This window comes from Lates calcarifer, linkage group LG5 (assembly GCF_001640805.2).
Source record: "Lates calcarifer isolate ASB-BC8 linkage group LG5, TLL_Latcal_v3, whole genome shotgun sequence".
Classification (NCBI taxonomy): Eukaryota; Metazoa; Chordata; class Actinopteri; family Centropomidae; genus Lates; species Lates calcarifer.
In genome coordinates this window covers 6,633,813-6,705,901 of record NC_066837.1, presented here as the reverse complement: position 1 = coordinate 6,705,901, position 72,089 = coordinate 6,633,813, and the positions used below count along the sequence as shown (strand labels likewise).

At 41.3% G+C, this 72,089-nt stretch overlaps 1 protein-coding gene across 1 annotated transcript; it reads right to left on the bottom strand.

Moving 5' to 3' along the window:
• Positions 1-16,911: 16,911 nt before the first annotated feature.
• hhip (hedgehog interacting protein) lies at positions 16,912-51,163 on the bottom strand. The gene is given in 14 exon segments (XM_018690908.2): positions 16,912-19,491; positions 19,774-19,922; positions 26,723-26,804; positions 28,146-28,291; positions 29,136-29,259; positions 30,611-30,729; positions 30,991-31,134; positions 31,255-31,428; positions 32,821-32,972; positions 38,948-39,085; positions 39,087-39,150; positions 41,298-41,439; positions 46,090-46,282; positions 50,364-51,163. Coding segments are annotated over 14 exon segments (2,094 nt in total). The 5' UTR covers positions 50,634-51,163; the 3' UTR covers positions 16,912-19,294.
• Between the last annotated feature and the right edge of the window lie 20,926 nt (positions 51,164-72,089).

The following is a 72,089-nucleotide window of genomic DNA, read 5'->3' as shown; positions in this document are numbered from 1 at the left end:
GTTTCTTTCTTTGTTTTTAGGTTTGACTGTTGCCTCAATGTAAGAAATTGGCTAGAAAGCATAAAAATACAAACTCTATAGCTCCATGTAGCTTGTGTTTGTCCCAGTCTACTTTAAATCACAGTTGCGCACTGGTGAGACAAAAGTAATGATTTCCCTTTAGAAGGTTTAGAAGGTGAATTGTTCCCACCACAGGCGCTCCCACAGTGTGAGAATGTCTCCTTAACAGCTGTGAGAGAGGCTGGGGAAAACTCGCCTCATTACAGGACGGCTACCTGAGTGATCGAGGGGGGACTTTAGTCATAAAGCGGTCTGACACTGAGGAGAGAGCACAGGGTATGTTTGTCTTTACATCAGGTAATTAAAGGCTTTTTTTTAGACTTACCTCACCACTGGGTCTGTTCACCCAGTGGTGAGGTAAGTTAGTTGGTAAATTAGCTGCATGCAGTTAACATAAATCAATAAAACCAAACAGAAAAGATGTCCCAAAGCAAGATGATGGGAACAGTAAAAAATGACCACTGAAAACTTGCCACAAAAATAGCAACAAACCTGAATGAGATCATTGCAGGATGTATAGGTTGTTGTAATTCAACTCACTGAATTGGCATATTTCCTTGATCTGCAATAATGTGGAAGCAGCCTAAACAAGCTGTGAGCTCAGTTTCAACATTTTATCATCTCAAAAAGGTGATACATTGATTTGATTACATATGCATCCTGTGAGATACAGTCCAAATTTATCATGTATTTGGAGTCATATTTGTCTGAAAGTCCACTACTCTACATTAACCTCTGTTCTTCACCAACTCCTGTCTCATCGAAAGTTTGAAAACCTACTTTGATTGAAAATGAGGTTGATTAGAGTGAACCAGACCAGTGAAGCTGCAGGACATAAAACCAAAACAATAGATCTGAGGGTGACTGCCAAATCATGTGATTATCATCTCTGGGTTTGTCGATGCGAATAATCCCTTTCACATTACACATTATCATTTCATCCATGTTAGTAAAGACTAGAATAAGTTTAAATTAAAAGCTGCTAGAAACAGCTACTGCAGCTTCCATGCAGCTGCTGAAAGATAATGTACGTCGCTTGCTACTAATTAGTTTGGGCAAAAATAATAACGCCTCCCAAACATGAACACAGTGTCAGACTCAATACTGAGGTGATTCCAAGGCTAAGATGAAACATGAAAAGCGGTGAATCTAAACATGCAAAGGCATTTAACTGTGGTGATTCACCATAATAATGAGATGAGGGGGTGTTTCTGAGGAGACACTACCTTTACAGGTCTTGTTGTCAGTGGCCAGGTGGAGGCCGGGGGGACACAGACAGCGCACTTCTCCCCCTCTCTCCATCTGGCAACCGAACTGGCAGCGCAGAGAGGAACATGCGGCCTCTCCTGGAAGACAGACAGGGAAACACTGGCTGAGGATCGGTCAGAGAAATTGGCCACTGGATCACCGCTGAGAGAGAACACACACACATTGTCATACCACCACGCACATGGGTACAACACAGGGACTGGTAATGAAGCCTTAAACAAAAATTGTGACCAAACTCTACTTTAAAACAAAAATCAGTATCTTACATAAATCACACTTTTATATTTTTGTCCTTGAAGTACCCTATCACCACAAAGCTTTGTTATCCTTTAACTTTCTATAATATAAACTGTGAATTTCTGTCATAAACATTTATGTTAGCCTACACTGAATACCATGTTCTCAGATGCTTAAACCTCCAATTATGGTATAAAGATGGCAGATGGTCTTTTGTGGAAAACTAATCCTAACATGAGAAATATCATCTGTCAGTGCAGAGATTTTCTTCATTTGGGTTTTTAGATACCGGCCTGTTAGTTTTAAATGTTCTGTTTAAAAAGGAAATTACTCACTGGCACAGGTGTATCCATCTGCACTGAGCGTGTATCCAGGTTCACAGTAACAGCGATAGCTACCGTGTGTATTCATGCAGCGCTGGGAACACGGCCTCTCCACCAAACCGCACTCATTCACATCTGGAGTCAATATGAAACAGTATTCAAGCGGCAGATAGAAATCCTCGTGGTAAATGATGCAGAGCAACACAGGTAATGGTTGAGAAATTAAAACCATAAGCCTGATAATGATTTTGTGAATTATACTCTACCTTCATCACACTGTGGCCCTTTATACCCTCTGGAACATAAACACTTGTCTGGTCCCACACATTTTCCATTTATGCATGACTTGTTGCACACCGCTGTGGACAGAAAAGATACTACGCTAACATCAGGATGTTCAGATTATAGTAAAGGAAATAAATGTCAAAATGAAAGCTTTAATCATTTTTTTGTCCACTTTAGGGAAGTGGAAAGATCTGTAAACACTACACTGATATGTATCCTGTGATTGAGTTGATGTGGATACTGTGCTGGTAAACAGTTGCCCAAGCTTCAGCATTCATTTGAAGTTGTTTCTCTGGCCCTCATTTTCACTCCTGAAGGAAATACCTGGCTCTTTAGATGCTAAATAATCCACTATGTTCACCAGCTAGCCTCTAAATTTGCCATTTGGTGCTGGACAGGTAGCATATTATAGGTTTATCAAGGATTAGTTCCAGGTAAAAGTTCAAAACAATGTTGATTAGGGTGGTAAGAGCAAATGAAAAGAGTTAAGTTGTGTGCTGTAAAACCAAAAGAAGGAGCTGAAAGTTTGTTAATAAGAACAATATCGTTCTCATAACATATGGTCATGTGATGCATTGGCAATATAAACATGTTCAGTAGTGCAGCTTTAAAATGAAATGAATGTGAAAATACTCATTTCAAGCAAAGATCTTGCATTCAGAAAGCAAAATTTACTTGTATCAAGAGTAAATGTACATATTTTGCAGTTATTATTACGCTGTATATGGGCTTTTAGTGATGCATACAATATGTATCATGCAGTGTTTTAACGTAGTTGGTTGAGAAGTAACCATCACGTCAGTACAGTATTTAAGTATATTTACTTTCCTTTTTTGTTAATATATTAGCACAGAAGAAGACAAGGTAATGTATGAGGGGAGAAACAAAGGATCAAAGCTTCTTTACATTTATTTCCCTTTATTTTCTACTGTTTGTTGGACTGATAACCTGTTGAACTCTGGGTAATGCGTCATTGTAGTCGTGCTGTCACTAAATCACTGAGTGACTTACGCTGACAAATGCCGTTAACATTCCTCCATCCCAAACAACAGGAAGTGGTTTGACCGTAGCTGCAGTGTCCTGGCCGCCCGCGACCCCCGGTGCGCTCCAGCGCATCCTCCGCTGACCTGTGGAGGCTGGGACAAAAGGTTATCAGGTCATTAAGCATTGACAAGCCTTCCAGGGTGTCAGTGTCACCTACAGAACACACACAGCCTGATGCCCTGGAGTAAGCAAATACACTTCATTTTCACTTAAGTTTGAAGACAGTTGTTGGCTTTTGAAGTTTTACCCAGAAGGAATTGTGAAACTGTAGTAAGGACACTGGATGCTCACATACTATAAAGTAGTAGTTAGACTCACATTGTCCTCATTCTAGCATACATGCCACTGACACTGCTTTTTCCATTCCACTGTGGGAATTACTAAGGGCACAATGTATATCCAGGCACTCAAATAAAATGTCAGAGGGTAAATGTTGTGCTCTATAATAGATGGAGTGTAATTCTGGTTCACAAGTGAAACTGTGTGTTGAACACAGTGAATTTTAGAGATCTTTAACAAAGTCAATGGAAAGCAAGTAGATGCAAATTCACCCAGGGCTGCACAAACTGCCATACACAAGTTGAAATTTTCACGCTTCATAATTATAACCTCATTTAGCACAGTTATGCTTCTATTCTGACTTTTGATAGCTTTCATAATTTTTGTAATACCTGACATTTTCCCAAATTTATTCCCCCATTCAAACCCTCATTTACACCGAAAATTCAACTTTCATTTCAACCTTCACCTGTTTCAAATGTCAAAACTGCTATCAGCAATCAAGTTTTAAACAGCAGTTTTATCTATGTGATTATTTTTTGACAGTCCATTTTTTTTTTTTTTTACCATGTTTGACCTTCTTTTCACATCTCTGCTCACACATATCATAACCACATCCATATAACAGGTTGTTAGCAGATCTGTAGGGCACAGTGGAACACATTTAATACAGCTGTACACTACTACTTATGAAACACCTTCCTCATTCCCTTTGCATTCATATGAAAAGTCCTTATATTCTAAGCAGGAACAACTTCTCCCTCATTAAAATCTGCTGTCTTAAACAAAAGTGCAATAAACTACATGGCACACAGAACCACTGAACAAATTTCATTCATGGCTGCTGTTAAATCTCCTCACACCCACACTGCAATGAAAGGGCTATTAAATGATTAGACACAGGCCAAGTCTGTTCATTTCACATGCTCACACTGTACTGGAAGAGGCCACCAACAGTCTTTGTGAGAGATTGATCCACAACCCCTCTCTTTTTTTTAAGAGGGAGTCTTGGAATGCAATATTATATAAGCAATCCTCTACTGTTGTAAGATAAATTACTAAAAAAAATACTATTACATTCTGAAAGCATAAATGAAATTTACTTTCACAAACGTTTTATTTTCATGGACTCTTACCTTTCCTGATGATGAGCCACAGAGAACGTCATGAAATGCACCATCACCACAAAGACCCGTCGGCTCATTTCAATCATTTTCTTCCACCATTACAGTTTAAGAACATATTAGCTTCCTCTTTCCTCTGAAAACCTTCTCTCCGTCAAATGAGTGTGTGTTTAAAAGGCAATTCTGGAGGTGTATTCTGTGCCAAAGGGCATCGTAGTGTGTGTGAGTGTTTGAGGAGTGGAGAGTGGGGTGGGGGTCACATGGTGTAATTGTAGGGTGCTCAAAGAAAGAGGTGTGACAACTCACCTGTGTGCAAAAACAGAGGGGGACAAAGAGAGGCAGGGAGAAAAACAACAAGAGAAACACATCAGAAGAATGTCAGTGAGAGAATGCAAAGAACTCAATAAATACAGTCCTGAATATGAGTGAAATCACTGGTTGACAAAACAATATCTGCTTACTCCCTTGTACATGTCATATGACCTTCATTCACTATTTATGTCAGTTTAAAAGCTGAACATTACTGCTAATCACTGACCTTGGAAACAGCAGTTGACAAGGGAATCTCCATTTGGGATTTACCTGTTCACTTGACATGGTCTTCATCAGCGGGACAAAATAAGAGTTACCTATGACAAGATGAATACCACTTCTGTGTCTATACACTAAATATGAAACTAGAACCAGCTTACTTTATCATAAAACTAAAACAAGGGAGAAACAGTCATCCTTGACCTTTTATACCTTGATTTTTCTGCCAGTTAAACCAATGAGATAACATGTGATTTATGAGCTGTAATGGTGCCGGTTGGTTGATTTTTTAAACTTTGAACTGGGTCAGACGTTGTTTTCAGTGTCTACGCTAAGCTAAGCTAAACTAATCATTCCCTGCCTCTAGCTTTGCATTTAGTGCACAGACATGAGTGTGACATCAGACTTCAGGTCCTAATAAGTTCAGTGTTGAGCTGTACTTTCAAACCAACATAGACAAGAAGTCATAAAAGTGGTGGTCAAGAGGACCATTTGATTTTTGAACGTGCATGTGATTTTTTAACAAAACAATGACTATTTTTTTCTCTTTTCTCTTCTTTTGCTTGTTACTTACATTATTAAAACTTACAGCAAAAATAAACAAGTAAATTGATATTCATTAAAAGTGAAAGAAAGGCACAGAGGATGACTAAGTGTTTTCTAAAGGCTGGGACGAAGGATCTCGAGGTCGGAAATAACTGCTGGCAGCCTCAGAGGTACTGCCTTTGAAGCCTTAACTATTACCAGCTCTGATCAGAGTGCAATCAGTTGTATTAAGCTCAAAGGCGGAGTCCATGTCTGGACGCCTGGTGGTCCGCTCACAAGGCAGAATCACAAGCACACACACTTACACACACACACACACACACATCTTGCCTTGATGCTGCATCTGTCTGATGAATGAACATCAGCTGTTAAAAAACATCTTTTATAAGTTGATGCCATGTGTTAATTTCCCCAGAGCTTCACGGAAGGCCCAGATTAAACTGATTATACCTCCACACACCAAAGCCAATATTATTTTGCTTGTTTAACCAGTTAAGATCAAACCAAACATCTCTGCTCTCAATCGACACCTCAATTTGTGTGACCCCAAAACAACAAATGGCACATATTTGGCAGCTTCTGCCAAACCCATTCAACCAATTACGAGATTACTTTAGAGTAGGTGGCCTCAGGGTGCCACCACTGCGGAGGAGATGGTAGCTTAGAGGCACTCAAACTGCAAAGCACACAGTTTTTTAGATTCAACAAATGATACTTGTGGAGAAATGTGATTGTATACGGTGCCGGATGACAGAGATGAAGGTGCAGTTAAGGGTGACAGTGAAAATTTAAAATTGGTGTGTGTAAAACTTTTGTCTTAGTTCATTTTCAGCTCTGTCTTTCTCGCTACACTCTCTTTCTCACACACACGCACACACACACACACAGCTCCCCACCCAAACCTCCATCTTGGATGGTTTTTGTCAAATGTGTCACCACCACACATCAGCAAGCGAGGTGGAAAGAAACCATAAAATAGCTTTGCATGGTCTGCCTTGAATTAGCGCCAAACCTCACTCCATATCTGTCATATATGATACAATTAAACTTAATCCTGCCTGCCAAAAAGGAAAGGAGTGAGGGAAATGGGGGGGGGAGAAAAAGAAAGTGGCCGTCAACAGTAAAACAGGATGATAAACGTTGTCGGTGCTAGCGCAGTGTGTGGCAAGTGCAGGAGTTGATCAGAGAGTTGCTGTGCTGTGCTCTCTTCCATCTGCCAGTGTGGACTTGGTGGGAGAGGATCAAGATTTCGAGTGTGTGTCTGCGCCAAAATCTGCAGATCATCCTCCTCCTCTTTCGACCACATTAGAGGTGTAACACACTGGTGGTCTTTGATTCTTCAGCTTGAAAAGGGATGCCCCACAAAGAGATCAGATGTCATTTAAGGCCCCTTCAGCACCCCCACCTGCTCAAGAAATATAACATATTGTTCATACATGATGAGGTTGGAGTGAATCCCCTGATGTGAAAACAAGATTCCTGGAACAGTGTTGGTGGTCAATCACACAGAACATATAGACAGCCCTTCTGCTCCTATTAAATTGTACTTATCCATGTGTAATAGTGACATGTGGGTGTGCTACATGACAATTTAGATGCATTTTCAAATTTTTTGGGGCAAATTAAAAAACAAAAAAAAAGACCACCGGCGCACTGGAAAGTCAAATTAAACTTAATTTTATAACTGCTCACCATCATTTTGGAGTTAAACACTGACACTAGTGGCTTAATTTGAACCAAACTGTCAAAGGTCTGCTTCCCAAATTAACACACAAGTGTATTTTTCCCTTTTGCTGTGTTTAACTGTTTTATATTGTGGAGTCACAAATATATTCACACTTACAGAGGATTTACTTTCCAAGAAAGTTACACAAGAGTGGAAATAAATCAATGAGAAAAAGTACAACATCCATATATAAAGGACATGTACTGTGAAATAGACACATACACTTTTGACCTGTTACAGACTTTGTTATTCTACTCAACGGGAAAATAAATGGGAATATAGTGCATCCATGTGAGTCTGCATTTGAAAGTTTTAGGTTAATCTTTTCAGTTAATAGCAATGGGATTTAAGGGATGCTTTCTTTCTTATCTTGACCGATGAATCCAAAATGCCACATCATATGAAACTGTGGGCAGCTGCTCCATTCACAAGAGCTGCCTGACTGGTAAACAAGTGACTGGTGCAGAATGTTTTCTGCTATTTGACTTTTCATAGAAGTGAATACTTAGTACAGTGTACTGTATCCCTCGCATGATAAACACACTGTATCTATACTGCTTCTTTAAATATGTTCATGTATTCACATGTAAGTATACTGTATGTCTAAGTGCACAAGGAGAAGTGTAAAAGTACATCTGGTTCTGATACAGATGCGAATATATGAATGTATGTGTGAGTGAATATGTAAAGCAGATATTGGCATATACATGCATACAAATACATGTTTTTTCTCTCCTTCTTTTTCATGTGGAAAGCAAAAAAATGATATTGCTTAAAACTTAACTTGCTTCTTACGACCTGAAGAATGGGAGTGAAGTACCCTTAACAAAATGGTAACGCAAACATAAATTAGAAACTATTTGGTGTATGCAACTTACGTCCACTTACATGTCACTTTGGGGATTTAGGCGTTCCTGTAAGAAACAGTTGTGTGTCAAAGTATGGACATATCATTTCTTTGAGGGTGTTTCTCTGATTAATGAGTAGCTGTGCTGAGACTTTCATCGCCACCGAACTACTATGGTTTTTTGGTTAATGCCTTTAACAGGTGACCCCAGGATGATGGGCAGTCTGGGGTCAGAGTTCAGAGCGGGTATGCAAAGGAGTCGCCCAGGTGTGAGGGGTTAAAGGCTGAAGGTCAGAGATGAGGTCAGCGGACGGGACACCTGCGAGGGCCTAATGAGGACAGCAGTGATGGTCGTGGCAGGAAGACAATGTGACAGATTTGAGGGGGGAAAATGGGGAGATGCCATCTATCACCATGTTGCTGTTTACTGTGGCTGCAGATGCAACAACTTAAAATCATTACTGTGATCCTGGCTATTTACACATATTGACTTCTTGTTTGAGTCAGCTTGTTCTCTCAGATTATGCTAGTGCAGAGAATAATTGTAGCATCTGAATCATACAGCTATCGATTTCAAGAAACTAAAGGATGTTGTGTTAAGAATGGAGTCTCACTTGTAATGAGAAAATTCTCTAAACTTGTTTTAAAGCAGCCTTATTGTTAACTGTAGTGTAAAAAACTTTCAGGTCGCAGTGACTTCCTCTCTGTTTGCATAACAACCTCTTCCTGTCACCACTTTGCCATGCCTGTTAGGCTATAGCTAAACTGGAAGTACACAGAGTACAGAGAGGCAGTGCAGCCATTAGACACAGAGCTTTGGAGAGATTAGGATGCACCCACAGTATACTACCACCACCACAGGCAGCCTCTGTACCAAAACAAGGATTAGGACTTTGGCAAATGGCGAGGCAGCACCACAGAAGAACACTTAACCAATGCAAAAGACACCAGAGCATAGCCAAGGAAAATTATTCACCATATGTGTTTTTACCTTATGTGGCACTGATGAGTGGGCAATATTTTCTGAGAGAGGAATGAGCAACATTTCTTATTCAGTTCAATATTTCACTGAGGCATGTTTACTCTGTAATCCTCCATTTCTGGAATAACAGTGACTTGATTTATTTATGATTCATTTTGTAGAGTGCAACGTTAACGCTGGGGTTAGAGTTATGGGGGGTGCATTTGTGCGATTGTGTGTGGGTTTGACTGAAAGGCCACGCACTGTTGCAGTTTGTAGTGATAGCAGAGCCATAAACAATCCGATTTTTTTGTTTACCAAGCTTTTCGTCGCCTTTTTGTTTTACAGTAAATGTTGATTCATGAGACAAGTTTTTTCTTTTAATTTCAAATGTTGACTCATTAAAAAGCTTTAGTTAATTAAACCTCAAACCCTAAAGGAATAGTTAGACAGAAATACAATTATTTGCTAAATTCTTGCAGCGAAAAGCCCTTTGCTCTTTCTTTGTACTTTTAATATGGAGGTGAATATCTTAGCATAGACACTGGAAGTAGAGAGAAACAACTAGCCTGGCTTTTGAGGCAATCCATCTGTTAGTTTCACCAAAGGTTACGTGCTGGAACTTTTCCTAGTTTTCACCAATCATCACCGTGAAGTTTACAGGCAACCAGCTACTGTCAGATGCTGCCCAGAAGCGTGGGGTGGAAGGATAAAATGTTTTTGGTCAAGAAAAAGTTGCACCACATTTTTCCTCTAAAACACAAATGGCTGTTTTGACATTTCTGTTCATATACAGATTTAATGAATAAGTGTTGGTGGATATATTTTTTAATTTTGGAGACAGCTTGTTTAGCTGTTTCCCCCTTCACTTCAAGTCTTTATGCTAAGCTAGGCTAATTGCCTCTTGAATGAGAGTTGAAATAGTATCTATAACCAGGTCTAGTTTGCCCTTGATTCAACCCTCCTTCCTAAAATGTTGAACTATTCCTTTAATTTGACTTAAGCTGGCTATGACTCTTGACATTTGATTTTTTTTTTTTTTTTTTTTTTTTTGAGTTGAAGGACTTGCTCAATAGTAAGTTTTATACGATACGGTGGTTACATGCTGTAATGGTTCCTGAGGATCTACAAGCATTTGTGTTCATGCATGATTTTCTCTCTCTGGTGTGTGTTTGTGTGTGTGTGTATGCGCTATCACTTGTGCAAAACCCCAACCTCTTTGCTAGCGGCGTGTGATAAACTGTTTGGCCCACACAGCGCAGCAGAACGGGCCGTGCCTGTACAGATAACAAGGCGGCAGGCATCTGGCAGAGTTCACTGGCCTGGACACACAGACACACGGACAGAGGGCTGATGCAAGCTATGGCCCCACTTCAGTCAGAGGAAACCACATCTTTGCAAGCACAGAAAACCAACTGTGCTTTACTTTCTTTTCCTTTCGCCGTTCCTTTCTCTATTTCTCATAGGGCAGGAAAGTTCTGAGGGGAAGTCAGTGTTTGAAGAACAAATATGTATGAGAAAACAGTCGACAGAAAATTAATTTTGGTTACAAAAGGGCCAAAAAATTGTTCTGGGCCATTTATATTGGAAATGAGAGATACTGTCTAGGACTAGTTAGTGGTCAGGTGGACACTTACATTCAACTTGCTGACCTTTTTTGGCTTTGTTCTGCAGTTGACACACACTCCAACAGACACAGACACACACACTATTTGACCCCAGTGTTAGCTCTAGTGTTAGCAGTAAGACTGCGGCGGATGTCCCTCTGTTGACTCTGAGTGATGTAAGCTTGAGATGAGCCCTGCAGATTAAGAGTGAAGGCAAACAAAGGGCCCTGCCAAAATGAGCCGCAGTGTATACAGATTAATATAACAATACAGCCACACGAGCGCTGCCGTAAACCATTTGCATAACTCTTTTTAAAGTGTTTCGGAAAATTTCCTTGCTTTGCTTTGAGGAGATACCCCCACACGGAAACTTATACCTAGGTGGTCCATTCCACCCAACATCAGTTGTTTACCTAGCCCGGCTGAGGATCATAGAGAGGGGAAGCAGACAGAGAGCGATGTGTTGCCTTTGACAGCCACACGCACGTTCATATAGATTAGACATGCAGAAATATGTGATATATGCAGAGTTACACATGCACTGAAAGGACCTACTACTACTGTACGTACACTCACAGGAGCACATTTCACTCATACTCGTGAAATTTTGTTGGATTTTTTCCCTCTCTATCAGGAAAGACACCACAAGTAAACAAGAATACTTTTTAAGAGTGGTTCAAAAACTGGTTGGTAGACTTACGAGCATAGAGCAGTCGGAAGCTGAATGAATCTGATTCATGTGGTGTTCTGATGTTGGCGAGGATATCAGATGACAAGATGGACAGACTTTCTGACAGGAAAAAGAGAGAAAAATGTGAGTTAAATCCAAAATATGAAGAAGCCTATTTTTTTTCGAGCCCATAAACTCACTGTGACAGCTTTGTGCAGTGTTTAATATATTTCATTTTTCCTGCAGTAACTCATGAAAAACATGCATCAAAAGATAGATCCACTTCATGTTCTAGATGATGTTATATTATACTGGTTGGCTTCAAAGCATGAAAGCAAAGTCTGAAAAGAAGTTTATGTTGTTGTCTATTTAATAAAATGACTGCACTGAATTATTAGATCATCATCGTCTTCTTCTAGTGTATAGATAAAAGCAGTTAGAGAACACTAAGAGCATAGACATCAATAGTAGCAGTGAAACAGTAGAAAGTTAAATATCCTTCAACTAAGATGATCGTTGGTTGAAAGGAAAGCCTGTGAACAAACTCAGTGAAATTACCAGATAATAACTGAGAGGTGGAGCCCCCAGTGATGAAGAAACTAGAATAAAACAAATGGTCTCCCGCTGCTTGAACTTACTTTAAAAAGCCGAGTACTGGACCTCAGGCTGGAGTTTAAGACGTGAGGCACAAGGAGCTGGGTGAAGCAAGAATCTGGTAAAACAGCAGTTAGGCTGGAGTCAAAAGCAACACGAGGTAACAGTAACACATGGGTTAGCGTTTGGGTGTAGCACGGTACCACGAGTGAGGAGCTGGGGTTCAACTACAGCAGGAGCTTTTTGAGTAGATGAGCTGATCTGAAGCAGGTGTGCAGGAGTTCAGAAGGTGGGGACAAACAAGAAACATAAAGAAGGATGCAACAGCAGGGACACAAGGGAGGGAAGGAACGGCAATGCTGTTACCTACAGTGTGGTGTGAGATGTATATTACACAGCATTTTATCAAACTTTTTACTGTCATTAATCTCTATCACCGTCTCTACACTTAATTGCACTCAAACTGCCTGGACATCAGAAAGCAGTGTGATTCTGCGTGTGAGAGTGAGAAGCTGTTTCTCATAGAAAATTCATGCGAAGCAAAATCTGTTCTGACTGCGCCACCAGGATTGTTCGCAGTTCACTTCAACCAATCAGATTTTGATATGACCAGTGTGAGCCAATCAATTCGTCGCCATCAAATTTTAATATTGGTTCCTTTCTCTGCTGCTGTCAGCTGTCATTTCCAATTGATGCGACCCACCTACGCCCAGTTTCATCAGAACCAGCTGTTCCAGTTAGCTCAGAAATCCTGCCACACATCGCATCGATACAGAGACATATATATCCAGGCTTTCACCAGGGGTATCATCTTCAACATGATCTATTGTGTACATTATATAGAATAGATTAATATTTCACCAACTCTTCAAACTCTTGTTTCAATTAGTCTCTCCTGACTGAAAACCAGATCCACATATACAAATACAATGATGATGTGGATGATGTGGGCATTCACAACAGTACACACACATATTAATACACAGCTGATGTTTTCTCTCTCAGTCCTCTCCTATCAGTGTTTTGTGGTGTCAGTTTTCCCAAATTTTCTCTGTAAACAGTTTGCTCCTCCTGCAGTACGAGACCTCACACTCACCTCTTTTTTTAACCACCACCCTTCACCCCCGTCAGTCTTTACCTGTCGCCCAACACTCAGTGCTGCTCTCTCAGCCCTCTGTGGGGGTTTAGCATGTGTTAACATGACAGATTGAGCCCCAGTGGGAACCTTAATTGCATCATTTCATGGATGCGAGTCAGTGCTGTGGTCCGGGAGAGTAAACAAGCTCTGAATCCAGGAGCAGGGAAAAAAAAAACTGAGGAAGGAGAGGGAAAGGGGGGAGAGCGCGGAGGGGGAGTGATGGAATGAAGAGTGGATGGAGAGATGAACAGAGGGGAGGACAGGGATGAATAATACCAGAGCTGATGTAGAGACGAAAAGAGGAAATAGCAAATAACTGAGGTGCTGAGATGAACTGAGGAAGTGTGAAATATGAGATAGTGGAGGTGTGAAGACAGCAGGAAAAAAAAATCACCCTTGGCTAATAAGAAAAGCTGACAAAAATCAACAGTCTAAATCCACCCAAACCTCCTCCAAGGTGGTCGTTGAGTGCGGTTTGTTTTGTTATGTGATAAGCTGAGAGTTTAGTGAGGCAGGAGCAAAAGGCGGCAGCAGCAGCAGCAGCAGCAGGCTGGTCGGAAAAGTGTGTCTTCATTAGTAAGCGATCCGGGGCCAGGGAATATGAGATTTCAGCTGCCTCGGTCGTGCGTTTCAGCAGTAGTACTCACTGAGTAAGCCCAGAGTAAACACATGAGGTCACAGAATTACACTACGCAATTAGGGGTGTGACAAAACCAGATATACAGCCGGGGGATTGACAAGCACACAGATGTACACATGTACACACACATACACACACAAAATGCAGTTACAGACTCACTGAAGCAACCACTACAAATGTTTACACAGTCCAGATCCAATATTCTCACATAAATCAATATGTTGGAACCTGGAGGGCCCACGATTTATATCCAAAATCACAAGAGAGCAGTGCTGGTGTGGACAAACACAGAAGTTAATGCATGAGATTAATCAAAGTTGCTCCCCAGCTAGGATCCTACCCTGACAAGACATCATGACTTCATATGTTAACACATGACATCAAATGTGCGGCATACATTTAACAGTGATTTCCACATAGTTGCGGTGTTGCGGTGAAGTGGTAATGTACAGTTAGATCACAGTGGAAACAGTTATTCATGGCGCATAAAGAGTCAAACAAGACTTGAAGGGATGTCACAATCACAGTGAACATCTGCAGACGTTTCCAGAAAGCTGCCACGGGCGGACATGGGTGGTATCAGAAAAATCAAATCACTTGAGTCAACAGTCAGAATAAAGGGTTGTAATGTGGGTTTGATAAAGGAAGAGTGCTTGACAAAGGGAAAAGGGGGGGAAAGACAGAGTTTTCTTGTTTTTGTGGTTAGTTAAAGAAAATACATTGAAACACGGTGGTCCACATTCAAAACATCTTAGTCCTGCTGGCTTTATTCAAAGATCAAGCCTTTTTTGTGCAAATCAAAAATATTTATATTATATCAACCAAACCTAGAAAAGGCTGCTAACCAATCAGACCATTGAAATACACATTTCACATCAACTCTGAGCTTTTCATGGTTCCACATATGGCTGGGTAGTAAGCCACCATACTGCACCTGCACTGGCACAGTATGTTATGTTTTACGTCCATGTGCATGGTGTAGTTTGTACATATAAACCTAAAGTCTAGGGAGAACCTAAATATTCAGTTATTGAACATGATCTGAGCCACATATGGTGCCATTTCGTCATCTTCATAAACCTTCGTGTTTCTCCTTGTCGTCAATCACTTTCTGTTTGGACTGTCTCTGCAGCATCCGAAAACTTTGTGAAGCATGAATGAAACATAACTTATGCGCCTTGACTGGACTGATGCTATGCTTCATTAAAATTAGATCAGATTATAGACATATGTGGTATCATAAAAATATCTTTTGGGGATTAAATGTGCAGCTGGATAAACTATGAGTAAGTAAGTAAGTAAGTGTTTAATCATCTCATCTGTTATTATCTTGCACCTATCCTAAAGCCAGTTGTGTGTATTAATTAATTCTTTCAGTGTTTGATTTCTATGGCACAGGGCAGTGATAGTCCCTACACAGAGCAGATATTGAATATCAGCTGTAGTTCCCAGAGGACCTAATAAGTTACTGCAGAAAAGAAACAGAAGTAAATAAAGTATAATGAATTGCTCACTTCGTTCTGGACGAAAAGAAAAAGAATGACGTGTCTCTTCTTAATCACGGGGGCTATTGTTTTTTTCCTGCTCTGTAGGTCTCCTCCTGTTACCCTATAAGTATTGCTTGTGCTGACTCTTTTCACTCATGTATACAATATTATAGCATGCACTTCCAGCCATCTCAGTCCTACAAATATTTGGTATACAGGCTCCTCATGTTTATTCAAAGTACTGGGTTACACTGTTTGGGAAAGATAGCCAGACAAGGGCCCTTTGGGAAGGAAAAAGAAAACTATTCCAAATGAAAAGTAATGATTCATGCCACAGATAGTGTATAAACTCAAATATACGCTGGACCTCGCAGCACTATTGGACAGTTCCACTTTATGCAATTTTGATTGGATCTGAACAGTGCATAGACAACTTAGTATTGCATTACTCTAAATATGGCAGTATGTGCGCACTTGTGTGTGTGTATGTCTGTGTGTGTGTGTGTGAGTGAGACCAGAGTGAGGTGGGTGGTCTCCACTCACTATCATTATACAACACAAAGCCTCATTGGTATTTTGAGAAGGAAATTAATATCGCCATCAGCAGTGGCTGTTGCGTGTGTGCCTCCATGCACGAACGTGTTTGCGTACTTCCGAAAAACAAAGTGAAGAATTTCCACTTCAAATAAAGGAATTCTCAGCTCGAACTTTGAGCGATGCCATGACGCTGCATGACGACATAGCAGCCGTCACTCGGCTCCCTCCTCACTGTCAGATCTGCAGGCAGCTTTTCCATTCAGGCAGTGGTAAAAGGGAAAACCCTGGGACTGTGGCCACATTGGCCCCAGTTTAACTTAAACATTTTCTCAACATCCTTCCCTTTACTCTTTTTACCTGGCTGGCTGGAGGAAAAACCATCAGTGGAAATGTTGCAGCTGACTTACCAGAAATGAGACAATTCCCAGTATGGAGCCGTGACTGAAGTACAGGGAGCCTATACATTTAATTACCATCCCATTATTAGAGATTAAACTAAAATATTTGGTCATGTTTTACTTTTCAGGTCTGTATTGATCAGAAAATTTCCTAAAAGTTGCAATTGTTCATTGTTTTTCTTTAGTATTTATTAGATAGTAGAGAATAGATACAGACAGGAAACATCGGAAACTTCCCATTAAAGGTGTTCTTGAGGGAGTTTTCCTTATTTTATTCAAGGTCTGAGGACAGAGGGTGTTGAATGCTGTACAGATTGTAAACCCCACCCTGAAGCAAATTTTGCACTCTATGATCCTGGGCTGTATAAATGAAACTGACTTGTTTCAAGGATGGTGTTTTAACCTCTAATCCGAACCCAAACAGCAGGAGCTGTTGAACTCACCAAAGCCCGTTAGTGGCTTGATCACATGATACAATTAATTGCTAATGTAACCTCAGTAGTCTTAAATGTAAAATTTATCTTTGAGCACGCAATTTTATATATTCTATTAGAAAATTAGCTTTTCCAAGCAACACTGCTGATCCCAAAACAAAAGAGACAAGAGTATTTCAGACATGCTATAAATTTTAATAGACATATTGATATTTCTGAAGAGAAACAAAGTTATCCCTAGTTTTATTTACAATACAGGAATAAAAAATTGTCACATACAGTACAATGGTAAAAACAACATAGAGAACTTAAATAATTATTTTATTTGTGTAACTACTTAAATAATGAAAATGGTTATTCTATTCACACCACGCCGTCTCAGCAGCTACAATGCAACTTTCACATTAAGTGCTAACAAAAAATGATAATTTTCCATTTTACAGCATGAATTCCGTTTTGACTCATTTAGACCAGGTAGAGTTGATTTATTTCAGCAAACACAAGCAAGGCGGGAGATGAACAACAAATACATCTTTTGTGGACAAAGAACTTCAATTAACCATGATGCTTGGAAACTTGTTTTTCAAAATAAAAGTTGGGGAGGAAGCAAAAAACTGTTTGCCTTCAAAACTGTTAAACACAGTGACCGATGGTTTTGGCAGGGTTTGTTTTATGGAATCCGAAATGGCAAAGACAAGTTATTAGATTGGGTGAACATGGACATGCATGTATATGTGCTGCATCTGTATCTTAATGTTAATTGCTGCATTAACACATTAATGTGGGTTCAAACAAACTCAGCTGCTGCTTAACTGTTTTCTGTTAATGCTAACATGTGACGTTCAATCTTGCCATGTTTTTCAAAGTTATCCCCATTAGACAGATCATCAGGTTAATCTTAAATCTGCTCTCCACAGACTAGATCTGCTGTGGACTGCGAGCAGCTCCCACAGCAACTTGGTGGCCCGACAGAATCTTTGATCATCTCACAACAGAGGCACATTTCTGACAGTGGTAATGAAACCACATGTCAGGGGGGAAAAAATTAGATGGACTCAGCCAACTGCTCCGAATTACTCTATGCAGGCACAGACATGCATTACTGTTACACTGGAAAAAATGTATCCTCACGTGTCTCTCTTAAAAGCTGCATATGTATAAGTACAACATGAAATGACATGAACTGACAAGCTTAGTGTAAAACTGCTTTCTATAAACACCATTCTCTCCCATATATTATTACGCTTAAAAAAATAAACCCTCCTCTATGATAACAATAGTAATGCTATAGTTTTTTTTTTGTTTGTTTGTTTTATTTTGTTTTGCTTTTTTTTGCAATGCTAAGTAGTACTTAGGTAAGCTCTATTGGAAATATACATCACTGTGCTATCTCTTCCCTTTGTATTGTTATGAGTCCGGGTTCAGTTTCAGTGTGTGACACAATGAAAGGAGTTTGTTGAACCATACCTGTGCTAGTGTGGAGTGTGTGTGAATGTAAAACTACTCTCATTGCGCTTTTAATAAATGTTTAGATTCATTTTGAATAATTAAGTGAATGAAACAAAAAAAAAAAAAAAAATGAATACAGTGCATGGGAGCTAATAACTCCGTTCAGATTGTATGAAACTGGCTTTGACAAAGTACAATGTTCTCACTCAGTCGTTCCTATTTCTGTGTCAGATAACAGTCTTCTGTTGCAGATCCATTCTGTACATTGATAGCAAAAGAGTGTTGCAAAACAAAGTATACATCCTGTATACTGTTATAGCTTTTTATGACAATGTGCCCACAAACTAAATACAACATCAAAAGTGAGAGAACATGGTTTATCCCTCTTGTATTAGTGCCTTTAGAATAGTTTAGCACAAAGCACTGTGGGCTCTCTGTGACCCACGTCTTATAGACTTCTCAGCTTTTTACAGCTGAAGCTGAGGTTCCTTCAAAGTCTGTGTATTGTATGTAGACATATTATTATTTTGCTGAGTTTTGAAGGGACCACGCCACTCCTCACAATTTGAATCCTTAGAGAACCCCTGAACAATCAACTGTCTCAGCTGAAATGCCTTACAACTCCTTTTTTTGGGAGGGGGTGGGGGGTCTTAAGTAAGGCAACAGATAGCCCCTGAAAAGATCCAAAGTCTTGGGTTAAAATGGTCTGTTCCTGTGGAGTTCCTGTTCCTGTGGAGTCAGACGTGCGGGTGTTTGCTGAACGAGAGAGGAAATGTCTTCCATAACTTGGCCATGCTTGTCAATCATCTCGCTGCTGTCTGCAGGTCTGTCTGAAATGTGAACACGGCTTGGATGCCAGGCCTGGTGCTCAAGAGCAAGTAGCTTATAGGCGAAAAGAGGAAAAGTTTGGAAGAGTTTGGTATGGAGTTTGGTAAGCAGTCTGACGGGGATCCTGTGTGTGTATTTGTTATGTGTACATGCCTGTGTGGGTGTGCGGGAGGTTAAGAGGCCATATTAAGGACACCTCGATAAGAGTCTGCTGGTGGTGGTAGGTAGATTTGTGTCAACTTGAGGACGACGGCGGGGAGCAGCCCCCCTCTGCGCACCCCTATACGATATAGCTGGTCAGGTCTAGGAGGTACGAGGTCATGTCAATGATGTGGTCCAGTATACCGTCTTTCTCCTGGTCGTTGGGCATACCCCGCTCACTTTTCTCGCACTGGGCGCCGGAGTAGCCGCTCTTACACAGGCACTTGTTGGGCTCCATACACACTCCTCCGTTGCGGCAGGCTGGTTCACATTTGGCTAAGTTGCAGAGAGGGAAAAAAATAAAGCAGGGGTGGTCAAAAGTAAAGTAAGAAAAGATGAGAAGAAACACAAGCTGATGTTTTGAGTCACTCAGAAAAGTCCTGAAAGGTCAAAAAAGTTTTTGATTATTTACAAGAAAAACTGCAGCAGGCCTACTGTGCATGTTTGCATTCCTAAACCTCACAACTTTACACATCTGGAAAGGAAGAACACAGGCATGTTTGTCCACATGACACTACTCTGAAAGCAGCAGATGCAGATCTACTAAAAGGTACTCACCAACTCGGCAGAAGGGTCCCTCCCAGCCGGGGCTGCAGCAGCACTTGCCAGTAGGAGTGCAGTGTCCATTCTTACAGTGTCTGGAACAAGCTGTCATCAGCAGCTCTGGAGGCTCCACCTGACGCTGGCACTCCTTAGGGGAATGAGGCCTGCAACAGTTGTTAAAAAGGAAGGAGGGAAAGTCAGTATAGCGATGGATACAAGCATCACATGTTGGGCCAGGCATTAATTTAATATTATGGTTTAATGACCTTAAGTAAAGTCACACCCTGATAAAGTGATGATACAGCATAATTGTGACACAATAGTGATTTAACAATTGAAGCTATTTATAATTTGAAAATATCAGTTTTAGGATTTTAACTGTCAGTTTCATTAACATGATTTTAAATGTTGGTGGTAAGCAGAGACATAATAACATGTCCTTTAGATGCATAGTAACTGGGTCCTCAAACGCTGCTGTGTATCATTCTAGTATATTGAATACAAAAAATGGAAAATCTTTGGCTCTGAGCTTTCAGGGTTAGGTCATGCCCTCATTATTTTAAATTAGGTTAAATGTTGATCTTACATCCAATAACAATGACTGTACTGAAAATAATTATAGATGTAAACAGGGTTACATTGATTTATGAAAGGCAAGTGAAGTGCAGAGTAAGGGTGTGTAGTTACGCTGTGTCTGAAATTGACAGAACAGAAACGACGTCTCCGGTGTCCACAGGTTCTTTGACCAGGACAGTAATGTCTGTTTTAAGGCGCACTACGTTTCATGAGTGTGTTTAGAAGTTTGAGCCTTTCAGTCACACCCACCATCCGTTCTTATTTGCCAGATCACCACAGTTTCCACAAAGTTTCGTGCAAAACCCATTCATAACATTTTAAAAATATCCTGCTAACAGACAAACACAGAGCAGTGACGGCAAAAACAAAACACTCCAACTCTTGCTGGCTAAGGTACACAGTTATACAATACAGTGATTTGTGGCAATACTGTAGGAAATATCCTCTGTTTATACTATGCCTAATGCTTTGTTTGGCGTATTGTGATAATTGTAGCCATTTGTTTACTATATTATAAGGCAAATGCTACAAGGCCAAGAAATCTTCTGTTGCACACAATAATACACATCTTTAGCAGATTATGATCTCGGATTATATGCAGGGATTCATGACAATTTTTGTGGATGGTGATTTTGTAAGAATTTATGTGTCTTTGTAAATTTTTAGTAGTGGGACAGATTTAGAATAATAAAGAATATCAAGATGTAGGTTTTTAAATCTCTGTGGTTAAAAGTTAAAATGTGTTTATATCTCTATTTTTCCTCCAATTTGTCATCAGTATATTGGTAATTTCCTACGTACTGTCATAGCACGTTCATAGCATGTCCATTGTGAATCTAATGTCTAAGGTGGATTTAAACTGTACAGCTGGGACAACATCTGCGCTAAGTGTGGTATTTTTATTATTTTTGACTCATGTTTTCCTTAAATTCTCCCTACTGGAAGAACAAAACAAGGCATAGGGTTAACACGGGGTCCTGCAGATATAAACATGATTTGGAAAATGCAGACACACAAAAACACACACATCTCCACACCATATGCGTAAAGTCTGAACACCAAAGAGACATATTGTGATCGTTCCATATTAAGACAAACATCCAGACACGCACATCAGCAAATGGGCTGAAACAGAATTATTTCATATCACGCTCTACAAATCTGGAAATAATACAGTGGGTGCGTAATCAAGTTCAAATGTGAAGCGTCTGTTAGCGCCTGTTGCCCACTGGCCACACACACACACATTTGTCTGTGTGTGCGTTTGTGGAAAAAAGAGAGAGAGAGAGAGAGAGAGAGAGAGAGAGAGAAAAAGAGAGAAATATAGATGTGTAAACAGTTCAGTTGTACTGAGGTAAAGAGCCAACGAGGCAACATTATTAAAAGACACACTCTAACAGTCTTGTACACACAGGCATGGAAACAGGAGTCCTGCAGCCTGATGCTGGTATGAGGGCTTAGAGGCATGAGTAGTGAGGTCAGCGTGTGTATATATATATACTATATGTAATGCTTGGTCCATGGGAGAACAGGGCATATTTCTCTCCTCTGGACAGTAAATGGTCAATCAGCAGTAGAAACAAAAACCAGGTGGAGGTTACGATGTACAAACACGTCTTAAACTAACCGTATTACATCCATCTGTGTGGCTGAGTTGACTATGAATTCACTCTTAGACGTTCTTAATATTCAGCTGAGTCTCACCTGTTCTGATCTTCACTAGTACAGTAAATATTATTCTTGTTTTACCTTCTGTACAGGTTTGACTGAGCTTCCAGTAAAAATCTGTCAGTTGGTGGAAAAATGACCGTAACTGCAATGTTGTGTGATGATAACTGTATTTATTTAACTGCGTGAGTGTTTACTTCCCAGTTTGAAAAATGTGTTGCAAATGCTCTGACAGACACACTGACTGATGGCAGTGACAATACTGTGACTCTGTGTGTGTTTGCGTGCGCGTTAAAGTTGCTTTAAATTTGGAGGATGGAGGGTGGGGGGGGATGATTCCCATGCTCCCATCAGCACCCAACTCCAGACTCCATCCACACTGGCTTTTGTTGTTGCAGGCTGCATGTAGTTAAAAAAGAGCGAAGGAGGGAAGCAAATAGAAAGAGAGGGAGAGAGAGAAAGAGTAAGAGTCCCTGGAGGATTGGGGGGGTCTGTAGCTAACACTGTTAATAGCAGGCAGGGGTCAGCAGCGCTACTAAACAGTCTGTACGACTGCCAGGGTGGCTGTGAAAACAGCACCTGCTGGTAGCGCCACTTGACAAAGGCAGCTGGGTCAACAGCCACTGTGGGAATTTATCAACTTTGGGAGGGGTGGTGTATGTGTGAGAGCGAGGGAGTGGGAGAAGGGCGACAGTGCTCACACATGAGGTAGTTACATGGACAGAGATCAAGATGATAATGATGACAAAAATCAGATTAAAAAAATCACAGATCACGTCATAATTAAAATGAAAATAGAGCGGAGTGCCAAGTGTGCAAGTTCAGGAATGCCTGCAAAGATAAGAGAAAAATAGGGAGATTGATGCGGGTTCTGTGGTAAAAACTGGTCTCTCTTCTGTCCTTACATCAGTTAAACATTAACATATCTCAACACTGACATCCATTCACGTCTGTGTCATCAGAGCAGGGTGGATCCTCTGCCTCAAATTTGCTCCTGATCTGTTTGATTATTATGTTTGTCTGTGTGAGTGTGTGTGTTTGTGTGTGTTTAGCTTGTTGGCTCGCAGGGTCTGTTTGATTGACATGAGGTATATGTGAGAAAAGGGCTGTGGAGTGGTGTACATTGTGTGCACTAACAATGGCTTAATCAAACGGCCCAGTGTGGTCTCTTTTGCTGTTTTGTCATCCGACTCCATTGTTTGGGGGCTTCTTTTGTAGCTTCATTCCTTGTTTTAATTGTGCAAGAAATTTACTGTGTATTGTAGGAGCCAGGGCTATTCAGTGGGACTGGCAAGCAGCTTTGTCAAGGGGAGGACCACAGCAGAGATGTAGGAAGATTTAGGAGGGATAGGAAAATAAAGAAAAGGCTTTTTCTGCAGCGTGCTGGGAGCTAGCGTACCACACGCTCACACAGACTCACAGATGTGCACGTTCGCGTGTACCCACCACCCACACAGTAACACAGAGAGGCACACATACAGATAAATATATCCACAAACGAGCACCCGCAGTCTCCTGCCCTTGCACATCCAGTGATTTGTGACTTCCGTGGCTAATGCAGTTCATAAAGAATGTCCCAGGACCCTATACGAAGTTCAGTGTCTTTTTAAGGTCTCTGCTCACTGTAATTTAATCAGTCCAGCCTGCAGCTGACAAAACCTAAACATGTGAAAAGTCTGTCATAATGAAACTTTCCCTTCTTCTCTGCGGAGAGGGGCTGTAACAAACAGAGAGGCAAATTACATTTTACACCAGAAACCAGCAGGAGGTCTGGCTCTATATGTTACAATTAAGCTACTGCCAAGGACCAACTGTAATTCTGTCCATGCATGGATGGAAGGCAACATGTGCCTTTTGAGTTATGATATGATAAACATGTAACTTTATTATATGGCTCCCATGGTGTGTTGTGTGCACACAGGGGGACTGAAACAAATCCCTGTCTTATGTTGTATCATAATGTCTTTGTTTGTTAGTATGTTTCTTTTCTCAAAAAGAATGGCATCCTTCTAGCATTATTTGTTCCTGGCATAAATATAATACCCTCACTGTATAAATAATTATGTTATTAAATGCAGACTCAGTGGGACTGAAAAGCAGCCAAACTTGCCGATGAATGAATACTTACAGTATTTGAGCAAGGTAAACCACAATCAAACTGAAGTTTCACTGAGTTTGAGGGCTTTGTTCAGTTACTGTTTCAGGTTCATAGAGGAAGAAAGATGGTTGAAAAGCAAAAGAACACAAACAACAAAAACTGTAAATATTACATTTTGTCTCAGATATTACATTATCTACATATTTTACTCTTTAATTACTGTTTTAATTTTTATCTAGTCTTTAAGCCTTTTTATGTCTTATGTACTTTGGATTGCCAAACATATGTGCATGGATGCCCATTCTTAAACTTTGAGATCGACCAAGGTGAATCTAAATTCAAAGGTCCACTTACTATTTATTTGGCGCTTTTAAACACATCTTAAGGTCATCATATAGAGATAATATGAGTGGAAATATTTCTATCCCACTGCTATACCACAAACAAGCCCTGTCTTGCTTTCTGTCTCCCTCTCATACACCCTCACACCACACACATTCAGCGTGTTTCAAAATGCTTGGTGGCCTATTTATTATTGGAGGGGTACTCCAACTGACAAACAAATACCTAGAAATGAAGTCATCTGGCCAGGACATGTTTACACAAACACTGCTGAGGGATTTTATGGCTGATGTTTCCCTGTAAGCCTTCACCGCTCTCCCCTAACAGTTCCTCTTTTCCCCTCCTCTATGTTCCCAAACACACAGTTGATCAAAACACTGCGCTAGATGCTATACTGGACCACAAAAACCACCATACTCTAAAACAAACCTCTCTCTGAGAAGGCTTTAGGGTCCAGATGTCCCTGCAGTATGTAAGAGGAAAAAGGGGAGGACCACCAGACTTGATAACGCGCTGAGGTCAGACACGTTAGCTACCCCATTTACTCCCCCGTCACCCACTCTTCATCCTCCCTGTAACAAGATCCTAATAACGAAGCCAGAATGTATTAGGAGTCAAGACTCCAACACCACAGGGTCCGCACAGACTAAACAAGTCCAGTTGATGGTGGAAAGAATTGTTCTTTGGGAGAAATGCGTCCAGTGGCCATGCCAGAAAACATAAATATGGAGTGAGCCACCAGGGCCCCTATGAAACATCTGTGGTGTAATTAATTGTGCTAATGCCTGGGTGGCACTGTCGTCACCCAGGAATAATCAGCTGCGGATACGTTTCTATTGTGATTCTGAGGCATGCAAATTTGCTCTCTGTGAGTCTGCTTCTCATACTTTATCTGCCTCTGTTAATCAAATCTGACCTAGCCTAAAGAAAAATTATTAGTTTGGGACTTTTCCTGTGCATTCAGTGAGTTCAAAGTTGGAAATGACCCAGTTACTGACCTGAGCAGACAGCCCTAACCCTGCAGGATCTCACTCACTCTCTCAACTTCCTACAAAAGTTCTGATAAGAAGAGAGTCAGAAATATGGGAGAGGGGGTTCAGCTTGAAACCTAAGAAGCGATTGGTTTGAATTACAGAGTCTGCTTATGTTTGCAGTGATTTCTTTACTGCCAGGGTAATATATCAGACAGAAAAGCTTATACTTCCCTCCAGTATCGTGCGGGATGAATTCATGCCCTGTCTGCATATTTTCTGGTCTTGAGTGACAAATGTTTTTCACATGTACTTGGCTTTGCACAAACAGTTTATAGATCCATCACTATCAGAATGATTTCTAATACTGTGATGCATATGGTAAGTATTATGACACAGTGACACACACACACACACACACACACACACACACACACACTTGAATTATGAAGTTGCGCTCACGCGCATTTTCCCCACACATTCCAGTTGTTTAACATCAACTAATTAAACATTAGACTGCTCAGAAATGGACTGGATTGAACCACTCAAAGAAAAGTTGCTGTGTGTGTGTACTGCAGTGCTGAACACTGTCCACAGAATGACGAATAAAATGTTCACTATGTTATATGTATGAACATGTGCAATGTTTCGACATGTGCTTAAATAGAGTAAGTGGAGGTCTCTTTGCTTGACAACAGGTGCCTTTGTGTTTTCCTTACTCTCAGCAGAATAAACCCTGCTGTCAAATGCTCTGAAAATAACCAGCAGGCAATAGTTACTAAAGTGAACATTGCCAGCTTTTCAATGTTGCTGTTAGCAATACTTTACACTAACATTTTGAAATGCTATGGTCATTCTCCAGTTACTGCTTAGCATTTGTGTTGGCCAACACAGGTGGTGATGTGATGACTTGTTGAAGGGCATAAAGGTTCTGGTCACAGCAATATGTTAAGTGTGTGTGGAGGGGATGTGTAAGTAGTGAGGACATGAGGAGGAAAATGAGAAAGAAAATACGTCACTGCTGTGAAATGTTATTAACTACAGGTCTGCTGGCTGCAGCGGACTAAGTGTCAGATCTTCATGTATATGGGATTATATTAGTCTCACCATAAAATGAAGCCAGTGTGAAATTAGGGGTGGGTGGTGGGCTAGTTTGCTGGAGTCTCATCAGACAGCATGTATAAGTACTGAGAAATTACTTGCTTGTGGACGCAAGTATATACTACCACTCTCTACAAACATATGATGACTGAAAGAATGCGACACACTCAAATCACCACCCAGGAAAAATAGTACTTCTTAACTATACCTTTTGGGATCCACCAGCTTGTAGAGTTTCCCACTGTGTGACTGTGCCATGCTTTTACTGCTTGCCAGTATGTAGACTTCACCTGAAAAAGAAGAAAAGTCACATGAAACAGATCCATCCACAACGATTTACATTACATTCTTCATGATGAGCTGAGTACTTCCCAGTGAGTAACCTAATGCTTGAGGACACATATAACTGCAATAACACTTAAACCTCCATACAATTCATATGCAAGAAAGAGTAAAGGAGACAAAAGGACAGGACACAGGATACAATGAGATGAGGAGAATGAGTGTAGCTAAAGCTTCTGCAATGCTGCACTTGCCAAAGGACTTTAAGAAAGAGTTTAATGGGACAATTGGATACTCATGACTGGGAACCAGGCGGATAATTTAATGAGGAACAAGCCCGCGAGAAAATTCCATAAGGGGACAAATTGTAAACATGTGTCTGTGGGGCCCATACTTTGGGACACACTCCTGCCCCCTTCCATGATTCTTGCACTACTAGCAAATCGTGATCAAATGCAGGAATCTTTAAATACCTCATCAAATAATAACTCCAAGACCTGGCAAGAACTGTGATCAAACATTTCTGATGGCTCTGTGAGTGATCCACATCATGTGTTCATTGTAATCAGAAACACCAGAGCTGACAGCTAATAATTTTGTGAGTGTCTGGTGGGGGTCCAACTGGTAAAATGTTCTGTATCATATTAACCCGCTCACCTCAGTTCAACCTATCTTATCTTCATGCTGCAGCCCACCAGGTAAACAGTAACACATCTATGTACCCTGGCAAAACACTGCCTTGTAGGTGGCCCAATACAATAAGTGGGTGTTTGGAGTATCATTGCTATCTTGTGGAAATGACAATTAATCCACCAGGAAGTACGCACTATTTAATATCCTGTTGGGAATGTGCCAAAGAGTGTGCCATAGAGTTTAAGTCAAATAGGTGTTAGTCCCCCTGTAGTTTTGAATGTCTCTTCTTGCTAGCTAAGTGTTGCTATTTTCACAGATTTTCAATCATGTTTCTATGCTGTTAGAGTAAAACGTCACAAACATCTAGTTAAATAACCAACTGGAAAATTCCACACCATAGTGTAAATATATGAACAACTGATAAATATACAACAAACTGACTCTAAGCCATGATCTTTCCATAGTTTTGACGTCCGTCATTTGAAGTCAACAAGCTTTCAAGGGTTCATGTTGTAAAACCCCAGAGTAACTTCTGAAAACATGTTAGCACATAGCTGTCATTCATCTGGATGTAGAGAGGAAGAACAATACAAAGGAAGAAAGAAAAGACAGGAAGAAAGAAAAGACAGGGGAAGTAAGACTGAGAATCCAAGAAGAGACAGAAAAAACAGAAAATTTGTGTAACCGTGTAGGTTTCTTATCAATCCCCTACTAACCAAGTTCATCCTCTCCGAAACCCAAGATGTGTCCCACAAGCATAGAGCCACAGGAGCCAGCTGAGCCCAGACACAGAGCCTTTTCCTGCCACTGTTCACCACTCACTGATGTTGACAATGTAGACTTCTGAAGGATCCGCAGGTTACTGAGGCAAACAAAACACACAGAGTGGGTCAACTGCTACAGCCATCACTTTGTCAGTATGTTCTGTACATGACATGCACATTTATTACATTCATAAATCATTGCACAAGTTAGAAATACAACGCAGTTCATTTGCAGCTGTATTGGCTGAGTTACAGTTGAGATCTGGAAACAAGGACAACTTTTACTTCTCATAACGTAGTTCACTGACCCATCTTCCTTTTCCACCTAATGTCCCACATGGTGTTATTTAAGACCTTGGCTTTTGGTTTCAAAACAAACATCATGCCGGAGCCTTCACTTAGCCACAACAATATGCCCCCAGATTGTAATGAGGCACAGAATTAACCGACCACACATTGTTTTAAACACAGTGCCAACTCCTGATAGTGTACTTCCCCCCTGCTATTTACTTCCTTTGTTTACTCAAGCGCCAGTGTTTGACATCAGCAAAGTAGGATGAATTACAAACCAAAGAAAAGTGTGAACAGCACAGGGGAGGATGTCTAATCTCCATTTACACTGAATGGGCTGTGCCGTAGTGGTGACAGTAACATAAAACTTGTTTTCCCCCACGTGCATGGAACTTTGTATTTACTTTGGCACATGCTGATGCAAAGGACATATTTTTCAGTGTGAGAAGAGTCATGTTGATCTCAAATGAAAATGTTTCTGATTACTCATGAATCAACTGAACTTGAACACCAGTAGCCATTAGATGAAGCTGCTACAATGTATCAAAATCAAAATAAAAGAGGACCCAGCTTTCTGACACAGGGAGTCTGTGAAGATTTCACAACATACAGCAACTATGTTCTGTTACATTATTAATCAATGCTTCTTACCCATTTTTATCTCCAAAGACATAACTGCCATACAGGCGTCTTGACTGGCAGCCCCTGTAGATGAAGCCTCCCACAGGTGGTGCCCCCCCACTGGACTGCAGGTCATAGACAGAAGGCTCATTTTCTGTGGAGGGACAAGGATGTCAGGAGTGTGAGGCACTTCTTATCACCTCATTGCCTGTTCCCCACACATAATACCACCATAACTGCATGTATCACCAGCAGACAGTTTCTATCATAGAAGCAATATGTTCCATCTCACTGGTTCACAGTGTATTAATCACAATGTTCATTCGTCTGCATTCTTCTGGGACTGTAATTAACTGATTTGCTTAAGTGCTAATTATACTTTATGTCTATAGTAAAGTGTTGTTGTGTTTGTGTTGGAATCAGAAAGATAAACCATGTTTACTTCATTTTGTCAATGGTCCATTAGACATAATGGTTGTGTGGTTCTTATTAGAGACGCTCCTATAAGCACAAACAAGAAGGAGCGAATCTTGTTTTAAATGGGGCAGCAACATAACTGAAGACTTTCCCTGGCAGCCAACTCAAAACTTTAATATGTCTTTATTAAAACTGGAAGAGAATGTATCTGTGATTTTGAGGTAGGATGGGCATGTTTTTTTGATTACTATTGTCTTGGCAAAGGGAAATATGAATGGAGGTTTGTTGCCTTTAAAGATTTATGATCCAAGACTTGGTGTGCTCATTTCCCAACTGTAATCACTTTGGAGTTTGGGCAACTGGCTAAATCAGGGATCTAGCCAAGTGAGAGGTGGTCTGACAAGAACCTGCAAATTGAATTGGAGTGGTAGATCAAGGTTGAAAGATTAATTTGGGTTGCCAAAGCAACACTCATTGTGGAAAAGATAACCAGCCCAGTGTAATTTGGAACAAATAGCAGTAATTTGTATTTTTTGAGAAGAGAAGCAAGCTAAGCATTGTCAAGGTGCTGGTGTTATTGATTATTTTCTCAATCTGAGAAGAACGAGGCCCCTCTCAGCTGTGTTTTCAACAATGCTAAACCATCATCTAGACAGTTACTGTTGTTGACAGCTTTAAATCTTACTTGTGGACACAATCTCACATTCCCTTGGCAAATTTATACTCCACAAGGGGGGAATCTTTCTAGATCACATCATTTTTACATCTAAACTTCACTGTCTCTGCACTCAAACCGGTGTGTTTTCTGAACTTGTTGCCAAAACACCATGTTCTTACAAAATGAAAGACATTCGTGAAAACAGATGTCATTTTCAGCAGAATAAATATGAAAGGTGATCCAAGAGGTTAATGGATTTTCATTTCTTTCTCAAGATGTAATGCCATCAAACAAAACTCAGGCAAAGGTTGCAATCAGTTATTTTTACCATGAGTTACATTAACATTGCAAAATATTGAACTCCTTCCAAACTTAAAAAAAGTAAACATTATGAACATTTTTGGAAAATCTCATGGAAATTGTAACCCACCATAATCTTTGCCCTTAGTTATCTCAAGTATTCTTCCTGATGATGTGTTTTTGCCACTGGCATCTGTACAGAGGATTAGGAGACTCCCATTGTCCGTCTGAAGCCGATCCACTGCACACCTACAGTACAGAACACCAGGGATGAATTAAGGAGAAACTGAGGTGATGTCTTGACACCAACCAACTACAAGGTGGCAAGTTGGCATAAGAACAGCCCGAGTTTATGAAACTCTTTCCAAAAAACAGCAGTGATAAAAGAGCATATTAGGATAAATACTAAGAAAACCGCTATTTTTTCTACTAAGCAGATCAAGGGTAGATCTTTTTTTCCAGGAACAGCTGTTAAGTTCATCAGTATGACATTGCTGAAGTTTCACTCACCTGCCTGGATCATGTAATCCATGGGCAAAGATTTCAGGTGGCTGGTTGGTACTGTTGAAGTATGGGTTGTTCCGCGGTATAGAATAGGGTGACGTACAACAGTCTGTGTCCACATCTACCCTTAGGACGGACCCTGTGAAATCACTGCATTCAAACACACAAACAAAAAAACACCTTCACAATGGTACGAGCTAGAAAAGTATTCAATCTTGGGGCATACAAAGGCACTCGACCATTTATACATGACTCTGACTTGACACTCACCTGAGTCCATCCATTTCCTCCATGTCATCCAAGGTGATCATGCCATCTCCCAGGATGATGTGCAACAGACCATCAGGGCTGAACAGCAGTTGACCTCCTAGGTGCTTCCTGTGCAGCTCTGCAACTTCCATCAGCACCCGGACCGTCCTGGTGTCCACTTGGTTTGGGTTTTTCCTGAGGAAAACATAAAACATTGCTGTTATTTGGTTTCTATCATAATGATACAAAAATTATGGTTGCTAAGTGGCTTTTGGATGCCCCTCAGTTGGCCCAAATCTGTATCTCGATTGGGGTAAAAGCCACTGAGGAAGAGTAATGGTTTGAAACATGCAGTATAAGCCCTGATTTTATAAATGAGTACATTCTGATTGTCTCTAATTACTTTAAAGAATAATTACGTTGGTGGGCAAAATGATACCATGGCATGAACAAGAACCGCTGACATGACATACCAAACAAAATCTAACATTAAATGAGTTTAAAAACTCTGTTGTCTGGAGACATGTAGTCTAAATCTAATGCATTGCCTCATTAAGGCAAAGACAGTGGGTGGAACTCTGAAGATGTAACACAGGCTTCAAAATGTTGCACAATTCCTAGAGCAAAGTGAGGACTTGGCTTCACAGTATCAGCAGCAAATATTTCATGATGTGTTATTTTGGGTAGTCCTGCAATTTTTAAAAAAGCAGCTTGCCAAAGAAAAAATTACTCTCTTAAACTACTGTCAAATACTTTAACTGTCATCTCTCTATTGGACCCTCAAATTAAGGAGCACACACTGCAGTCACCATGACTGCATGCCAAGACTATAATCAAGATTAGATCATTAAGTCATACAACTGTGTTTATGCAAATTAAAATCTAACACTTAAACACGTTCGTGAGAAAAGATTGTTTTCTTAAATCACAGGTAATTGTGAAGGGAGTGTAAGGTATCTACACAGCAAAATGCAAAACACTGCTGTCATCAACTTGAGCGCTGCAAATGAACCACCGTCACATATTCAGCAAAACACTGAAAGTTAGTTCACTGGGACGTTTGACCTACATTCTAAATCCCCCTTGATGCTTTCATGTTTACTGTGATTAACATGGTCTAGCAAAAATGTGTCTGATCAACGTTGTTGATTTGAACAGTCAATAATATGAATCTCAGAATTCTTTAATCAGAAAGTCTCTTCTTTCTCTCATTGCATTAAAAAGCTTACTTTTTTACACATTACACTATTCACAAATTAGTAGATTAATGAAAACGTATTGAAAAGCTGACTGTGAGAATTTTCACTCACCTTCATACATCACAGTAAATTACGACTGACTACATTGTATTGTTAACTCTCTTTTGCTTTTTTGAATAGTATTTTTGTAACACAGATACCTTAAAATAATTTTTGGTTAACTAGGTGACCTTTGCATGGAGAAATGTGTGTCCAGTCTGTAATAATCCACAGTGATTAACAGATAAATCAGTTGTTGTAGACTGTGAAACAGCTGAGGTATTGGTGTCCTTTCAGGCACTGAGCAACCCATATTTAAGGTAGATTTGGCACACACTTCTCCCATTACCTCGAAACGGTGTATTCAACCACACGGAGAATGTGGTCGTGTGGTCCGATGGCCCAGCGCTCTTGGTTGGTGGTGTAGGAGATGTAGAGCTTGCCATTCTTCTTGTAATTGGGGTGGAATGCCAGGCTTAGCAGGCCCCTTTCATCTCCACCCTGCAGTCAGATGAGAAACACAAAAGATTCAGGAGTTAATTATGTCCTTCCTCGGCTTCTGCTCGGCTGTGTGGGGTTTGGAATCACCCCCCTCGGTCATCTTCATCATCACCAAGACCACTACATGCAACCCCTACACACCCATCACCTCCCACACCCCCACTCCCTTTAATTCTCCAACCTCTCTAATCTCCTTTTTTTATTTATCCATCACATTCCCTTTCACACCCCTGCTATTCTCTCATTCTTTCTTTTTCTACCCTCGCCTGTTTCACTTCACACCTTCACCAACCTCCTTGAATATACCATTACCAACCATTATAAAGCATTTGACTCTGGGTAGAGCTGCACCTCCTCTACAACCCCCCGCCTTTGCCCAGTCTTCTCTGCAGCCTGGTTATGTGCGCTTGTCCTCAGGGTCGGGGGCCCCTGTGACGCCCAGGCCCTCCCGGTGGCCTCCATTGTGCAGTGATTTGTGTGTGTAATCTTTGGGGGATATCCATGAATGCTATGCTGAGTGGCTGAAAGAATTTATTAGCTCACTCACAGTTCATAGAGAGCACAAAAGTGCAGAGTGCTTCAGTCCATGCTTTTTGCTCCCCGTCCCCTCGCTCTTTCCCGGTTTATACAAAATCCATGCAAAATTCAAGGCTTGGGTGAGGGTGGTGGGGGTGGAGGGGGGTTGGGGAGAGCAGAGTAAAAGAGAAAAAAAGAAAACCTAAACAAGGAAGAAGCTGCCAACTCCCACTGTCTTGGCAACATGTTTAGAAAACATCTAAATTGCTTGTGTAATATGTAAACCTTTGTCTCACCCCGGAGGCAGCTACATCAGTTGTCACTACCCTGGTGGTCCTCCCATCATAGTTAGCTGTAATAATCAGCTATAGCATTTCATTCCCTAGGCAAGACAAGCCAGGTTGGCCCTTTTTTATGTTGTACTCTCCCTCACTATTTCTTCTTGACAAAAGAATGAACAGAATGCTAGGCTTAGGTGTGAAGAATGTTTATAAAGTGGTCCCTGTGTGATTGTACCCCACCAAAACAGCTTGATTTTTTTCTACCTTCACTAACAAAGTACTAAAAAAGGCAAAAGTAAGCGTCATACAGAAAAGTTATCTTGCTCATGGCAAAGATACATTCGGTCAATTAATACAATTAACACAGCTGCTTCATCCTTCAGGTATTCCCTCTCAAAAGAGTAAAACAAACGAAATTAAGAAAAAATATATCTTGGTTTGGACTAAGTGGCAGGCTCTGAATAGGTGTAGTCTATGTCACAGGCCAAGGAATACACATCATAAATTGGTGTACTGGATCTCATAGTTCTGTTTGGACTGCGCTAGGCCCAGCCCAGTCAAACACAGCAGTGACAAAGCCCACATGCGAATGCAAAAGAGATGACTCTTTGCGAAGGAATGTACTTGAAGTACCAATGAGCAACAACAGAGGCCCACATGATAAGCCACAGGGGTTCTATAAATCTGAATATAAAGTGAAATGTTGTGAAAGTTGACAAATAAATCTCCACCCCAAAAGGCAGAGTTCCTCTGCAAAAATTTATGAGTACTACTAAATGTCAGATCATTGAAGTCAAATAAAAAAGGAGTTATGTGGGAGTGGATGCAGCAAACTATACAGCTGTTAGTCGGAACAGAGGTGACTGCACTTTGCCAAAGAATGTCAAAAAGTTTCATCTTGGGAAGAGAAATTCTCCACCTCACCTTGAAATGCTGGATCCATATGTTGGATTTGGGGGTGAAGTGACCCACATCCCCAAAATAAACTCACCATAGGGAGTGGGTCAAAAACCACAATTCCAAAGAGGCCTAGATCTGGAGCCAAAGGGGGACCACCAAGATACACAGTGGTTAAATGGGCTGAAATATTAGCTCCCTTGCTAATGAGTAGCTCCTTCAGCAGCAGGCAAACAGCAGAGCTGGCACCAGAGCCATAAGAAACAAACACTGCATTTGAGAGCCTTTCACTTGCAGAGCCAATCCAAGGAGATACCTTGATTAAAAAAAGACAAAGTGCCAACCTGAGCACTGATCATGGTAAAACCGCTGCCAAAGCTGCACTAGGTAAGATATTCTAGGCACTGCTCAAAAACTAATATACTATAAACAATCTCATTTAGAGAGTGTACACACTGTAGGTTTCACATTGTCCAGTGTAAAGTTAATTGCACTTAGATTTAGGAATTTTGTTCTGCCTTGTGTCAAAGTTGAATTTAATCAGCTACAACGATGTGTGAACTTGTGCTGTTTTATGCTTCCTATTTGAGTCATTTGGTAGATTTTTTTTTAAGAATTAACAGAAGATATGCATGAAGATGGTGAAGATTTAGGGGTAGGCTGCAAGATTTTCACTTTATTAAATCAACTGTACCTTCATCTTTTAGCTCCCAGACTGTTATGGGGACATCATTTCTAAACAACAGATGTTAATGTTGCTGGTTACATTGCCTGCCATCTGCAAATGTCTATCAAACTATACAAATTACTCTTCTACTCTTCTTCTTAAAACACATTCCCTCCATTTTCCCCTAGAATATCTTTGTCTTTTTTATGACCGCTATCATTCTTCCACTGCCGGGCAGGGGGTTCTGATTGAATCTCTCATGAGGTATTATCTCTTCATTTTTCACAAACACCTGCCTCTGCATTCCTCTTTTCCCGCCAATTCTGTTCTCTGGGGCTCCAGCTTTGGCACTGTCAAAGCGCTGGCGTCATTACACAGAAAGCTGGGAAAGTGAGGTGCAGGGATGAGGAGCGGTTGTTATCTCACATCTCACGGTGCATTACATGGAATGCTGACCCTTCTGAGTGGTGGAGGCAGAGACACACACAATGCTACGATTTCCAATTCTGCAGGGGCAGCTGTCTTTGAGTCCTAGCGACGCATGTGTTGGCTCATGCATTGTTACCCAGAACCTTTTGATCCTTCCACACTGGCTCGTGGGCATTCCTCCACCAAAAGACATTCCACATGAGTTGATTGGAGCAAAACAATGTCTACGCCCTTCACTCAAAGACTACCTGAAGCATGTGCGATCACACCTCCCTCGCACTCTTAGAGACAATACACACATCTCCTATGTAGTCTCTGCTTTCCTCTTGTGCAATGAGAATCACACAGTCAAATATCCATTGCAACCCCTCCACCTGTTAATACATAAATCCTATGGCAAGTACACAGAGATCCCATGATACCGTAATCTCCCCACCAACCAAGAATAAGATATAATCCATCATCTGAGCCATAAAGTTCATAGAAAGACTTTTTTTTCCCCTGCTACATTTCTGTAAGCACTCCAGCTTTCACAAGCAGACATCCCACTGTCTGAGGATAATAGCGAGATCAACATGAGTTTGACCCCACCCCTGCTTCTAGGCAGAGTAAACAGTGAAGATGAGTAAGGCCACTTATTTTAGTCTGCATGGGAGCAGCCCTGAGCCTCTGATGGCCGCTGACAGTGCAGTGCAGCAGACAGAAAAAATAACATGCTGTGACTTATTTGTTAACAGTGAAATATTTTATTGGAGGCCCCCCTCAACCCTGTTACACAGGCTAATACTTGTCAGTGGACTGTCAGCTTCAGGGTGCCGCTCACAGATGTCTTCATTTATAAAACTCACTGTCATTATCACACATGCTACTCCTGAGTATCTTTCCTAAAGCTGTAAAGTGCAAGATACTGTTATTGTTTGAACAGAGGCTGAAGCTAAGCAATAAAGTCTGCAAAAAAAACACTACACAGCACAGAATATAGGTAAGCTTTACATGCATATCAAGGATGATTATTTTTGGCTTTAACTCTTAAAATGCACTGTCTTGAGACCAACTTTAACAAGTTTAAGGGAAGGGTAATTGTAGTTGTGTTGTGTTTAATTGTGCTCAAATGTTTGTCATTTACCTCTTCATATAAATCTTGTATACTGGAAGCTTTGCTCTACAACAAAACATGCAGAACTACGGAGATCCCTAAATCCCACCTGTGCTTGTGTGGTACTTGCATATATAATGAACAATGTACTGTACTGTTGTGTCTTGTGTCTTGGTTCTGAACCATATCTTGTAGCAGAACTCTTATTTGCTTCAGGTTTGTCCACAATTCACCATCATGTTAGAGGTGTGCAAATGTGTATCCATTTTGGCAAGACTACTATGACGATGACATAGGTAGAACATGTGTGAATTGTGTGTGGTGGTGGGGCAGGGACTGGAGTGTGGAGATTGAATTTCAGGAGAACACCCACAGTGCAGCGAGGAGCCCACACCACCACAGCACAGCATTGTTTCTTTGCAGTTCAGCTTAATTGGCACCGGGGGGATCCATGGAAGGAGGGGGATAGAGGAGCAGGAGGAAACACAGAACATTACAATCAAAGCATGTGCATGGGCCGATGATAAACCTGTTATCTGCCCTGTCTCCTGGGGGCCTGGGTTCCTCTCTCTGTATAAAGGCAGCTCCATCCTGTTGATGCTGCCAGTAAACACCTTAGCCCTCCCCTGGTCCTGTCCACCCCGTATGGCTGGGAGCCCGTTCTGGCAGCCAACATCACAGAATAGGACTCCTGGGGCCTGCGGGGGATCGAGCCACGTCTAATTGTCATAATGATGACTTTATCCACAACCAGTTTGGATTGAATGATGATAAGAAAGCTGAGCAGAGTAGAGAGACCATCCTGCATGGGGCAGTTGCATACTCAAATGCTGTGCTCCGTTTGACTCCTTGTAAGCAAAGGGTCTTGTCAGTGGAGGAGCAGGAGGCATGCATGACAGATAAACTTCCTGTCTGGGAGTGTGCCCCCCAAACATCCCAGCTACACTATCTCCTCGTGCGATCTTAACTATTTCTGAACAATTTTCATATCCAAAAATCTGATACGCAGTAATGATTATGCAAAAAAAATAAAATATCAATACATTACTCTGAAGACAGTGTCTTTTCAAAAAACCATTTATGGCCAAGTTTTGCAATATTTCCAATGTCACAAAGAAGATATTTCAACAACCAGCAGCAAACAACATACAGTTTGTTGAAAGTACATGTACTCTTTGACACAGCTGACATAACAATTTACACAAATCTACACGAGGTTAAAAAGATATGAATGAGAAAAGATACTTCATGTGTACCTTTATTTCTTTTTACTGCCTTGCCTGTGTTTATTTTTCTTAGATAGGGCACAGAACCAAACAGAAGTAGAGCACATGTTTACTTGCCCCCTGACACCCCAGTATACCATCATGTAAGGAGGTCAAGCGGGCTATGAAGGTAAAAGCTACATCAGTGCTACTTCCCATCAGAAATACAGAACTATCAACCTTTTCAGCTCCACACTCCATGTATTACTGACCCACCATTATTACTACGAGAGCAAAAGGGCAGAAAGGTATCACAGGCATCCAATAAAAACGTTTGCATTGAAGTGAATCAAGAGTGTAGACGAGCTTGTAATTGTTTTAACTGCCATTCCAGTCACCACTATGTAAAGTGTTGAGTAAGTCACCATGATATTAGAACCCTTAAAGGAACAATATGGGAGAGATTAAGAAAGCCATTAACCCATCTTGTGAGAATTAGCAGAAAATTAGCAGTGAGCACAGTGTGTGCTGTATGTACAGTTAATTAGGAGATAATTGCATAATGATTAGCCGCAATCAGATTTGATAAATGACTGCTTGTTTGGGGTAATTACATAAGTGAATGCTAATAGTGAGCAGGCACCACTTCCAAGGCATTTGTCTTGGCTGGAGATGTTCCTCACACGTTTACATAGGTGCAAACAGTTGCATTGTGAAGTCCAGGGTTGAGGCATTACCACATTACTTCTCTTCTCTTGAAATCTAACACAAAAATATATCATACTCCATCAGCCAAGTTGCTTTTCTTTTCTCTTTCTTGTTTACATCTGTGTTCAAATAACATCCATATTGCCATACTACCATTGTAATTCATTCATTCCTACCTTCAGGCCACTCTGCACCAGCTTGTGGATGTCCAGGAAGGGCTCCTTGATTAGCTCAAGGTCATGGTTGAGTATCCTTACAATTCCCTCCCTCTCCAGGACAAAAAGCCGCTGAGATCCATCCCCACAGTGCACAACAGGCCACTGGCTGCCTCAGACCACTTAACACCTCCTGGGCACAGTAGCAGTTGTGTTTGTGTTTCCTGGGTAACAAGGAAGATACAGAAGATCAGAGACCAATTGTGGCAGTGAATAATCCAGTTATGAGGTAGAAGGGGCATGAGAGAATGTAAAGCAGTAGTATTTTGAAGGAGACATAAAATAATAAGCAATAAGATATAACACAAGTTTAACTTGTTAGTTATTTTTATGATATCTGTAATCATTTCCATTTATAGCCATTTGATTAAACATCTGAATCAAATACCTGTCATTTTGCTGTCTAGGACTCTAAATACAACAGATGTTCCATTTTGTAAAGGCCCAGTGAGGTTTTTCTCACCTTTGCTCATTTACTAATTTCGTAACTGACCATTTACCAAGGTGGGAGGAGAAACAGAGAAGCAGGAGTATCACTGGCAGTCCAAACCCACTGCAATTTAGGTGTAAAGATAGACGGTGTTTGCACCATCTACTATGCATCAGCTTGAACCACTGACAGCCCACTGCACACCATTGTTCTGACCTGTTTTCATGATTTTAGTTGGAGGAGGATTATGTGTCTTATGAATGCTTTTCATGTTTATTTTATTCCCATTATGTGGTCTTAACAGGTAAACACATTTGACATGCACAGCAAAAATCTAGTTTATCATTGTGTCTGATCTCTACCAGCATCTCTCAAGTGTAACAACTTGTGTGTTGTATGAAAGCTTCCTGCTGATTAAAACCCACCTGTGGGTACCAGGTACACAATGTCTTCCATTTGCATTCCTTAATCTGAGAGACAAAGTCTGACTATGTACCCCAGGTCCACTGGTTCCCTCTATAAAATCTTGTGCAACATGCACCGGACTGTTGCAGACTAAACATTCACATTTCTCTGTACATCTCTCTCGCTGGTTGTGGCTTTAGGCTGTGAAAGTCATCAGCAGTGTTGCAGATTGTGATATCCTTAGGACGCATTGGACATATATTTTATTCAGAGTCATGAAACGTTATCGGCCAAGTCAAACCTCTTTCTTCTCTCTATATCACTGAACTCCCTCACAACCACCTGTTGTTACCAATTCTCTCTCTCTTTCCATCTTCTGTCAAAAACTCAGTCCTTAAAAGGCCTTATCTGTATCAACTTCTTCTAAGAGATCTGGCAAAGGTAGTGCAGGAGAATCACACTAACCCTCCCACATCTATCCCCACTGTGCAGGTATCTTACCAACCTGTAGAGACAAGGCCAAGAACCTCTACGGCTTTCCCACCTGTAAGTACTGCCACTTGGGTGCAGAGGGCATCAATAAGGGAAGCTGATGTGATTGACTACAATTGATAACAGCCCACAAACCAACTAACACACCCACTGGTAATGTATAATGGTGGCTTCTCTCTTGTACGATCCTGTTTTCTATGTGTTTCAAGGATAAGTAACACACCACCAGCCATGAAAATATCAAAAAGTACATAACTGCTCCATCTGTGTATTGCGCAAAGAGCACATGAGCATTTGAGCTCTGCGCCAAAAAAAGGCCATAATTTTAGCCAATAAGTGTAACTGAAATTTGGCACTTCCTTCCTCCATCATACGGGAGTCCTGCTCACTGTCATTTTCCTGAGTAGACCTCTCAGAGGATAAGAAACAAAAGCAACAAATGAGCCCCTGACTCCCTAACTGTTAGAAGTTATTTGACTGAACGTTGGTTGCTGCTATTCAGGTGCACATGCTGCTTGGCCTTCTTGCCTCAGGGAAAACAGAGATGAAAGGCATCCCCCCATGGACAAAAGGGCAAAGCCCTCTGTGATGTACAGACCTTTGCAGTGAGGGAGGCAAACAAAATGACGCAGGATAAGCATTTTCATTATGTGAGCAAAGCTGAGCAGAAGCAGCCTGGACAAACTTTAGGATTAGAGGAGAAATGGCACGGCATTTCTGACTGAAAGTATGGACCATGTCAAAATGGACCAGTGAAGCCAGAACATGTGACAGAGGCTACGCCTGTTTCTACAAAAACATAAAAATCACAGCTGAATGTCATGAATCTGAACTCATAAGTACTAATGAAACCTGAAAACTTCACTTGGCTGAAAGACATTTAAGAACAAGCCAAAGATTATTCAAAATGATGATATGCACATCTTCCATAGTGTAACTCAATCCTCAAATGGAATAAAACATGGTAAAAGTCAGACTACAAACCTGCTGATATCTTCTATTTTCTCTCCCAAGTAGTTGGAATCTTGCCCTTGTGGTTGCTTTCGTTGAAAATCTGGAAAGCACAGACTGGCATCTCTCCTCCCATAGTATTGGCAGAACTCATCCACATCGGCTTGGAACAGTTCTAGCAAACACAACAGATACAGACATAGACATAGGCTCTTATTCTTACTCCAGATACTGCATGGTTAAATGTCATGTAACCAGCTCATGTAACCAACTAAACCCAGAAAATCCAATGAACATTCTCCTAATGTTGTCTTTATGGTACTTTATGCACTGTGTTATGGCTGCACTACATGTGTGTGTATGCATGAGTTTGCGTAAGAGAGAACGAAAGAGTAAATGAGAGACAGAGGAAGAGAGAAAGGATGTGATGTGCTTGTGTGTTGGGGAGGGTTGGAGTTATACTTGATGAGCCAAACCAAATTCTGGCTAGACTGAGCTGAAATGAACAAGTGAAGAGAAAGTGGGCCAAACCAAATGGATCACAGATTAGACAGGGTTCTGCAGTGAACTCTGCCTCCTCCAGAGAGCAAAAAGACTGCATTCTCAATTTTAGCTTATGCTGTCATTACTTTGATTTATGAAATGATGCTTGTGCACTTGTCCTAATGAATTCCTATGGAAAAAAAAACTCTGAGCCTGGCTTTCTTACAAGTCTGCTCAGCAACAAAGTAGTAAGTGATGAGGTTGCATTCACTCCAACTGGAGGATCCTGTCATTAAATAATAGTCACTTTAGACTGTTAAAACTAGTGTGGAGTGTCAGTGTACACCAGCTGCCAGTGTGTGATGAATGTACAATAACTGCTAATGGGAGAACAAGAAATGGAAAGCCTGTTAGAAATGGATAGCAACACACATCAAGCCTGGTCTGGTGGTGGACCTCTAGGCTGCAGTGCATAATAAAGACTATGAAATACACCCAATACAAAATCAGCCATGATCAGGGCTGGCTGGCTGGCTTTTCTCTCTTTGCCATGAAAAATATCAGAATATCATGGCTTGGTGTCTTGTTGTTTAGTAACATCCCCAAGTTGAGTTCTTTAGAGTGATGTCATATCTAGAAAAGAAAACACATACTGTATACCTTCACCCCAATATGAGCTCCATAGGCAGCAGTATATCAGGGTTCTAAAAGAAATTAGTTTAAAAGCAGAAGTATTTTACTTTTTTAACTCAGGGGATTCATTTTACATTATGAAAAACTGGGACAAATCAACTATAAGCCATTCGATTATGTTCAGCCCTGAGTGTTGATGCCCAGACATGCACAGATCCCAAAGCCCTGACCTTTCAGGAATAAAGTCATATTACCCTCATCCAGCTGGTCAAGAGGCTTACACCATGTCATATGTCAGAATGTCCCTCTACTTTATTTAGTGATGGTAGCTGATAGTTTCCCCTTTATAAAACTTTATTCAATAAACTGGAGCTAAAACCTTTTCATTATTCCCTGAATTCTCAGACATCCAAAAATGTCCTTGTTCTATGACCACTTGCTCTATCCTTCAAGCAGGTCTGACTGTTTTGCATTACTGAGCAACACATGGGCACAGCATGGGAAATGAAATAATCAACCTGTTTAATATGGCATGTAATTCTGAATAAACAAAAATGTTTCCAGGGTGAAAGATATTCCTTGCTTGTATTGCCAAACAAAGACATGATGTGCCCAAATACTGACTGACTGTATTCTACTAATTTAGCATGTGAATGCAAGGTAAAACTGCCCTCACATCATTCCTTATTTCCCTTTGGCCTGTTTGTTTACCTAAAATGTTTCTTTGCCAAAGCAAAAAGTGATCTGCGTAAACATGGTAGTCACACACAGCTACGCCTCCAGCCAGTGCAGTCACAACATTATTCCCAGCAAAAAGCAAAGTGTGCAGTGGGTCTCAGAGGCCCTTTGCGACCTAAAAACAATCTTACCCATATTGTTTCCTTTAGTCAGTCCCTCAGAGGACAGAGGAGAGCAAATATACCAGTGATAAAAACACAAACAGGACTCTCCCTGTCCCTCCTTTCATCTCCCTCTCCTGCCCCACACCAACCGCAAGGGCTGACCGCACCAAATACTAGAGGTGATAGGATATCCCCTCAAACATCTAAACACAACATGAAGATCAAACACACATAAAAACACACACACACATCTCTGGCAATACCACCCACCCACTTGTGTCTGCAGTTATCTTAACCATGCTGGTTGGGGACCTCGGGTGTGGGGTGGGGGTGTCAGTGAAGAGGGAAGGAAGATATAAGAGGAAAGGAGTGCAGGGAAGGTGGGAGGCCTCTAGACAGAAGTGAGAGTCAAGGCAGTAAATGTCTTTACAAAGAAATAGGGGCTAAGTACACGGCCTAATCAAGGGCCAGTAAGAAGTTTCATGGGAGCAGGACGACAGTTATGGATGCTGTAAAGGCTACTGTTTCATTTTAAAACCCTTGGCCGGCGATTTTGAATTAGTAAAAGTTAAGGACTTGTCATGCTGTCTGTTCATGTGTGTGGTTATAGTCACTGTTACGGCTTTGCTTGATAAGATCCAGATCCACAATATCCACAAAAATATTTTCATTACATTTTTTTAAATGGCAACAGAGTTGTTTCTGTTTTTCAACTCCATGGGAGAGATTTCTCTCTGTAATAGGATTCAGTCAAATTAATCTATTTGTGTTAAGCAGGGTGTGTATTTTTTAAATGAACTGTTGGGTAAATACAGAAGTACAAGCTTTAACAACAAGAAAAGATTGGAAAAGAGTAATAAAAGAAAAGAAGAGGAAGAGCATGCAAAAGACAAAAGGGAGAAAGAGAGAGAGAGCGTAGATGAGGATAGGGAGAGCTGGAGAGAAAGAGAGTGAGAGAGAAAGAGAGACAGAACTCTGTCCATATTCCCGGCTCCCCAGCGCTAAAGTTATACTTCCATCTGGTTATCTTCCAAGGCAACCTGGGTGGCCCACCCTAAGTACTTGACATCTTGATGCACTTCAGCAGTTTTACATACACACAACCTTTGTAGAAAAATAAATGTGTCATTCGTCACCACATATGCTGATCTGTGGAGGGCTGAGGGGAGGGAGTGAGCGGGGAGGAGCGCGACAGTGTACAGAGGGAGGGGGGATTCTTCTCTGGATTCCTCTCTTGAGCTTTTTTGGTTTGACTCTCTGAGTCCATATGTCTGTCAGCTTATGAGAAAGTAATGTCATTCCAGACAAGTCATCTTCTTCTTCCCTCTTTCCTTGCTCTGTGGAGTCCCACTCACCACCCTCAATGTAGTTCAAGTGTTGTGCACGACATGCCAGCAGGCCATTAGATGTAGACTCGGATGGACTCGGGTGGAATGTATGTGTTTGATATTTGACTTGAGCTGTAGCATACCATGTGGGTGGGTTGCAGACAAGTGCGTTTGAAACTGTTCTCTGTTTGCAAATCTCAGTAGATCTAATCAGTTTGTGGCGACAGAGATTGGAAGAAGACTTGGCTGGAGGAGAAAAGACAGTCAAAAAGTGTTTGATCATGTTTGGTATGCACTCTGAAGGCACAGGTACCTGTGATCTTGCATCCCTTCAAAGGAAATTCTTCTGAGGACCAAATGCTTTCAGGGGGCAGAAGGGTTCCTATCATTTAACAGTACCATATCCACAAGGAAAACTGTTGCATCAATGATTTTTTTCCCCTGCTTTGTGGATTCTGCCATCTCATAATCAAGCTCACAGTCAGGGATGACAGGGGCTGGCAAAGCAACACTTCAACAATGTTTAGATTCATGTGAACTTACTACTTAAATGAAAACATACTGATGGCAGAGCATGAGACACAGCTTTCTAAGTGACAGTTTATGTCTGAGGAAGGCGAGTGCCGGGCAGTCATGTCTAGACCACAGCTAGGGTGCGTATGCATCTCGAATGCAGAATCAACTCCAGGAACAGGTCATAAAATAGTTCATTCTGCTCCAGTCAAGTTTTCTGGTACACTGGTCGGGCCGGGCCTGCTTTTGTCAGTGCATGTGAAAAATCTGTTCTCACACCAACCTTTGCAAATTTTAAATTTTCCATTTACATGTCAGGAAATGCCTCAAATCTGTGTATTGTTACTACACTCAAGGTCTTCAAAAAAGTAAAATCACTGCAGGCTTAAGCTGCTCGAAGTAAACTTCCAGGATCCGAACAAACCCAACAGAAACAAGAGAGCAAAACTTTCTGCACCTGGTCCCATAAACACAGCTAGAGTGAATACTGCATAATAAAAAGCACAAATATCGCTCTGCCATTTGCTAGACCACATATGCTGGATCAGTCTGCAGACTAATCAGCAAACTGGTGTTGTGTCTGTATAGTCAGTGTGAGGCGAGTAATTTAACTGATGCATTAAAGTGCAACAGTAAAGCGAGGAGCAAGTCAACGAGCAAGCAAATGGTTGAGACAAGCTCAGCAACAAATGGAGGTGAGGTCAGATGAGGTAAGAGCTGGATAAATAAATATTCACAGACCAGACTACTGACGCACCACTTCTTGCATAAGTCCAAAAATCTGCCAGTTCTACATGTGCAGGCTGAGTCTCAATGAGAAATGAGGCCTGATGTGAATTTTAATTTATCACAATCAGAAGTGTCAGTTTCATTTCAAATGTATTAGAGGCTGAAATGAGAGTGTAACATATGCCTACTCTCACTTCCTTTATTCGTGTGTATATGTTTGCTTACGTATCACCAGGTAACCGCACAGGAGCAGTAATTCAACTCACATTCATCATTCATTATTATCTGTGTAATTACCTGGTATGTGCCCCCTGCAGGTGTAGTAGAACTCGCGGCAGAAGTCCTGACAGAGCCGCGGCAGATCTGGCTCCCTGTGTGGCATCTTATCCATGTCCAAGGAGTGGAACAACACCTGGGCATTGGGGGAGCAGCGAGCACACTTGATCTCCTCCAGGAGACGTCCACACTCTGTGTTGTTGGTGGAGAAAATCTGGAGACCACACGCAACAAGGACCAATGCCTGATTAAAATGGTGGGCTGTTAACTTTTACCTCTTGCCTCACACTGCATGGGCAAGCCAGCAGGTAGTTTAGGATTAGCTGGACATTTGAAGATATAAACATCATAAACATTACGCTATGAAGCAGAGAATGTTTAGATTGTAGCGTGCATTTTGAAATCTTCATTATCTTTAATTCCTAACAACTTAAGACACTGTTTGAGATTTTCAGGGGCTATAACAAATGATCTCAGTGAGTCCAACTTACCTTTTACGGGCAAATATTAGCCCTTAAAAGTTTGGACCTAACTTTTTCAGTGTTAGATGTATATCAGCCCATATGATGTGTAACATTAATGGTTTTAATAAAAAGTTTAGATTGTTCCAACATAAAAAAAACAGATGCCTTAGCACTTTCCAGCCCTGACCAGACTTTTCCATTTGACAGCTGTAAATTAACCAATCCCACCCCAGGTACCACACAGAAAGGCAGGGGATCTCTACCCAACAAAATTATTCTCAAGATACAACAGCACATTCAGATAGCAACTGTATGTTAACAACACCCTTCTCCCATATGTCACATGCTAGGAGAGGTAGTCTCTGGCTGGCAACAAGGTGTGAAGCAACACTACATGTCATAAACCTGGTTGTTACTGCTTCCTACCACCAAAAACATTCCTTCACATGCCACGTTGTATGTTATCACAGAGTCTGTTTATATTCTACATTATCTACAGATGTGACAAGCAGTTAAGTTTGGATAGTTGTTGTAAGGGTTGGTATCATGCTGAACAGTTTGTTCACACAGCAACTTTCTGTTTTTTTCATAGCATCGTCTGTAGAATAAAGAATGAGGAGAGAGACCGTCGCTTGCACAGTGTGAAAGTCTGCAGCATCTCTACTATCATCTGCATGAACACACCGCTGGTGGTATCGTGACAAATGGTGGTATCGTCTCTTTCCTGAGTTTGTCCTTTCTTTTGAGTGTTTACGACCTCTTGTATACAAACCGAATCATATCAAAGCCCTGAAACTGGAACATTTCAAGCTGAAGTAAACTTATATTTTCACTTTTTCTATACTATCCTAACAACATAATCTCACATCTATAATATCCACCTCTATATCCTTTGATATCAATTTGTTAAACACTGAGGTTGGAACACCCTGGATGTTTAGAGAAATAAACAGAGAAATCTTATCATTCACTGCCTACTTACCCAAGTTCACAAACAGTTAAAAGTCAAATTACAATTCCCAAGTCTGACAGATCTCAGGGCATGAAATGAATGGAGCCAAATAAGAGCCTCAAAATCCTGACTTGGGATCATTACACAAAAGTACACAAAGAGTTAATCCAAAAGAAATTAGCAGGATTATTTACATAACAAATTAGCTGTAATAAAACACAATGTAATCTGTTTTAGGTCAAGAGCTGTACCACTTGGGCAGTCAGGCAGGCAGGCTGGTAGTGCTTTGCTCTGTGTGAGGTCCATGTGTAAACACCAATTTAGAGATAGACAGACACATCATTCCCACTCTGGTATCAACAAATTAGCAGTCTGTCGAAGTCAATTACACCAGCGTACCCAAGGCCAACATATGGACGCCTTACACTTTAACGTTGATTGCAGAACAAACTGCAACTGAGGAAAAGATTTTCTGTTTAGAAGTTGCACAGAGCTGTGTTTACCCAACAGGTGGCAGAACCTTCAACAAAACAAAGAGTCCATCTGAAAATATACTGGCATACACAGAGTAAATCTCTCATCACAAAACATAGTATAAAGAAGTAATTGTAGAGGGACAAGAAATTCTAGTTTATCTGTGTTTCCATATATAAACTCCTAACTGAATCCTATTTTTGCTCTGCAATTTATCAAACTGTTGACATTTTCCTCAAAAAGGGAGCTCCAGGCTGGCTATGACCCTGTATGTGTGGTGTGTTCCTCTGTCTCCATGCCCTCTACAGTCATGCCATGTAGTGTTGTGGGCATGCCTGCCCTCCTGCTCTAAATTGCCCATTGATTCTGTGTGCCATGGGCTGGCACGAGGTCCATGGAGAGTAGCATTTGTGTCCTCTCAGCCATGCCCTGTGTCCATATGTTGCTGGGATGGGCTCCAATGTTGCCATCATCCAAACCAGAACAAGTAGACCTTTGTTTGTTGTCTTTTGCTCAATCTCGGTGAGTATGTTCCTCAAAAGCAGGGGGAAAATGGCAATGAGGCTCAGCTGTTGCACTGTTGCTGAGGGCACACTAAAGCAGGTCAGGAACTGAGCCACAATCGGAAACATGGAGCATAAGAAAATAAAATTGTCATTAACTTATTCTCAGGCTATCTCAGATGCATATATTATATTTTCTAAGGTTGGTTTCACACTAAGCTGCAATGCATAGCTTCATGTTGGAGAACAGCTGGTATATGTTATTACTCTTTACAAGATAGCATCTGCATAATGGCTTTTGCCAGTGAAACTGCCGGAACAAACATATTAATTCACAAAGCCACACTTGGGAAAAATTACTTGTCTTTGAATTGCAAGAAATCCGTGATGCTCTGTAAACCTCATATGGTCAGAGAGACGGAGGGGGGGCACTGATGCAGGCAACACTAAGCTTTAACAAAGCACATGTCCTCAGGGAATAGGTGTAAGTTGGTTGGCAGGGGGATGTAGTGACGGACACACACCCTCTCAAAGGCATTAACACTTGGACAGGGGATGATGACTGGGGGAGAGTGATGTTCTCCAGCTTCTCCCATTAACGAAACCAACAAACACAATGGTGTTGTTGTTATTCTTTTGCCATAATCAGAAAGGGCTCCGTGTGTGGGCAGTGTAGTGGGGAGGAGGAGAAGTCGAGTTCGTCCTATTCAGTTTCCCCCCTTTTATTTGCATGACTTGAGCAAATTAAATGATGCAATATGGCTTTTTGTCGCAACACAAAGTGAGATACCACCCAGCCACTGAATGATTCGAGGAGTGGTTTACATGAGAATGGCCCGGTGAGGATCCAACGGAATCCGCTACAAGTTCGGCGCATACAGTCGCCCCCCCACCCCACCCCAAAGACACACAGACACACGGAAACCGTGCACAGGTTTTAAAACACAACATTTTAACAGTAATCATAAACCTCGGTCGATACTGTGACACGCAAAAGGGTTAGCTAAAAGCGCGAGGCCGGTACGTTTGGTCGAGCTTTTCCTCCTGAAATGCTCTAAACAAACAAATTCCTGCACGTTAGCTCCGAAAACCCACTGAGAACCAATGGTTGTTGAACAGACGACAAGAAAACAGCTCCCAGCTTCGGTAAAATTGTCGTTGGTCGATAAAAAAAAAAAAAAAAAGTACAACCGAGGTCCTACCTTTTCGAGTAAACGGTTCGACAGTTTAGCTAGTACCCGTTTCTCCTGACAGTTGTAGCGGAGTGTAGCGAGAAGCAACGTAAATCGGCGAGTGATTGCCATGGTAACGCTGAAGCGCATTGGACACGCTGAATTAGAGCTGCACCAGATTGTGTAAAGCAAGACACTTGATAAACAAAATGAAAAAAACTGGAAATTAACTTAATTTCACAGCCGGTAAACAAAATAAGACACATGTAACCCCTTATGGAAAAGATAGACGTCAACAATACGAGCAAAATAAGTTACTGTCAGAAGGCTGTAAGGATATTATTGCCATATATAAGAGACTAAAAACATAAACCACGGCAAATTAACAGGACGGACGTACAGTATATATAACAAATGGGGATTTCACAAGGCAAACCTATGGGTAGTGGCTAAAAACGCAAAGATATGGGAAGATCACCTACCATTGAATATCATGGACGCACATGTCCCTGTAGAAACGTTAAAATAAGACTTTTTCGCAGGACAATCAGAGGCAGTATAGCCCAGGGCAATTTCCCCTTGACCATTCCCAAATTTAGCTGTCGGCAGTAAGAGGCAGAATGACAATGGCTGTAAATACTTCTCCTGAGGCGTTTTAGCAGTTAAAAAAAAAGGAAGTCACCTTAATTTGAAGGAAATGCAACGTGGTGGATAAGACATTATAACCTACCCTAGCATCCCTGCGGTGCAGGATCTGATAGGCGGCTCTCCTGGTGGGACAGCAGGACACACGGGGATACAACCTGTGGCAAACTTCTCCGCTGCTGCTGCCGTCAAGCAGCACTTTTCGCTCCCTTTTCTTCAGCCGCTTGGGCAAGCTTCCGTCGTAACATCGTCTCCTCCTGGGGCTAATTTCTCCCCTCTCGCCGAATTTTGCGTCTCCACATTCCCACACGTTGACCGCGATGGCCAGGACGAGCACAAATTGCAAATGCTTCATAGTTTAAAAAATCATTTAAAAAATAACAAAAAATGTGAAAATACAACAAAAACCACGAGATTTGACCCACTTTCTTTCAAAAGAGTGAGGTTAACCTGCAATGCAATATATATAAATATATATATATATATATATATATTTGGGCAGTATTTCTCCGAGCAGTAGAAGCCAATTACTGAGGAAATTACAAATATGCTGTTTGTCTGAGCAGGTGTCCTAAATTGGATTCACTGCTATAAAGAAATTTAAAATAAATTATTGTTGCTTCTGCTTATATAGTACAACTGAGGAATAAAAAATAAAATAAAAGCAAAATAATAACACAATTTATCCTGATGAACACAAAAAGTCAAAACCCCAAAACACCGTGTACTGCAAAAGAGCCGTGACGTTCCTTTCAGATGTAATTCCTTTTGAGCACAGCACGGCGGTTTGTGCACGCACGGGGTCAAAAAACATGTAAGAAAATAAAAGTTGTCTCTCACTAAAGTCCTCAGAGCGCTCACATGTTTTCCCGTGCTCTTTCCTCCTTCTTTTTAACCAGCGCGCGAGAAGAGGAGCGAGCACGGTGACGTATGACTTCACGGGAGCGCGCGTGTGGCCGCAGTCGCGTCCACGTCGAGGTAAACGGTTACCTGGCAGAGCGGAGGAACGGAGAGTGGAACGCGGTGGGACGCTCACTGCTGGGCTCAATCGACCGAAAAAGCAAAGAAGACGACTATCACTTATTGTGGCGACATATTCTTCAGTATTGAATTTATGATGTAAACAAAATATAATGAAATATATTTTGACTGGTAACTGGCAAATGACGACAACAGCCCAAGGAAAAACGCAACTTTCTCCTCGCTCTCTGCCCATTCCAATTTTATAAGATAGCCTCTTTTGTCTGATTTGCTCCGTGGTTATTATTCACATAAACCTAATTTTTCTGTTTTTATTTTTTTGAGGCAGCTGAAAATGTCTTCCACATTCCGTAGTGGAATTACAGTTACTCACATACTGTACTTCAGCTCAATTCTGAGGTACTTGGAGTGTGCTAACATTGCACTACATTTCAGAGGAAAATAGTGTGCAGTTACTTGTTATTCTGTAGATAAAGATTACGTGCAAAACATATGGTGTGCATGTTATAGATTTGCAGTAGCCTACTTGAAATGAGAATAAGACCCCCCTCAAACAACACTTTTTTTGTTTATGTATCAGTGATAATATCTTTTTCTTATCATACTTTTGTACATAAGATTTCGAATGTAATTGAGCAGTTTTACACTGTGCTATTGGTGCTTTTAAGAATCTGAGTACTTGCACCACTATCCACATGTTAGACTTAATGGTCATGTACTAGAGCCAAGTTTTTAAAATATATGTTAGCTGAAAAATGATCCATGCATTTGTCTCTGTTCTTGAATAACTGACATTGTGGATAAGGCGATGGATGTTTCTGCAAGACACTAACACTATGAAAATGGGGAATATTATGTTACATCACAAACTGTGTCATGGATGTTTGACTTTGTTTCTAAATATGGTCTAAAAGGTTTATTCTGGTGGCCACAGAATGAAGAATTGCATGTGTCCTCGGCAGAGTAAAACTGGCTACAGTGTGAATCAATCACTATGACCTGATGCCCAGCAACTCACCGTAAGGCATCTTAATTTGGCTCTTAATAATACCAAACCAAATGTGGGACAAATCCTCTTTCATTCCTCTCTTCAGAAAAGTCACACGATAGCGATCCGAAAGGGAATGTCGAACCATGGCAATTACTGGAGAAACAACAGCCTCCCCCACCCCCCTCCTCTTTTCGGATACTCAGAGAATCTGAAATCAGTTACATTAGCGGCACCTGTTCTTACTTGGGGGTCTCCGGCACTCACCAGAGCCCCAGCTCAGCTTATCTACAGGAATCTGGAGCGAGTGGAATCCAGGAGGGGTTGGTTTGATTGTGGGCAATTATGGAAATGACTGTGTGTGCTATGAAGCCATGGCAGACCCTGCCAGATCTGACCCCCCACCCTCTACATTCTTTACGTTACCCAACTGGAGACGTTTCGGGACCAAGTATAGCCAAAGTGCTACTGCTGTGTTCTGAATGTAAAGGAGGGAAGGAAGAGGATCATGTGCATAGAAGGAATCTGCCACCACCAACACCACCACTAGAGCTCCAAGCAGAGACAAAAGAATATAACTGCATTGTCGAACAGCGTGAAAACATGTGGGATGCAGCTGTGGAGCAGAAAAGAGTACATCTGCTGGGAGAGATAGACCATTAGAGAGAATCACAGTTCGGCAGACCGCAGTCCTAAGCTGACATAGTCCTATTGAGGCACATGCACATAGACATGAAGAAATAAGCAAACATCCATATAAAGAGTTGCAATACTTGACTATCACATTATTAACATACAATTTAGTCTCTGTAATGTATTCATTTACTGCATTACATTTCAGTTGTGAGTGGTGAATTCTGAAGCTCCATCTGCTTTAGTCTGGCTCCTTAGGATAATGCTCGTAATTCAATATTGATCTAAATAAGGTATTACCACTATAATTCCCAGAAAAGAAACCACCTGCTTTGCCCTTTTATTTCTGCAGGGTCAGTGGGGGAATTCTTATTCACTCAGCTTCTGACCCTCTGAGAGGATATCCCAGAGGATGATGGTTAGGTTTGCGTGTGACCACATAAGGATCAACAACATGAGTCTGGAGGTCTGAGAGCCCTCATAGCCGCCTCCACTGTTTCCCAGACTGAGGAGATGTTCAAAGTTTGCTCTGTTCTCTCTCTCCATTCTGTTTCTGCATTGTTTGCCTCATAACTCAGCATTGTAATCATGAGCATACACAACTGGACTGATGACAGAACTCGTTTGTGCTGTTTCAATTTTTCCATTCCAAGCAGCCGAAACCACTACCTCACACCTCACAGCTCACGAGTCCACCTAAAGTTGTCTCCAGGTGTTGTTTCGAGGTGGCCAACACTCTGTGAGTCCAGCAGGGTTCATCTGTGTAGCTGCAAAAGAAGCAGAATTTTTTTAGGCCATTATTTGACTCAGTAATAATCCGTGCACATGAACTAAACAGAATGTCCTTTCCAAATAGCTGTCAAAATTGGAATCGATCTGTTTGAAAGTCTTTGTCGAATTGCTGTGATTTTTAAATATTTCTGAATCACCGATTCAGCCTCTGTCTATGACACTTCTGTTTTCAAAAGATTTGCTTTTTTAGCCATGGCAATGTTGGTTTATCGTTCTTTCTATTGGTTGGTCCACCACTTTCTTCTGGATTGGAATATCTGAACAATAATTGGAAGAACCGTCATGAAATTTGATACAGACATCCATGGCCCTCAGAGGATGAACCCTGATGCTGGATTTATACTTGACACAAGGGTGAGCAGAAGGTTTGCAGTGTGATCTCTTTGTTAGAGTGGGAGTCTTTATTTAACTTCCTTAATATTGTCCTCACACTCAGCAAACTCCAATAACATGTAGGGGAAAACACCTAGCTGCTATGGGCTACAGCATAGCTCTTAACAGAGAATAGTGAATGGGCTTTAATGACTTTCCTCTAGCACCACCATGAGGTTCACATTTGTGGCTTTGACTGAATCTCAGTAAGCATTGGATGGACTGCAATGAATTTTGTTACATGCCTTCGTGTCCCTCTTCACTCCTTGCTTTCTGACTCCACCATCATCGGGTCAAAATCTGAAATTGTCCAATACTTATATATACCTGCAGAGGTAATGGCATTCCCACCAGCTGCACTGTTGTGCCTATAATAAGCCTCACAGAGCCACAATCATGATTTGGTTGTAAACTCTAAAGCTGGATTTACATTTGATGCAAGGAGTTAATGGCAGGTTTTGATTTATAACTGATTTCACCTGTTAATATCACCTCCCCAGGACTAGACGCATGTGTTATCAAGTTGTATAATGCTTTGCATTCCCCGCAGTACTTGTGTTTACATTCTTTCATTTACCTCATGATACAGAGCAACTGTGACCTTCACACGTAAGGTCTGATCTTACACATGTAGCTGCTGTAGGCTACAGAATAGTCTTTGCATGCAGAAGCATAAATGGGCCTGTAGTTTTGTTAGGAGTTTGACTCTGTACACCTCTTGTAAACTTGCATAGAAAAGCCTCACAAAGTAACACTAGTGGTAAGTGCTGACCTGACAATACAACTGTAGTGTATTTCCCTCTACTACAGAATTGGAGCACATACAGTACAACACATATGGCATGCATGCAGTGTTGCATTGCAGGGTCAAAGCATCACTCTCAACACTCCAGTGCTCCAGTGCAGAAATCACATTACATTATACCATTTTTCTCAACCCCACCACTAACATGAAATCATTAATGTCAGCCCACTGCTAACAGCCGTTCAACCATGTGTGTACTTTTCTTTCATGGCATCCATCCCTCACCTTGCAGCACACAGCAGCATTGTGTTACTCTCACACCTTCTTTAATGGCCCAGCTTTGGCAATCGTACACCCTAAGGCATACAGAGCTCGGAAAGTGTTCACAATGTCATTAATAGTCCTGACAACAGCTTAATGAGCCTCTGCCATCTGTTTATGAAAGCTTCAGGGAACAACGAGAGAGAAACAAGAAAATCAGATCCAGTAGCGATTTCCAGCTGTGTGAGTGCGCCTGATTTCCACTTGAACAGATATAAACACATGAGGACATTTTAAGTGTAGTGACTTACGCAGCGTCATCTACAGTGAGTCAGTGACTGAGTCTGGGCTGTCTGCCCGGTATCAACAGCCTCTAAATCACTGGCTTCAACCATCGGACCACACTACCTCGCCTTTAGCTTCCTCGCCCCTCCTTCCCCTGTACCACCCTGGAGTGTCCTTAGGCCTTGTTTGGCTAAAGTATACACATGGCATGAGTAACTGAAGCCACCCAGGGCTCCCTGGCGTGGTGGCACGAGACACATACCGGGTTGCACAAGTCGAGAAGACAAAGTGTCCTGTAACTGTTTACGAGATACTCAATGCCTGATGCATACAAATACACACAATACAATGACACAGCTCCAGGGAGATGAATACAGCAACACTGGCTCGCACTGCTCCTGACAGGAAATGTAGGAAACTGATCAGTTGTTGGCTTCAGAGAGATGCCTTTCCAGATGTTTCAGCGCAGTAACTCTTTTAAATCCCAACTCAGGGAGCTTAGAAATGGTTGCTCTACCTCTCAAGGGTCTCAAATCTTTCACTTCACTTTGATCAGGTCTTTTTTTTTTCTAATCTTAAAGCAGAAAGCGGACAAGGATTGAAGTGACCAAAGCACTGACTTGTTAGTACTTGGCTAATTGCCTCTGTAGTCTGCTTTGAAAGGAACTATTTCCACTTCCTCCCAGTTGCAGTTTCTTTGGTCCTTTCTGAACCCTATAATAGAGAATAGCACAATCCCCCAAAGGCAAGTAAGAGGTTAATGTGCAGATTGATGACTCTTTGTGGTCACTTGTTTGTAAATGTTTCCATCGGGGTTAAACAGATCCCAAAGTAGTACCATGTCAGGCACTGTACGTATGTGTGCAAATTGCAGATTCATTACAGCCGAGAATCACTGTGCTGCAAATGAATTTGGTGGGGTGGGATGAGGGCGGGAGGGTGGTGGTAAGTGTAGTCTGGTGTGGGCAGCAATGATGGTGGTCCCTGACTGTCGATGCTCTCTCCCTTCATTCCCTCCCTTTACTCCCTCATTCCCAGTACCCCGCCGTCCTCAGCCCATCTGTTCCTGCTTGGCCTCTCAGGCTCTCCATCAGGTAGGCCCGAGCTATTGAGTGTTCCTCTCATCTCGTGGCATCTGAATAAGCCAGGCAGAGGAGTGTGTATATGTGTGTAAGTGCACGCACATGTGCACCTGCAAGACTATGTTTTTTTAAATGTACTGTCTGAAACATTTGATAAATGAGGGCCCACCAATGTCATTAGCTGGCTATCAACTTGCCTCAGAGCAGATCGGCTCAAGTGAAAATATTTAGCGTGAAGAAGTACAGCGAGTGACTGTTGTACTCTTGTTTTTCTTTCAAATACAGACAGGTAAGAGTAACAGGTGATATCAAACAGCTTGCCTTTTTTGGGTTGCAGATTTGCTCTTTAAGAGATTATTTTGACACAAATCTAAGCAGTGTCACTCCCTTTCTAAGCAGTTTCTACCTTTATTGAGAACCATGCCGGTAAGTTTATGCCCCAAATTCTTGCTTGCTTGGTGGATATGGAAGGCATCAATTCTCACTCTAAACTTGAACATTTCATTTAAAGAAACTTGCCTGCAGTGTAGCTTTACTGCCACATACTGTATATTGAACTTCTACCGTTCAAACAAAAAGGCCAGCAGACACACTGGCCTGATTAATCAATTCTACTGTTATTTAGATTAAGCAAATGGAAAGTATTTTACTTCCTTTATTTGGATAAGTAGCTCTCAAGGTGGTCCTCAGCATGAGTTTGGAGGGATGATTGGTTTGATAGTGCAGCGTTGTACGACTCCTCTCAAAAGTGGACATTATATGGTTTTCCCAGGGCTTGTGGTCAATTGTGAAATCCCAGTTTACACAGTCTCTTTGCACTGGAATCATTTTCCAGCAGAAAAGGAAAGAGGCGAGTGGAACAGGCGCTGCAAAGAAGGCAGTTAGGTGTGGTGTGGAGTCAAAATGTAATTTTTTTCCTTTCATCCCCTCCCCCCCATACAAAGGTCACTGTTTGGGAACCCACTGCGTTTTATTGTCCCAGGGAATTGTTTTGAGGTCTCATTTCAGAGTAGTATTTCCTAGTCTGGCCGTTGTTCTTTTATATCAAAAAGCTGAAGTGAAAACTTCCCCTTTGTCTGGGATCTGATTACCAAGCATGAGTCATTTTTATAATGTGCCAGCCTCTCCTGTCAGGATGTTTTTGTTCGAATCCCTTTCAGTTAGTCCAAGGTACGTCTGCTAGAAAACACTGCCCAGTTATTACAGTATACATTTTCATATTGCCTCCCTAAATGTAATTCAAACTGTGGTCTCCTTTGTGTTTTTGGTTCATACTAGCCATGGAAGGTATTTGGTGGTAGCTTTGATGCATCAGCTTGAAAACTGTGATGTACCAGACTTGCTACTGCTTTTGTTTGCATGACTCGCTCTAAACTCAGTGTGACATCGAAATGTTTCATTATTTATGTCCAGGTGCATTTCCACCTTGCCCCTGCTATTATTCTTTATGTATCACCTAACACTTAGACAGCTACAAAGTCTCCCAATTGGTCATGCACAACTGTGTGTTAGTCAGATGTGTGTTGCCTCCTTGTGGCCTTAAGGTTTTCATTAGCAGAAGAGTGAGCGTTGTGTCAGAAGGTGGTCTCCATGTTGGCCCAGTGATGGCAGGTTTGAGTCAGTCATGACATTTTCATACACACAAGAAAACATGTTACTGGGAAATATCAAGTTCAGTTAGGAAATCACAGAACAGGTTTATCTCCACTGGAATAACCTGGTTAATGTCAAATCGGTATGTGCTACATGCATGGTCATTAATCAGGTTTCAGGTATCTTTTAACCTATTTTAAAACAAAGACAGGCATATTTTCAGTGTTATCAGTCAGTTACATAATGAGGGTTTTTTTACAGCACAGTGAGAGAATAGCATCTGAGGTACTTGGTTTGTGAATGTATTCCAGTTTTACAATTAATTTTCAGGTCAACAATGAAAAACTTTCAGTTTTGGTTGAACTTTAGATTTAATTCTTTTGGACTCATGGATGCACAGCTACTCTTTGTCATGCAGGTGGACATATATCAAAACCACATTTGAACTGAAACTGAAACAACAGTAATAGGACCAAGAAATCATATTTCTTTAGTAGGACTCAAGCTGTGTTACCCAGGTTTCTCTTTATATTATCACCCAATTGAGAAAACCAGAAATCTCATTCACATGACTTTGAAAAAAATAAAGGTAATGCAAAACTAACAATAACCTGGTTACAAAAGTGCATGTAAACGCACTGAAGTGTGATTGAGCGGTTGCTTCCCCGGCCTCAGACCTCTCTCAGCAGGGTTCATCACAGATGAATGGGGTCACTGCCCTGTCTGCCACTGTATGCCCCCCTCCCATTCCTCAAACCCTCCGTCACATTGACACATGGACAGACAGGCTGTCTCTCATATGGTTTGAAACCTGCAGATGTCCTCCATAACATATGCTTAGGACTGATCTGCACAAGAACATAAAACATGCAAACAGTTGCAGGCCTATTACCACTAAGCACTCAAAATCATAAACACTTCATTATCTTCATACCCCCCTAACAGCCATTTAAAGCAGACAACAAATTAACGAAAGTCAGTGACCATAAACACAGGCTACATGTTTGTACTTTCTTGTGGGAAAGATCATTTTGTAAATAATTTAAAAAACAAAGGATAAATCAGGACAGTGTAAAACCCAAGTTTATCCTCAGCTAATTGCAAAGATACAGAACAGAACTTTTTTTGGGTGCAGTCCCCACTGTGCTACATTCCAGATGCTGATAGCAGTATTGGACCACCAAGGACTTTAAGTATACTTACATGACTTGAGATGTACAAAGACTCTGATAAAATGTTTCCCTCGTCTACTTATCCATCCTCTTCTTGTCAGAGAGATGTTCATGTCTGTAAGGCAGCGCCTTTTATTTACCAAGTCTATAAGCAGAAGTTCAAATTCTGTGCATGTCCATAGAGATGAGCCCAATTTTAAAAATAACTGTTATATGAATTAATTGACAGAGCACAGTTTCAAAAGTTTTCAGAGGCACTGTGTCTTCAGTAGAAAGTAGCTCCAGTGAAAACTGTCCACGGAGTAACCTGCACCTAGTTTCTGGGAAAGACATGTTGCAGCTGTTGAATATTTTAAATGCCTTTTTTTCATCCATGCTAGTGGCATAGCTCTAGGGATAGCAATATTGGTGTGTTGTTAGGTAAGACAGTCCACCACTTTGTTCCAGACAGAAATACCTCAAAAACTCCTGGATGGATTGCCAAAAAATTTTACATCATATATTCACAGACCCCAGAGGATTAAATGCAATCATTTCTGTGACCCCTTTGATTTTAATTTTATATATATATATATTATATATATATATATTATATATATATATATATATATATATATAGCATGTTTGCACACTCAAATCACCTCCTAGCTACAGCCTCACTGAGCTGCTAGCATGGCTGTAGATGTGTAGTCTTCTTTTGGGATTACATCAAATCCTAGACAATGATGTCTCAAAACCTAGGCTAATAAAACCAAAACTGTCTACATGGATACCACTAAGGGTAAGTGAGAAAATATGTTTTTTGTTTGTTTTGTAATTTTGGTGAACCGACCCTTTAATTTAGGGGTCTGTTTTGAACAAGTCTATTTGGTACAACTGCTATACATTGTAATTGTGAACAGCAGTATTGTTAGACAAATAGTGGCCTGTATGAGCAGGTGTTTGACATCAGTTTGATGTACAGTCTGTGGTTGTATGCTGTAAATTGCTGACTTTTTTATTCATCCTTTGGCAGAGGAATATAAAGAAGGAAATGGGGTGTCTTACCAACATCAGGCCACAACTTGAATCAGTATTCCTTAGACACAATGTCTTTGATTAGTAAGGTTGTTATGATTTTACAGGCCAAGTCATAGAAGCCATATGGCATGTTTTTTATTAAGATGCTAAATGAACTGAGCCTTTATGTTCTTGTGGTGCACTTGGCCCACCAAAAGAGCTCTGTGAATTCTGATATCCAAGGGAGAGTTGACTGAACTCGACAATACTGGTGAGATAAACCAGCAAGCAAATTAGAGGATAGATTGATCATAAATCATTTGTGCACCACAGTGCAACATTCTGATGCATTTCAACACTTGTCTTTCCTTGGGAAAGTGGATTTTTTCCTACCAGTCTTTCACAACCTGTGGCTTGCATGCTGTTTCAAGGAGAAGGAGACTGCCAAGTATCACTGCGTACTCCAAATATTTGTGTGGTCAACTGGACAGTGCTGTTGCGGTTGGATCCCATCAGTAATATTCAAACACTCTTGAACACGTCTCGTGTTTTACACCGTGCTGTTCAAGTGTTATGCATTTATCTTGTTATTCAATGAATAACACGTGGCAGCTATTCAAGGGAGAAGATGTCTCTCTGTTGACTGTTGATTTCTGTTGTCCTGTTTTAAATGAGTAGCATGAACATTTGGGACCCATTAGAGAATCTGAATGAGCAATAAATTTCAGTTTAATTGCTTCGTAAAGAGAAATAACAATAATGCTGAATATCTATGGAAGTTTTGATCAGTTTGTGGATCTATACCACTGACTGACCAATTATTTTAGAAGGTGCTGGAATTTTAAGCTTTTAGAAGTCACTTTTGAGCCGGAATCTGCAGTGTGTTCGAGGTAAAGAATACTCCAGCCATTGTAATTTCGGAACACTTGTCTATCCATCCCAGTCATGAATAATTCTTTGGTTTACAGCACTAAACCCTTTTCTTAGATCTCTGCCCTATTTATCATCCTAATTGTAACAGTTGTGAAATTTTGACGTTATTACTTCACGTCATATGCCTGCTCTACAGGTTTATATTGGAGTTTACCTGCATAATTATGATTAGATGTCTTCTTCTCCTGCTTCTCCTAAAGTAGTCAGAATTGTGCAACTCTACTCCCCTATATTTATAGCACATGTATACATGTTCATGGGCATTGTGGTAAAACACAATGCAAACAATTTCCACAGTGCCAGTTATAATTAAAAATGCCAGACAGTACTTTTAATGTATACACAGATTTAAGCTACTTTCCTTTTTGTACATGTACAAAACAACAACTTTTCCCTTTCTTTCACGTCAGATCTGCACATCGAGCACATTTTCCAATCTTTCCCTTTGTTCAAACATTATGCTCACTTTGTCTATCTAGCTAGCTTTGTATGGCTACCACAGACAGTGCAGCATCATCTGGTGACCAAAATAGTATTTGGCAGTATGGTTATCCACAGTCACAGTATACAAACTTCTATAATTGTTGGAATACAGCTCAGTTACTGTAAGCTCCGTGTTGATTCATCACCGCTGTAGACCTCCAGTGTAGACGGAAATGTAACTTGAGAGTGTAACACAAACTTGAATGCATAAAAAAACTGAGGAAAATCATTTCATTTATTGGAAATGGCGTGGTCTCCAAAACCAACTTCAAAATGCTGGATAATCCTAAATCAGTGTGCCTGCAGTCTCATTAACGAGCAGCAGAGGAGAGGAAGTCATATTTTAGCAAATGTTTGCATACCCAAGTGTGACAACTTCTCCAGTGGCCAAACAGAGAGGTGTCATGTGTTTGTACCTGTCTTTGTTGAATGCTTAGCAACCAGCGGTTTGTTCATTTATGACTCTTCTAGGATCTACACGGCAAAGTTATTTTCCATCATAACATATGTCTGAAGAATTGTTTTTCACACTTTAAACTGCAGAAGGATTGCAAAACTTTATTTTTTGCAAAGCTAGCGTGCAAGTTTGACGTTAAAAAAATCATTCCCTGCTGCCCTACTGGATAAATTATGTCTTATATTTAGAGAGCGTGTTGTACTGCAGTACTGAAGAATTTTTGTGTTTGTGATACTATGTTGCTAGTGGGAGCAGAAACACACAAAAAAACCAGCCATTGGATTATAGCATATATAGTTTCAGAATGATAGCCAGTGCACAGTGAGTACAGTCTGACATTTCAAGTTAACAAAATATCACACAGCATTTTAAAGCATGGATACAGAAAGGAGACAGCGCAGTATACAAATTATGCCAATGATAATTGTTTAGCAGGTTGTTTGGACTGGCTGCATGTCACAGTGTGGAGTCCTGGCTAAATATTTACTGGTGCTGGGAGGGGGGGTTTAGGAGGCATACTTGGCTGAGCTTGTGTCTCTGGTTCAGGAGCAAAGAGATGGAGGGGGGAGGTTAAGATGGTGAAGTCATCGCCACCGGCTGATGTCGTTAGCAAGCCAGTGACGCTCACTCCTGACCCTTTTACCATTTAGGGGGCCATGGACTGATATGAGTGTTATTGACCCAGAGGCCATGCGTGGCATGTTTGGGATCTGCAGAATATATCCCAAGCTTTAACCTATACAACGGAGCCAATTATAGCTGCGAAAGGCCAAACAATACAATCCATCAGTCAGGTTTCTCGGGTAAACAGGAATGGGCGGCCCATGTTGGGGTGTAAACTCCAAATCCCAGAGAAGCTAAGGGTCAGTGGAGCTGTTTGATTGTCTAATTGGGGGTTGGACTCCGCATGAGTGTGTGTGTCTGAGAAAAAGAGAGAATGAAAGATTAAAAAAAGAGAGAGTAAGGGAAACTGTGCATGTGTTTGTGTGTATGTGTGTGTGTGTGTGTGTGTGTCTGTGTGCATCACTGCTCAAACACTACGGGTCTGGAGGCACCCAGACACCTAATGAATGTGTGTTTGTTCTTCAGACCCCACACACCTCTGTTTATTTGAACACGGGATAGTGTTCCTGAGCTGTTTTATCCTCCTTGTGTTTGCCACTTAACACGTGCACCAGCAGGGTTGGCCTGTGCAGCACTGTGCACTACATTTTAAAAAAAGAGGAAAATATTAGTCTGCCTGATAATAATGATAGACAAACAAACTTTATCTTGTAGTTTGTGGATACAGTGTTCCTCTTCATTATTGTTCAGTCTTCATTATAAAGCAGGGTGATAATCCAAACAGCCCAAGCGCAGACGCTGCCAAAGGCAATGGGCCAACGGAAGATTGGCGGTCGGTTTAGTGTCAATGATGTGGTGATGTGGGTCAGGGATAGCAGCAGCAGCGGTCATTGCACAGTGGCTAAGAGCCCAGCCAGACCACCGGGGAGGAGGCCTTCACCTCTTTCCTCAGCCATCAATCACTCACATACACATAAGCAAAGATAGATACAAGCAAACACAACCAGACACTCATCTTTGCACCTCACCATTATGTATAATTTACATTTACTTTCAACCAGAATTACCTACACTGAAAAGATGTTGTAATTTACACTATGCTGTATATTATTCATGCCAGATATGTAGTTCTCAAGCACTGATTGATGCAGCATGTGTTATTTTAAATGACCAATGTGTATTTACTCTAAATGTTCTCTCTATTTTGTTGATGTGCACAGTCTTTCTTTTTTTTCTTGGTCCCTCAAAATTGTCAGGAAATGTCGGGGTATGCTGAAAACGAACTAGTTTGCATGATGCCTTTTACCTCCAAACAAATTTGAAGGCAAACATGTACAGTGTTTCATAATAACTACATTAAAAATTTGGGATGAAAAGTCTGCCATTCAAATAATTCAAAAAGTAATAGATGTAATTGTGTCAAGGATAAACTGTTTGACCATTTGACAAGATCTTCTGCTATATATACTATATATATATATATATATATATATATATATATAGAGAGAGAGAGAGAGAGAGAGGATAAAATGCTCTTAGTCCTTAATTAACTTACACACATACATGTAGATATGCATGCACTCGTGCTACATGCACACACACACACACACACACACACACACACACACACACACACACACACACACACACACACAGGCTGCCCTGATGTAGCACCTCTTTAATTCACACCAGCACTTGCTATTCTTTGCTGGTGGTGTGATAGTATTTGCTGAGAGTCGTTCCTCCTGAGTCTTTCAGTTGTCTGAAACACTCTACTTCAGCGCAAGGCCTTATTGCCCACCCAAAGAGGTTATAGGGATTCTCGACTGCCCTCTCTCTCCCTAAGTGGGTGGTCCACTGGGGTATGGCTGAGGCACAGGTGGAGCATTGTAGGGGTGCTCACAAAAATAACCCCCCTCTCCTCCTTACCAACAACCCCTCTCCCCACCCGCTTTTTTTTTTCTTGCCACGCCTGCTCTGCAGAAAGGTAGACTAAATTTTGCAGAACCCTCCATTAGACCGTTAAGGCACTAAACACTGAAGGTGAAATGTTGACATACACAAACCTGTGTGTTACCCATGCTGGGAAAAGCTGAGCAAATTAAACACTCACATACAATACAGGTTTCTTTGCCATTTCAGCCAATGAGAGCCTCTTTGATTTCAACCTGTTTGATTGCTTTAAAAGTACCATCATAACAAGTTGCTCATAAAATATAATTCCTAATAAAGTTTTTACCACAAATGCCTTGGGCAACAAACTCCTGTTATGAAAAAAAAATCACCCCTCCCCTACTAAAAATATTCCCATGCTCTGGTTTTGTAAATAATTATAGTTCTGCTGAATGTGTTTTATAAAGTTTACATGGTAGGTTCAGTGCACCCTATCTGTTGTTTGGAACCCTGCAAACCACCAGCAAGATGTTGACATATGGCAGCTCTGGTGTAGTGCACAAGGCATGGATTACTTGGGACCATAATAAACAGGAGCATAAAGAGGGATCTGTGTAGAGGGGTAGTCCTGTAAGGGGCGACTCTCCTCAGACCTCCTTGTCTTAATATCAGTGAGTCTGTCTCCAGCTTTCTGAAATACTTCAACCCTCTGGGTACAGGTAGGGATGCAGGATGTAATCACACACACTCGCACTCTCATCCTATACAACTGGACTGTGTGACTTGGTTGGTAGGAGGCTGCCAGCCACCTGCTCATATGTGTTAACAGAATGATTTATTGTTAATGGTTGGGGCCACGGTGATGAAGATAGACAAAGAACGCATGTCTTGATAACCTTGCAAGCCCTGAAATGACAGGATATCATCAATATAAAGGTAAAATAATGAAAAAAGACAGATTTTCACCATGCCATGCGGTTGACATATAAACTCATGATAGAGACATATTTGTGCAGGAATACAGCAGGTGCTCCCCATGGTGAAACTGCAATGCTAGTGTGCACAAAGACTTGGCTGTGTGCTCCATCCACCTGCACTTAGGTAAAGAGATGCCAGAATTTCTGATTCAATGAACCATTTATAAAAGGTCGAGTAACATAGCGGTTCGCATGCTTTCCACCTGTACACCAATGCAGAATGCATTACGCAAAAAAACATGAAAAGCCTATTAACTTTTTGTTGAGCATTGCACCGCAAGAAAAACGCAGTGAAGATTGACGACTTTGGCAACGTCGGCCAAACACACAGTGACAGGTACTTCAGACAATGACGGGAATGTCGAAGAATCAGCCAACTTCATGTGAGGCTAAATATCCATTATCAGAGTTCCTGTCCTCTGACGTCTCACATAACTTCCTGCTCAGATCTTTGCGAGGGCCAGATGGTTACATTGGCCACTGGGGATAGCAAGAAGCCCAGAGAGACAGTTTTACAATGTGCAATTACGGGACAGATAAACTAAACGCTCAACAAAGCAAGGCATTGCCAGATCCCAGGCTTCTAGACCTTGATAAGGACTAAGCTGCATTCCTTGGCCATTTACTGTCTTCAAAATTGAAATACCAGTACTAATGAAGACTCTTACTGTAGCTTGAATAGGAGATTTTTGTCTCAGTTTAATGAGGGCAGAACACTGTAGATATACTGTAAAGCATACTTCACTGATCCAACTGTAGAACCATCAATGTGTGCTTAAAAAGCTTTGCAAAGCACTCAAAGCTGTCTGATTTGTTTCAGGCTTGGTCACATGCCAATTGATGCTAAAAGGGATAGAGTTTCTTAACCAATGAGCAGGGCTCCACATATTGCCACACTCAAGAGTTCAGCCTGTTTTGTTCCACATTAACATTTCACAGAGAGATCAGGCGCCTGCCCTCTGTGCTTTACCCCAGGGAGCAAGAATCCCCCACAAACTGACACTGATACAATCTCCAGGTAATGGCTGCCTGCCTGCAAGCCAGAGGGTGTCTGAGGATATACTGCATGTGTGTATGTGTGTTCGGTCTGAATCGAGGAGGCACCCAGCACCACTGGTGTGGTCACAGGGCCAAAGTTCACTCAGAAATGTGTGGCCAGGGGTCGAGAGGTGCTATGGCCTCCGTTAACGGTGAGGGTAGAGTTTCAACCTCCACCCTCAACCTCTCCTCTTTCTCCAGGCTGCTCTGCCACTTACATTTCTCAGCGTGACACGCGTGACGACCCCCACCTTTTAGTCAGGTGACAGAGGCTTGATGGAGGTGAAGAAAGAGCCGACAACAGAGCAGGGCAGCAGGGTGTTACAAAACAGAATAACATAGCAGTGCTTTGGGTATTTAGATTTGTTGATGGGTTTTGATTTCATTTGATTTGATTTGGAGAAAGCGATGATGCAGTGGTGTAAATGCATGGTACACATATGTAATGACATGTTTCACTATTTGGAGCAAATCAGTGTTGGAATGTCAGTGCAGTGACTCAAATACTGTACTTAAGTATAATAATGAGGTACTTTATGCTTCTATGTAGTTATATAATATTATTTTTATTTTTATTATTCTTATATTATATTTGATAGGAAATAATATACTTCTTACTCACTGATTATCTGTTACTTTTCAGACTAAGAAATTACATACATAACATATATAACATGTATATGGCCATCATGTCAAATATCCATTGCCACTGTTTAAACAACCCAATATGCTGCTGTAAAGTCATTTCAAATTTGTTCTCTCGTGACCATCTACAATATTAAAATGATTTTTACATGTTGATGCATCATAGATAATATTTGAATAATATATAACATATAATAGTATGATGTTGTCAAGAGATGTTCTGCTGCTCAGTGAGTACTTTAACATCTGATGTTTGAAGACGTTTGCTAATAATACTTGGACTTTACTTTAATATGACTTAAACTTGTGATTATGCAGTTTACATTTAATGTCGCTTTTACTTAAACCTGCAGCACAACAAGCTATACAATGTAAAATTTCACCACAAATATGCTGCTCAGAGCAGAGCAACATCATCATGCATTTTTTTCTGTCCACCACAATTTACTGTAAGTCCAATATTTGCTTTCCTTTTAGTTCTGTTTTGGTCTCCACCAACTGCTGCTAGCTGCTAAATGCGACCTAATGTTCCCCAGCAACTTGCTAACTTTGTTTGCATGCTCCTTGGTGCTGAGCAGGTATAGTACAATGTGTTTATTAGAGCTTTGCTAAAAATAGCCGCCTGCTGCAAAGCTGCAAGTACTGAGTGCAAACCAAACAGTAAAAAGTTGTGGGCGGTAAAACAATGAACTAAAAGAGGAATTATCTGTTGGTTTTTTCACATTAAAAGCAGTTATTTGATCCATTCTTCATATTAAATAAATTGATTAGAGTAGCTTTAAGGTGAAGGTCTAAATACTTCTTCCACCACAACATCCAGTGCTTTTTTCTGGAGTACAAATTAACATGAAAATGTGACGCTGAAGTGTCCACAAACAGAAGTTTTTCCCTCTCTAAAATCACAGTGACAGTTTAAGTAGTGATCTGTTCTAGTAATTTATGGTATTAATTGGTACATCCCGCAAATATGGACACAGACACACATAGCCACACAAACACGTACACACATTCTCAGCCAGCCCTCTTTAAGTGTTCCCCAGACAGTATGTGATCCTCAGACAGGACAGTGCTTCCTCCTCTCGTCGTCAGGTCTGGTCTGAAGGATCAGTCTGGCGAGGTCATTCAGACAGAGAGGGAGAGAGGATCTCTCTTCTTTATGATGCTCCTGAGCCCAGTCTGAAAAATGTTGTTTTTTCAGTTCGACCGATCTGATGTTACTAGCAAATGTTGTTGACATCTTTTTCAGATTCTGTCTGTGTTTTCTTTTTTGTGCTTCAGCTTCAGTTTTTCCCTCACTGTACTCTGTTTCAATCTTTCCCTTTCTGTCTCCGTGTTTATTTCCACCATTCCATCTGTGTACCTATTTCCTTTCTGTTTGAGAAGACAACTTCTCCCTGTTAGTTTTCTATATTTTATAAATGCTTTAACATTATTTCTTATGCAATGTTCTCCCTCTTGTGTTTTTGTGCCTTCACAGTTTTGCCTCCTCGCCTCTCTCTGTCTCGCTCCCTCTGTCTCTGTCTCACTGCTGGTGTTTTTCTGAAAAATAACAAGGTCTGGGGCTGTGCGTGTGCATGTGTCTTGCGCTGGCTGCATAGGCTGGATGGGCTGGCTGCACTGGGCTGGCTTCTTGTGTGGTCCCCCGGCAAACTTTATGATTTATTCAGCTAAAGGCAGAGGAGCACGACCCCCAGTGACCACAGAGAGAGAGCTGCACGTGGGTTTAATGATTTCACCACAAAAATGTCTGCTATGGCTGGGCCTGCATGGAGCTCAGAGCCCCCCCACTGGCTGAATGGTGGGGAGGGGCGGGGTGGGCGGGGGGGTTGAAAAGACAGCTCGGCTGACCGGCCTGAGTCAATTCAAACGCTTACCACTACACATCTACTTGGAGGGATTACGAGGGAAGAAGACAGACAGAAAGCTACATCCGACTGGCATGTTCCAAATGTTTTAACTCTGTCTTTCAACAAATGCTGTGATTCCTGTATGTGTGTTGTTATTCTTTATCACACATTCTGCTATTTTTCTTTCTCCATCCCAGTCCCCCGATCCCCACCCCCACCCCCACCCCACCTAGAGTTTTGTAGCCAGTGGGAGTTTTCAGAGGCATTATTGAAATGTGGACACTGAGGATGATGTAACCAAGCTTTCAAGAACAGGGAGAGGGGCAGAAATAATAGGGAGGTGGAGGGGGGAGGTGGGGCAAGGTTGGGGTGGGGTGGTGGTTGGGAGGGGAGGTATTTGGCATATTTCTCTCTGCTGGTGTCCAGGTCTGCTGGCTCAAGAGAGTGACTGCTGAGGGCTTGGATCTGGATGCTACGCTTGGTGCTGCTTCTCTCTCTGTCTGTTTGGCTACAACTCCCCAGAACAAGATGATGTCATTCACAGGGATTTGTGAACATTCTTGATAAAGAGACAAAATCACGGGGGTGAGCCTAATTATGCTGCCTGAGTGTGAACAGGTCAGAGAGCTGTACCACTCCTCTTTTCTGATTCAGGGCGGCTTGGTTCATCGTGGAGTTTCAAAATGATTTTTTTTTCATTACATTCTTTCAAGATTATGAATATATGAATGAGGAAACAGGAACATTTTATGGACACTGATTGTGCAAGGCACCAAAGGTAGAATTTATGAATGATTTCTAATAGGGCAGAGCATACAGAATACATTTTCACATGTCACAGTAAGGACAGCAAAGGTGTAAATAATATAACATGTAACTAATAATGGCTGAACTCCATCTAGCTGCTGGTATTGTACATGCTGGCTCACTGTCACACTGCCATGGTTTACTGGGATGTGTGAATAGTTCAAGTTCCCAGGCATTGACTATATACTATTCATTGTGCTGCAACACTGAGGTGCTGCCCCTGACTGTCTTGTATTCAAAGTAAAGTCAGACTGTTGCTCAGTTTGGTTCAGTATACAACATCATCACTTAATCTGAAAGGCAGTTTTCATATCATGCTTGTTTCTGTGGCTTTCACAGAACTTTCAACCAAGAAGCAACACATTGTACTTCACAGCTAAGCAGACTTGACTTGTCATTGCAGGAAAAGCACAGGTGTAATCAAAAACATTTGACAAGTGTAACCCATTTAAGTGAGTCAGTTCCACGGCCTTGGTGACGTGCATCCTGGCTCACTGGTATAACTAACCAGGACACATCGTTAACAGAATTTGTTTCACCTGTGCTTTTCCTGCTTTGACAAGTCAAAATATCTTCTGTGAAAAAGGCCTGACACTAACCATTCACAACATTCAGCTATGAGTTTAACACATGAAATTATCACTATGTAAAGTTGTCATTTAAAGCAAACAACTGCCTTCTCAGACTTCTGCCTGTCAAATTTAAGTCCAACATTCACTCTCCTTTTAACTCTAATATGATCTCCTTAGAAATGGATGTGGCTCTTTAGCTGCCAGGTGTTTGACTTTCTGCATTAGCTAGTTGCTAACTTTGCCTGTCAACTGTTTGATTTGCAAACATGCTGTACAGGTAGTGTAAAGTGGGTTTATTAGAGCTTGTCTGCTTGTTTGCACAAAATGTGAAAAAGCTGCTAAAAGAGGCTGAAAATGTCTATGCAGCTTCCTATTGGTCAACGGTTCACAAAGTTTTTGGTTTTAAATGCACATAAACCTCTACTGAGTGCTTCTTGCTCTGGACAGAAGCTCTTGCACGGTAAGTATCACTTACATCGCAGCAGGTTTTAGTCTCTGTTTGCATGAAAGCCTCCCAAGCGTCTCTGCATGTGTGTCAGAGGGTGAAGCCGTATCAAACCAGTCATCATTACAAGCTCATTCCACAACCCCAGGAGGGATTACACAACGGTCAGTGCGTAGTGGGTGTGACACAGGCTTCTCCGTCAACCCCAGGCTCAGGGCTCACAGTGAGTAATGAGTCCACCCAGCAGAACCTCAGCACACGCCCAGGGCCCAAGGAAATGTATGTGCTCACCATGTCTGGTATGACAACCCCCCTGCTTGACTAGCCAGGAACAGAAACTCATATCTGCTATGTCTGTCTTTGATCCCCAACAATCCCTCCCACAAAACATATTATGTGGTTTTTATATGGCAAGCTATGTAAGGTTTAATGGCTTATTTCCAGTAGCATCTCAAAGGTCTACAGTAAACGCACAAATGTACACAGACACACACATACACATGTCTGCCTGCCTGTCTCTCTCCTCTTTCTGTATCTCTTTTTTCTCTATCGCACACACACTCACACTACCAGGTCCAGACATAAATCAATATGACTCAAAATGCAAAGAAAACATTGACCCAAAACATACAGAGATGATGAAGGCATTTATTTGCTCAGCGTGGTCTGCAATGATATGTGAATGGACCATTTTGTTTGAGGAGAAAATGGAGGTGAATTAATTGATGTGCCGGCAGTGTAATTTTATGTCCAGGGGCCTGTTGAGCCCATTATAGTCGACTGGGGATTTCTCCTGGTATAGCTCCTGGGTTAGCTCTTGAACAGATCTCCATTACTGCGTACCATGGAGAGAAAGTGTGGCAAAGGTAGGGAGAAAAGTAGGGAGTTGCACTTTTCAACTAATTTCAGTTATAACTGGAAAATTCAGGGGGGAAAAATGTGGAAGGGATGAGCATTCAGGCAATGAGACAGCTCTTGTTCGTCTCCTCTTTTTCTCTGTCTCACCTCTTGTCGTTCTGGTTTCCTCCTCCCTCCTCCTCACTTCCTCCTACTCCTTTGGAAGAATTCGGTAATACCAATCAGTTCCAAGTGTGACATACCCTCACGCTCCTGCTCTCCGACCCTCCCCCTCTTAACCCCCCTCCCCTGCCACCCTGTCCCTCTTTAAGGAGCGTTTGTTTTGGGCCTTGTCACCACCATGCACTGTGTGGTTCCAGCCACGATGGTGGCGAACCGTCTCTCGCTAA